The sequence below is a fragment of the Balaenoptera musculus genome, chromosome 9 (genome assembly GCF_009873245.2).
Source record: "Balaenoptera musculus isolate JJ_BM4_2016_0621 chromosome 9, mBalMus1.pri.v3, whole genome shotgun sequence".
NCBI lineage: Eukaryota > Metazoa > Chordata > Mammalia > Artiodactyla > Balaenopteridae > Balaenoptera > Balaenoptera musculus.
The window spans coordinates 34885377-34950786 of record NC_045793.1 but is presented as its reverse complement, the minus strand read 5'-3'; the positions used below and the strand labels follow the sequence as shown (position 1 = coordinate 34950786).

At 34.3% G+C, this 65410-nt stretch overlaps 1 protein-coding gene across 1 annotated transcript; it reads left to right on the top strand.

The window, feature by feature from the left end:
- The first annotated feature begins 8985 nt into the window (after positions 1-8985).
- LOC118900522 (anaphase-promoting complex subunit 10-like) lies at positions 8986-53348 on the top strand. The gene is made up of 2 exons (XM_036862932.1): positions 8986-9067; positions 52813-53348. Exons 1-2 carry the CDS (start codon positions 8986-8988, stop codon positions 53346-53348), a joined length of 618 nt encoding a protein of 205 aa, XP_036718827.1.
- The last annotated feature ends 12062 nt before the right edge of the window (positions 53349-65410 follow it).

Below are 65410 nucleotides of genomic sequence, written 5' to 3'. Positions count from 1 at the left end.
GATAAGCAGCTACGATTTCTTGTTTTTCTGTTTTTGTTTGCTTTGTTTGTTTTTTAATCTGTTTGCTAAAAGTAAAAGAAAAAATTTCTCAGATAGCCTGAGTGTTTAAATGTGGCATCTAAACTCATTACTGTGAGAGGCCTAGAGAACTATGGCAAGAGAAGGAACAGACACATAAAAGTAATCATAGGAGACATACCTCAGTCTTATACTTTAAGTTTTGAATAACTCTGGCGGGTAGAAATCCAGACTTGAATGAGAAACAGCCCACACCTCTGAAAAGTGAGTGATAGGCAGGTCAGCTCAACTGAACAGTGCTTCCTAGTGCTAATGTACTCCTCATTCGGGGGCAGCTTTCTCCTACAGCATTCCCTGCTTCCGCTTCCAATAGTTATGTTCGTTCGGTGATGAAAGGCCTGCCTTGAATTGTAGTAAGCACAGAAACAGGTGTAGGCCCTAAGGATCCATTAATTACCTTAAGCAGCAGGGGCCGCGAGCACCAAATCCCAGGACTGAGCAATGGGAGGAGCATTTTAATTTACAAGGCAGAACATAGCTTGGGGGAGGGGGAGAAGACGGAACTCTCATCCTCATTGGAACAAGACAGCAGATACATATCAGGTTATGGGTGGCCATTGCCAGAACGAGAAAACCAAGGGTAGACCCTGACTGTGTGAAACCAGACAATTAGAACAGACCATGGGAACAGCAGGAGGAGGACAGGCCAGGACACAGAGCCAGGTGCCTGGTGTTAAAGGGGGCCCCACTTAGTGCTCCATTAAGTAGAAAGAGAACTATAGCTTCCTAAGGCATCTTTGAGCAAATAATAGTCAAAATGAATAAAAGCTTCTGTGGTTAAGGAAAAAAAAATGCAATGATTTAATGGAGATTGGAAAATAAATTCAATGCACATGCTAAAGTAGCTACCTCTCCAGAGCCAAAATATCAATGTAAGAACTAAACGCTTCCCTCCAAATAGGAAGAATATTCATTAAATCCTCAACTGTTTTATTGAAAAGCTACTATGTATATATTACTGTATTAGATGTAGAGGGACATTTGAATTAAATAGGATCCTATCCCTGAGAGAACTTGCATCAGGCAGGTGAGTTAAGATATGTATGAGCTAAGATGGGCAGTCAGCAGAATTTTTATACTAGGACTAGAAAGAGTTAAGTCTGAAAGGTATAAATTGAATATCCATTGGAGTTCAGAGGGGTTCACAAACCCCTCTGTGTGGAGTTCACAAACACACACTCTCTGATGGCCGACTGCCGAAGCCTTCATGTAGAAAGGCTTGTATTCTAAGTAGGCTTTCCTTAGGTTTAACTGGCAGGGAGGATAGTCTTGGTGAAAAGAGGGAGCAAGATGATGGAGCAAGTTTTAAAGTCTAGTTTGGCCACTAGGGCTGGGACTTGGGTAAATCAAATGCATGCCCTTGAGAATGAGTACCACCTTAAACTCTCTGTCCTTAGCACCTCACTTGCCTTATGCAAAGAGCTTAAGTAGTCTGTCTCTTTCCAAGCCTCACACATTGCTCTATATTAAAATAAATGGTCCATCTGACTTAAAACTCATGCTTTTTCTATGAAAACTTATGGCGACCCCCAAATACAAAGCTAACATATGTGGCATTGTTGAGTTGTTCTAGCGGAAGCCGAAGTGGGCGCTGGAGTCCAACAACACCAGCTTAAGTCACTTGTCCTATTCTCTACCCACTTACCCATCCTGTCTCCTCATTCCCCACCCTATGCAGGCCAATGGCCAAAGAACTTGAAGAAGCATGTTTGAAAAACTCTGCATACTTTCATTAATTTATTCAACAAAAGTTGAGCATCTAGAATGTCCCAGGAAATGTGCTATGTGGTAATGATAGAATGTTGACTACAGGAGACACAGCTCCTGTCTCTAGGTGCTTACAGTCAAGCTACAAATAAAGATCATGTAGGTTCATGGTGAAGAAATGGAGCCAGAAAGGAATCCTACGGCCCCAGTAAGAGAAAATTTGAATACTAAGTTAGTGTGGTTTGTTTAATGTCACTGGATTTCTTTTTTTTTTTTCAAGTAGGGGAGTGACAGGCTCAAACTGACACTTAGGTAGGAGTATAATCTAGCACAACCACTTAAAGTAGGAGTATATATATATAGGATGGGTTATGGCGGAGGAGGTTGAAATTAATAACTTAAAACTAGGAGTCTATCATAACAATCCAAGGGTGATATGTCTAAATTCAGGTAGTAATAACAAGGATGAATCTAAAGCATATTTGAGAAGGTGATTTTTTTAAATGACAGTCTAATTGGTAGTGACTGATTGAATGTTGAGTTCAAAGGAAGAAGTGGATCCTACATCAAAGACAGAATTGTAAAAACAGTAAAGTCAAAAGGATGAAAAGAGTTGGCTTTTAATTATATTTTGTTTTATATGTAAGAAAGTTCTAAATATTTGCCCCCTTTTTTTTACAGAGACAACTACTTCAGCTGATGTGAGATATAAACTTCTTTTCTGGAGACTCTCAGGCATTCATCAATACTAGCAAGTCATCAGTTGTCAGAGCAGATAATTTATTCAGCCAATACCAAATTATCTAGTACTTACTATGTTCCAGGCACTTTGCTCTGCTTTGATTTCCTTGTCCTCGAGGAGCACACAGTCCACTGGGGAAGAGAAGCAGTTGGCAAAGCATTCTAATATAATGTGGAAAGGCTATAATAGAGAGAATGAAGTGTCATGGCTACATTAAGGAAGAGAATATTAACCCTGCCTGAGGGAGCCTAGAAGGACTTCAATGAGGAAATAACATACACACTAGTCCTTGAAGGGTGAACAGTAGTCTAGCAGGCAGAGAATTTCATAAAAACCAACAAAAAAGGCTTTCTATACATTGAGAGAGCAACACCAAAATTATGGAAGCATGAAAGAAAATAGCATGTTTGGAGACTAATAAGGGGTTTTGTGCAGCTCCAAGTATAATACATATGGTATAGAATCTTAGAGAAAAGCTTAGAATGTTTAGTTGGGGCCAGATCATAGAGGGCTTTGCATGCTGTGTTAAGGAGGGAATTTTTAAAATTCCTACAAGAAGTAGGGAGTTAAATAAAGATGTCAGGGGTAAGAGTGTGATGATTAGAGTTTATATTAAAAAATATACCTGGCTATGATGGAGAAAGGATCAAATGTAAAAATAACTAGAAGCAGAGCGATCATTAAAGTGCTATTGTATAGCTAAATCAAGAGAGAATGAGATTACTACTAATTCATCTGAATGAATGTCCAATCTCAATTCATGTGAGCCAGGAGTCATAGTAGGTTCACCTGTCAAAGGAAGAGCATATAGAGTAAGGAAAGAAGAAGTCTGAACATTCATTACTGGTAATTTCAACTGAGGGAGAAGAGGACCAAAGAAGCACTGGAAGGGGCTTTTGGGGGAAAAAAAAGGAGAAAATAATGTCACGGTGACCAAGGGAAAAATCATATTTAAGAAGGAGAAAGCAGCAAATAACATTAAAGACCAAGGAAGATCAAGTCAAATGAAAACTAAAAATAGTCACTGGAGTTTGGGGTTTTTTTGTAATCATTTTCCAGAGTGATTTTTTGGGAAGAAGTCAAAAGGAAGCCAGATTTCAAAGGGTCTAATAATCAACGGAGAGTAAAAAGTAGAAGCTTAAAGCAGAGACCATCCTTTTAAGATGTTTTGAAGGCCTGGGGAGCACAATGGCAGTGACTGACCAAGGGCATCTGGACCTAAGGAAAGTGAATGTTTAACACGTAAGGGACTTAGAAATGTGTGTAGGACAAAGTGAAAGTAAATGGAAAGGAGTGTTGAAAATACAAAACAAAACAATTTCTTTTTAAAACTTCTTGAAAAGAAAGATTCTTGGTGTGTGTAGGCACAGAATCAAAAGCGAAGGCAAAGAAAAAGGTTTATCTTGTATTAATATGAGCTAAAGGTTTATCTAAGACAGTAGAAAGGAGACAAAGTGCCTGGCACATTGGAGGCATTCATAATTGGGACTTGAATGAATGTTAGCAAATCAGGGAGTAATGGTAAATTGAAAACTTGTTCTCCATTTTTCTCCTATGATGGTCATAGTTTCAAGATAATATGCTGAGAAAAGCAACAGAGGTATTGTAACAAATTTAAGGACAGTGCTAAATGTTTGAGGTAGTTGTTAAAGAAAATGAGAAATCTAGGTATCTTTAAAGAAAGTTTCCTGAAGATGCAGATGAAGTTAGCAGTTTTGTATTATATTGGGGCTTATCTATAGTGGCCCTGTGATTTTCGCTAATGCTATCAGGAGCCCAGCTACATACTGCCATAGATAAGAGTACTTTTGGAAAATTAAGATGACAGTTAAAGTGATTGGCAATAGGGCAATGGAGAGAGAAGAAAATTAAATCAGAAGTATTTAACTCAAACTAGAAGCATAAAAGGAGTTGAGGCTTGGGCATCACAATGAGGATAAACAAAAGACATTGTTGGCAGAATGCAATGAGTAGAGAGTAACATTATGATAAAAGTCTGTGAACAAAATAAGGTTGGGGTTTAAGAATTTTGTGATAGAAGAATTCTAGCAGAATAAAACTGCCCACAGACTTTTATTTGTTCATGTATGTGACGTTTGTTGGAACTCTACTTCTATTACTGTTAACATCTTTTTCCCCAGCAGTCCTATAAACTTCATCACATCATGTGAATGGCAAAGGAGAGTATGGGATTCTCCAGACTTATGATATAGTCCAGATTCTTTCCAGGCAGACATGATTCCCAGAAGAATCCAGAGTATTTCTTTCCAGGACTGGAATGGGTGTTACCTATAACTTGTAAGGGAAAGGATTCTGTACCAGAATTGTAATTCCATATGTTCTTCCAAATGAGTTTTGCTCTCACTTGTGTACTTCCATCTACTTTTCATCCTATCTGAAACTTCTTTTCATCCTATCTGAAATCCCACATGTCTACACCCATGCCTTTCCTTGCCTTCCACTTTTTATCTTAGGACAAATCTACTTCTCTATACCAAATAAGGTAAGAGGGAAAAAAGCACAGAAAACAAAAATAATAAAACCAAAGCTTATGTTACAAGAGAAATGCAATTGAGAATAGGGCTGTATGCAAGTACTACTTAAGGGGTCTGGAAGTCAGTTAATTCGCTTCTAGTGCTAGCTTTGCCAGTATATGTTGTCTGGCCTTTGATGGATTACCAAACCTGTTGGGACCTCAGTTTCTTTATCCTTAAAAACAGTGATTTTGCTAGCTTATCTTTAAGCTGCCTCTCCATTCAGAAATTCTATAGTAGGTTATCCATTTGCTTTTAAAAGATCAATCACAGTTGATTTTTTCATGAGTTTCTTAATGTTAGTGAAGACCTCATAAAACTTATCAGATTCCTTTTAACAAATATAATAGATGGCATTTAAAAGCTATGTTCCTTGAAGTATTTCAGTTTTTCTCATTTTATATTTTGAAGCCATATTATTAACAGTATAAAAATTTTGAATTGTTATGTGTTCCTGGGAAATTGAATCTTTTATCATTAATTATTGCTTCTCTTTATTGCTTGCAATGTCCTTTACCCTAAAGTCTACTTTGTGGGATAACAATATAGGACACTTTCTTTTGCTTAGCATTAGTTAGTATTAGTAACTACTGGTTAGTTATTCTTTTGGTTATTACTAATACAGTTGGTATCTTTTGATTTATTCTGACAGTTTTGTCTTTTAATTTCAGAATCTAGTCCACTTATATTTATTATAATAATACAATATGTATAACATATAATATATAACATTATATGTTATATAATAATATAATAAATATAATAATTAAGAAATTTGAAATTGTTTCCACCCTAATTATTTTGGGCTTTCTAATGCTCTCTTTTTCTACATCATTTTTCTCCTTTCCTGCTTTTTTTTAAAATTTGACATAGAATATTTTTTATCATTATTTGCTTGCTTCTTTGTCCCCTCCCTAGTCCCCACATATTTCCATTCCATTAGTTTGGAAACTACATACTCTACCTCTATTCTATTTGTGATTATCCCAAAAATATTAGCATGTATATTTAGCTTTACATGTCCAAAGTTAAGGTCTATCTATTCCCTCTTTCCAAACATTATAGGCCTTTAGAGTGTTTTATCTCCATACTTATATTTTTATCCAATATTTTAATTCTAACATTTAATTTTTACCAATTAGATATTGTTAGTATTGTTCTATGCCATCAAGCTTTATTTAACCTTATACTTGCTATTTTCTCTGATTACCATTCTTCTGTCACTCTGTCTTTCCTTCTTAATGATTTTTAACTTCTTCATGAAGTTCATCCTCTAGTTCTTTAGAGAGATCTGTTGATAGTAAGTTCTCTCAATTTTCCCTATCTAAAAACAGTCTTTACTTAACGCTCTTTCTTGAAAAGTAATTTTACAGGCTATACAAGTCTGTGCTCAAAATTAGATTTTCTCAGAATTTTAAAGATATTATTCCACAGCCTTCTGGCTTCCATTACACATCTACTTCAATGTCAGATATCAGTCTAATCATTGCTCCTCTGTAATTTGTCTTTGCTTTCAATCAATATTCATTTTAATTATAGTAAATCATGATTGGGGTGGCTTTTGATTTATATTTCTTATGATTAGTTGGGCTTCAAATACTGTAATTTCATAGCCATTAATTACCTCATTCAATATTGCCTTTCTCCCATTCATTCTATTCTCTATGGAACTCAAATTACATACATCTTAGAACTTCTGTTTCTACACTTCATATCTTTTAGAATGTCTTTTTGTATTTTCTATTTCATTGTTTCTTTGTGTTGATTTCTGGACAATTTCTCTAGTTCTATCTTCCAGTTTACTAATTCTCTCTTCACTTGTGACTAATGTGCTGTTTAGCTGTCCCAATCAGTTTCTAATTTCCGTTTCTATATTTGTATTTCTATGGCTTTCTTTTACAATACTGCCTTGATAATTCTGATAATGTCTTGCTCTTTAGTCACACCTGTTATTCTCTTTTCTTTAAACATTTACTAATTTTATATTTATATATGATAATTCCAGTATCTGTAGGTTTTGCTGGTCTGACATTACTATTATTGGTTCTACTAAATCTAACTCATGGTAGCTTGTTTCTGTATGTGCTTTATGATTTTTTTCCCCTAGTCTTAGTTCATATTCCTTGTAATTTTATGTATGAGAAAATTTGATGTGTCTGGGTTTTTTGCTCATTCTAGATGCCTAGGGGTACAACTAACATAAAACCACTTTTAATTAAAATGTTGAGCTTATACTTTTTTTGATGATCCAAAGATAAATTAAAAATCCAAGCCCATGTACCAATCAATTGATAGATATACAGAATGTTATTTTAAATGTTAAGATCAACCACTGGTTCTCTCTCAGAGTTATAGACTTTCATAGAGATTTAAAGTCTGACTTCCTATCTCACAGAGATTCTAGTCTTTGCTTTCAGTCCTCCACACATGAGTCATTCAAATCAAAGCTGTAGGCTGCTGGAGATTGGGAAATATTCCACAGCAGTCACAGGCTTTAGTACTGGTTTACCTCCCTGGATTTGTCATTTCTCATTATCTTTAGCCTCTAAAAATTTTCTTTTCTCTCTTAAATGCCCAGCGATGGCTCTGATAATGATGGCTCAAATCATTATCCCTTTACGTGTAAAAATCTATTCTAGTTTTACTTTTTATAAAGAAATAAGACTTTACAGATATGACAGTTTCTTCCACCATTTAATCAGAGGTCAGCAAACTATGGTCTGTGGGTCAAATATAGCCTACTGCCTACTTTTGTAAATAAAATTTTATAGGAACACATTCATGGTCATTCATTTATGAATTTCTATGGCTAATTTTGTGCTATAACATCAGAGTTGAGTAGTTGCCACAGAGCCAAAAATATTTACTGTCTACCTTTACAGAGTTTTTCAGAACCCCTGATCTAAATCATCAGCAACTTATTTATCTTACAACAAACATCTTGGACTTAATAAAACAGCAAAGTATTATTCAATCTGGGCATTCATTTACTTAATGTATGCATGTGTTCAATATAGGTTTATAATATCACTACAGCAGATTACAACTTCTTTGATGGTATGAGTTATATATCTAAAAGGTTTTAGTAGCAGATCCATCATAGAAATATACTTAATAGATGCTTTTGATTATTGTGATGATGATGGTGATGATGATGACATCCTGAATTCTCATAATTTTCTAAGCCATGACAGACATAAGAACAGATATCATTTTGTAGAGTTAAGTGTACTTGTCAAGTCATTTTGGAATGTGGTAAATCACCTTAATTGGGTACATTTTGCCTCCAGGAATCTTAACTGCTTATGTTCTCTGACACCCTAACTGATGAAACTCATTGCCATAGATTAAAGCTATGAATGTTACTCACTTTCTAACATTATAGCTTTTATTACAGGGGATTATCTTTACTATGTGTATAATATCCCATGTTCCTCCACAAAAGAAGAAATACACATTTGCATAGAAAAAAATGCAATATTCCAGTGATAGCTCTTCACTACCTATTTTTAGAGTACACATAGCCTCAGTTGTTCTGGTCCACAAAGAAAAAACAGATAATGAGATACACTTTAAGACATATATACATGTTGTTTTTGAAAAGGCTCCTGACAGAAGATAGAGATGCAGCCTGCAAAAATAAAAGAAATGGCTGAATAAAAATATTGTCACAAGGGAAAAAGAGAAATATGTTACAAAATTTTATTCCTGGGATAGGGAATACTGTACTTGGTGAGAGAAGCCAGAAGGAGTGAATGAATTAATGGTATTTGCTAGATAGAAGAAAGTGCCAAGTAAAATGAATATAGAATACTTGTAAAGTGTCCCCGATGGAGAGATAGAGTACTAGATATAAGGGACAGTTGGCATTGCTAAAACACATGAGTGACATGTCCCAGAGTAAGAAAGGAAGTGCTAGGCATAATGGCAGCTAGTGTAGAGAGCATGGACAGCAGCTTTTCTGCAGAGCAATGTTGTTCGTGGCTAGTAGTGATCTGTGGAAAATGTAAGTGAACAGTTTTGACAGAGCAGCATGTGAAAGGGAATAAACTAACCAGGATATCTGGCTGCAGCACAACTGACTAAGGGAAAAGTCTATGGGTACAAAATCAAGATGTAATCTCTTTGGAAACCAGGCAGTAAGTCTGAGAAAAAAATTCTGAGACAGAAGTGAGTAGTACAGCATTTCAATTCAATAGATTTGTATGGCAATCTTTCATTTGTGTTAGGAAAAAAAGTGTTGTAGAATGCTAATGAATTAGTTACAAAAACTTACAGTGTGCAAAACTTTGTCATTTGTTCATTTCATTTGTTTAAACTATTTTTCTCCAATTGATATGGCTGTAAATGTAAAGAGCATTTACTGAATGGGCTCCAAGCACAGAGCACGTGTGAAGGACCTAGTGGACTTAGTGGGGAGAGAGAGGTGCAGTGGAGGTGATTCTGATTGTGGGGAACAAGGTTCTAGTTTAAATAGAGCTTATAAACTCAAAGCACAGACCACTGAAAATGCACCACATTGAATATATGTGTAGTGGTCCAACATAAATAGATTTCTCAATGTTAACAGAAACATGTCAGAGGATTGCTTTGCAAATGTTAAATGCCACATCAAGGTCAATATTGCCAAGAAAATCCATGAATGCTGTTTTAAAGTGTCATTATAAAGCAAAGAAAGTAAAGTAGCTCTGGGTGTTATTAATAATAGCCCTAGGATTTGGATTCCATGGACAAGAAACATGAGATTTTTCCCAAAGGATAATTATTTTAGGAATCTCATTTTTGTCTGAAACTCACCTGTGTTTATTGACCATCAAACCTTGATACAAGGCTTATCTTTTTAAATGGCTGTTCCTAAGTGGTACTGAATGTTTGAAATACAATATCTTTGCTGGATCTGTTTGTGATTTAACATTCTTACAATATATCTTATTACAGAGGCTATTATTTTCATAAATCCTGTAAAACAATGAATAAATATTTGCAAGGAAGGTTTAATAGATGACATCAAAATGACTCAACATAGAGTATTTATAAAAAGTATGGCAAGATGCATATGGAAGAGGCTCTCAGAAGTGCTGACAATACTACTGAAGCAGATTACCTTAAAAGAAAACACATATGGTTCCATTTTGTGCCTTCTTGCTCAACTAAATATGTTTAGAGGCACAAGCTTGCAACCTGCTGAGTGAATCCTATTTTATCCATATGTGGATTATAGAACTAAAGAGAAGACAGTTAAGATTATTATTCAGTTACTTTTTCACATTTCAAGATGAAAAAGATGAGCAAATGCATGGGTTTCCCCTTTCCTTTTACAGGTTCAGGCCCCAGAATTAATTTATTTTCCTTCAATGAACTACCTACTTATACTCCTGCTTCCCAAACTTTGTGACTTTCAGGCCTCTAAAATTCAACGTCATTTTGTTTTACTATAGGACATCTCTAAATTGGGAAGAATATTTTGTGTAAAGACAAAAGCAAGGATAGCCAATTGTCACTTCACTCTCCATCTACAATTTCCCCCATCAGTATACCCTAATTTTGTCCATTCTAAAACAAATAACTCAACCCCACTTCTCACCCCAGCTACTGTCCTTCTTTCTCTCCTTCACAGTCAAAAATTTTGAGTGTATTATCTACCCTCACTTTATTAACCTCCCTACCCAAACTTTCCTTAGAACACTCCAATCTGACTTCCCTCCAAAACTGTTTTGAAAACTAACTTTGGCTTAGTCATCAATGACTTTTATGTTAAGTTTCTGTCCTCTCAATTTCTTGGTCTCTCAATTTGACTCAATACTATTGATTATTCCCTTCTTCTTGATACATTTCCTTAGCTTCCATGATGTCATAATTTCTGTTTGTTTGTTTTACTTAAAGTAAAGCATCTCCTTTGGCTCACCATTCAGAATTTAAATGTTCAGATTTCTCAGAGATCTGTCCTAGACTCTGTTATCTGCTCACCCATGCTTTTCAAAGGTATCCTGATACGCTACTCTGGCCTCAGTTTTCATCTGTAGTGACACATCTCTAGCCTAGGCTTCCTCCCTGAGCTACAGGTCAGTATAGCCTCTACCTACTGGTATCGCTACCTCCATGTCTCAAAAGAAACTTTAGGCGGAACAGGTCTAAAGTAACCCACACATCATGGCCCACCTCCTCCATCTCAGTGTATGGCATCTTCATCCTTTCAGTTGTGCAAACCAGAAACATGGAAGTAAGCCTTGACTCCTCCTGTCTCTACATCCATATCTGAAAAATCTTCAAGATTTGTCAACTTCATTTTCTGTATCTCTAGAATCCGATCATTTCTCTCCAGGTTCACTACTGCTGTTCAATTCAGGTGTTTCACCCATTGTAGCTCAAAAACATCTCTTGAATTCCACCTTCCTTTCTCAACACTCATCATCTTTTGTCATTAACTTGAACTTCTGGGATAACAAGATTCATTGCCACCAATTTTTCTCCAGGTCAAACAACCATCTACAATGCCGTCAGAGTTATTTTCTTCAACTAAAAGATAAGAAAACTATTGCCTAGTTAAGATATTTGTTTGATCCCTGTTACCAAGAGGAAAAATTCAAATTCTATAACTTAGCTGTGACTTCCATAATTTATTCCCAACCTCTGTCCAGTCTCATTTCAGAATATTACTCAACTTCATCAACTCTAATTGCAAGCCAGAGTGAAGTTCTCTGTCACTTTTCTTGAAGCCTGCCTACTCCTTGCATGATTCTTCTGGCTTTTATACTTGATGATTTCTCAGCCTTGTATGCTCCTTTTTATTCTTCCAGATACAAGTCGAATATTACCTGAAGCTGCCTTTGCCTCTGGTAGAGTTCTTTGTTCACCTTTTGTGCCTCTCTATCTCTTGATCCATACATCTGCTTTAGTATGAACTGAGCTATATTTTCAATTCTCTATTTACATGTATATCCTCCCAAAAGACTATGAGCTTCATGATGGCAAGGACTGTCTCAGTCACCTTTAGGTGCTTATCACACATAATAGGTACTCAACAAAAAGTTTTAAACTGAAGTATTAGAATATTTATAAAATCATGACATAAATAAAAGTATAAGAGCACAAATTTAAATAGGAATATTGTGATACATATATTTGAGGCCTCACTAAATTAAAAGCAAGGCCACAAGGTAGGAAATTATAAATAAATTTGATGTCAAAATCAACACCACAGAGGAAAAACAGGTTTTGGGGGGGTGACCAGCTTTAGACACTGAGTTAGCACAAAGAGAAAGAATGACTTAAGCCTAGTATATTATGAGTTACTCAGAGGTTTTTTTAAAAAAAAGACATAAAGAGGAAAGCTAGTATACGTACATATTTGTTAAGGCATATTCTAGTGGGAAATTTTGAAGGGTGGCCGCTTTTGGAAGTTCAGAACTGTATAAGCCCTTACCCCTTTACCTGGTTCCAAGTGTCTAGTCAGGTACTTCAACTGCTTCACATCTCTAAGGTACAGATCACAGAATCTGTAGTGTCCTTTCATTTTTTAATACCCTATGGGTCTCCAATACTTCCTCCAGAGCCCCAGTGCTTCTTTCAGGCATATTACTGCTTGTATATCTATTAAGGCTCTATGTTTTTTCTCATTTCTTAACATTTTTGCACATGCTTTTCCTCTGCCTAAAACTCTTCCTCTCTCTTATGTTTGAAGTGTCAATTTAGCTTCCTAGAAACTTTCCATGACTTTAAAAATTGATGCCCCTTTATGTATGACCAGAGCCCTGGTATGTCTTCACATCATAGAATGTATTACATTACTGTGTAATTACTTATTTACCTATCATTTCCTAGACTACAAGTGGAAGGATAAGTACTATATATCTTAATTGTAGTTGTCTTCCCAATGCCCAGAACTGTCCGTGGCACCTAGGAGCTCAATAAATGTGTGTTGAATGATTACTTAGGGTCCCTCAGAGAACATTTCTGTCCATAATACCATGTTATATTAGGGACCTGTCACTTCCTGCTTCTTGTGCTAAGCAGAAAGAGGCCAGACACAATCTCGTTTGTTCACTCCGTTTATTAGGGCTGTTCTCTTGCAAAATCAGACATTTCAGTCATGGCATGTTACATACTTGGATCATGCTGAAATTACTGATCCTGCGCCTTCCTTTGACATCACAATTCCCAGATTTTTGACCTGTCAAAATCATAGATATCACGGGTTTCCTGGCCTCTGCTTTGATTTTATGGTTGCTGGCTTGTCAGCTTGCTGCCAAGAACTGAGAGTCCACATTGTTTAGTTGCCTCTTTGACCTGGGGTCTTCTGGACCCTTGGCTAATTCCTCATTTACAGCAATCTCAGAAACTTTTATCCCCAATTTCATGATCTCAGACTCAAGCCGCAGTCCCTTGCCTGACTAAACCCGGCCGAAGTCCTCTTGCAAAAATGTCTCGAAAAACTGGTACCTATATATAATTACGAAAATCTGAAGAATATTGAGAGCTGAAGGATGGCTTAAAATAAACATCTAATGTAAAAAAGTGTTAATAAGATGTTTACCAGTCCTTCATTAACATGCAAAATGGAACTAGAGCAAATTAATATTTTGTTTCTATACATATGAACTTATGAGAGATAAAAATAACATTTATGTCAGAATTATGTGGGTGTTACAAAGGAAAATGTTACTATTTTAACAATGAATATTTGATTATTGTTATTATTAGTAGTAGATTATATTGTTTTATTTGGTTTGTTATGAGGCTGTAGTTGGGATAAGTGATGCACATATGAAGGCGTATGTCCAGTGCAAAGGATGGTAGGTATTTTGCCCTGAGATTATGCACCCAAGTTTGTGAACCCAAGCTGAACTTGCTAAAAGACCTGCAAGCTGGCAAAGCAACGGCAGAATGTATCTGGATCCAAGCATGATCATGGTGAATAAAACGGTATCATTCAGGTTCAGAACAGAAACTGAGGGAAAGGCTTCACAACCAACAACAGAGAAAATTTCTCAGATGATGCCCACTGAAGGAATTTCTAATCCCATAGGGAAAGGAATGGGAGTTTGTGCATTGGTCTTGTGAGGAAAGTTCTAAGAGGATAAAACAGACAATAATGTATAAGACTGGAGGGGAGTGCACACATTTGGTATTTCACGATAGGGGCAGTGAGAGAAAATGAATTGTTTGCGTAGATCCTTTTGCCTTAGGATTGCAATTGCCTGTAGCAATATTACAAAGGCTGGCTCCTTTGGTTCAAGAAAAACAAATATGGAAAAAAAAAAGCTTTTTTGCATGTCTATTTTCCTGAGAAAGCATTTCTAGAATTATTTTTTTCTTTATACATTATTCTCTAACCTTAGGTGACACTGACTCCTGGGAGACTGGTCTGGGCTGTCTTCCACTTATGTTTAGTTTATATATTTATTTTTGTCATGGAGAACTTTAGGGCCATGTCAAAAACATGTTTGCTCCTACCCCCCGAGTCAGCAAGAAAATGAATCGGGTTTTTAAAAAAATTTCCAGTTAAATACCACCTCTTTATATTCTATCCCTTCATTTATTTCCCAAACTTCGACAGAAAATAAATGAATGAATGAATATATCATTCATACATACATACATACATACAATTAGGTTCCCTTAAGTGAGTCACCTCTTTGTGGTGAACTCCTTCCGGAAATACTCTATGGACTTCTGAGGACTAATCACCCCCCAGATTACAAACATGTACAATCTCCCCACCTCAAGACACACACACACGCACACACATACATACATATACACCCTGCTTCCCTAATTATTATTTTTTTCACAATTCTTTAGTCAGGGGTCTTTATGTAATTTTTAATCATTGTATTTGGGTTCACTTTTATCAGTGAGCCAAATATATATTCTTATTGAATTCTTCAAGATCTCTACTATCAAATACATTTAAAAATTCAGTAGAAACTAACACACCATTGTAAAGCAATTATACTCCAATAAAGATGTTTAAAAAAATAAAAAATAGATTTAAAAAATTCAGTAGAACACTACAGCATCTTTTTATGAATATGCATGTATAATAGAACACCTATAGCTACTTTCGTAAAACACATATCTAAGCATATATACACCCACACCAACATAGAAAAGGCAGAGATAATTAGCATTGTTATTTATTTAGAAAAACTCCTACAAAATGTACAAAGTTAGAGACTTCAGAAGTAATAGTCACATTTGAAATTACTTGTTTATGATAAATTAATACAAGCTCAAGACCAAGTTTCTGCAGCTGTAATCAACAAACTATTGAGAATATAACACTCTTTCCAGAGTCAACATAGGTATTTCTAGTGAATCAGAGAATTGAGGCTCTTTCAGGGAAGTAATATGTAGAAGTTGAAGGAGGAGCCATAAACACTATAATCCAGAAAAAATTGAATATATAATAATTGAAGAGTAACTACAGTCTATATAATGAGTATATAACTTGACACATTGACAATACCTTCTTTTCAAGTATTAAATCTACTTAATCTATGATGAAAATAAATGAGTTACTGTACGTCTATTTATCCTGCCAATGGATAAGTTGTAAAAGAATTGAGAGGGTTAATGAAAAATTAATAATAAAAAAAGAAGGGCAAAAGATGATACAAGTAGTGTGTTGGATGAGATATAGGGTCACAGACATTTATAGAGTCAAGAGAGGAGAAGATTGAAGGGGATTTGATCACAGTCTATAAATACCTTACAAGTACTATCTGTATAAATGAAAAGAATGTGATAATTCAAAGCATCAGAAGATGGAAGGACAAGGAGCACTGATCTGAAACTAAAGAAAAAATGTTTCAGCCTTATATTAAGAAATACTTTGCAACAGTAGGAGGACTTTGCATTAGAAATAAAAATCAAGGACAATACATAAAGTTTAGAAAAGGCCTGAAAATGATGTACCTATGAGTACAGAGAATAAATCAGAAATGATAAAGGGAAGAATGGAAAACAGTGACACTCACAGGATCAGAAGATGCACTTGTTCACGATGTGTGAAATGTTAGCTGCCAATCTTTCTGTTAAATAAGATTCTCTAAGTCTCATCCTAAGAAACTATACCAAAACTTTAAAACAGTTTAAATAAATGAAAAAATTTAGCCTATATTATAACCAACTATTCTACTATACTCTGACACCCAATAATTTCCAGCTGTTGGCTATGTTCTTGCATTTGATAAAGAGCAATGCAGTTAAGTGCTGATAGCTGGAGTTTATGATCGTAGATTTACCTAGATTTTTTGACCCACACAGAGAGAGCTATACATAGCATACTCTTTATAATTGCTTTAATTATACAGGTTCAGACCCTCTCCTAAAGAAAATGTTAAATAACAGTAATTAAATAATAAAGAGATCCCTGAAAACAAACATATTTCTTTCTATACGTAATACTTTTCCACCCGAGAAAAAGGAAAACCCAATAAAAATTACATATTTCCTTTTCTTAAAAAGAACTAAACGTTAATTCTCTGATTAAATAATGAAAAATCCATTGTTGTTGATTTCAGACTGCTTTCAATCATTTGGTTTTTTCATTGCTCAAACTTCAGATTTTACCTGCTTCCTCTATCCTTTCCTCTTACAAGTGAACCTCCTACTGCCTTATCTAAAGCTCCAAAGTTTTTTAGTTTTAAGAGAGATGCTTCCAAGAGTAACAAGAGGTTTGCTGCTCCCTTGGCAAAGGGTGTAGTCAAAGATGAATAAAGGGATTATTGAGAATAAAGAAGTGCTTAGCTGGCATTAAATGAAAGGAATTTGCTGTGGACCAAATTCATTAATTCACCCACTTTAACACAAACAGACAAAAAAGAAAATTAAAGATTTTCTAATCATCTTCTATATATCAAGAGCTGAACTAAGTAGATTTAAGAGTATGAGAAAGTTCCAGCTAAAGATGATTTTGATCCAATCCAGCTATTTGGCCTGGTTCGTTTTCACTTCCCTAGTTTCCTATACATATTACTTTGCAATGCTCAATGCTTTGCAGGTGGAGAAAGTGGAGACTGGTTATCTAGGAGTTTTTGATAGGGCAAGGAATCTCTAGGATGCTAGTGTTTATACTGTTGATAAGGTTGACTACGTTTAAAGGCTGGGTAGAAAAGTAATGCAACCAGAAAGAGATGATGTCCTTAGAGAACACAATATTTAATAAGAGCACATGATAAGGAAAAAGTAGATTCAGAAGAAATTAAAAATTAGAGAAGGCGGAAATCAGAGCTGACAGTCAGAAAGAAGATTTCAGAAATTCCAAATTATAGAATTTAGAATCTGAAATCAGAATTGAGTGGTCACTGGGTTACTATTATGGAATGGAGATGCAGGTGACTGTCAGCAAGGAACGCAGAAGTTCTTAACTGGTGAAATAAAGGATTTCAATAAATGATACATTAGAGTTATGTAGATGTTTTTATGTACGTTAGGAGTTATAAACAAAACAGAAAATATCTTCATAATTTAGGTGTTCAAGTAAACTTATTTGACTTTTATGTTAAGAACATTAAAGGTCAAGTTTGCCAAATTAAATGTAATTTATTCTTCTATCAAATATTCTTTTGTAGCACATGATTAGAACTATTAGAACATCACTTGATTATTGAATTTCACTGTCTTAGGTTTAACATCAAAACATGTAGCAAATGTTTAAAAATGAATAAAACAGCTAGACTCTAAAAAACAGATGCAAAATATGTAATATTACTATATTAACTCTATGACTTCTCCTTTTGGCTCCTAGGCTCCTACTTATATATGAATACTACACATATACATATATACAGCTTTAATGACTGATGAAATAGCGTAATTTCAAATTATTTCCCTCTCCCTCCCTTCTTCCTTCCTCTCTCCTCTCTCTCTTTCTGTCTCTCAATCATCAAATTCGAAATGTTACTTAACAAGTTTAAATTAATTATGTGTCCCATACTGAAGACTGGCCTATAATATTATATCTTAAATCACATATTTTTATAAGACTTCAGTGCCTAACTAATAGAATTCTTGAAAAACCTATCAAAGTGTTTCAGAACATATGAAATATATCAATTGGACAGAAACAGTTCTTCATTATGCTTTACACACAATTTTGCTCAACTGCTTATTTTAATTAGAGCAGAACTCTAGCTTCTGCTCATTGGTTTAGCATGAGCAATAAAATGAAGTTTATTTAATTTTCTAAAGTAAGTAAAGCAGAGTAAAGTTAATTAAAAGTTAATTACAGAATAATGAATCATCTACCCTTGCTGTGCTAGTGTTGCCCAGATGATTAGATGCTGTCCTTCCTGAATACACTTCCATTCCCATAAGCTGGTATTCCCTTCATTCCATGTAAGGGTTTTCATTTGTGTACTTTAAAAGTTTATGCTGCCTTTTTCTGAAGGTGTCTTTTTCAGTAAATACACACATACATAGATGTACCTACACACACCTTCCTAGTTTCTCTCCTTTTATATGCTTTCCTCAGGCATAATTTTCATTTAGCCTTCTCATTGCCTTTTAAATTTGACAGAATATACCTATAAAATTCGTTAGTAATTGTTTCATTTCCCAGCATGGCATGTGTAGTTAACCTTGAAAGACAGATTGGACGTTAACTGTAGTGAACCCAACCTTTGCCAGTATCACAAAGGTCATGGATCTGTTCTCCCTGGTCCTGTGTCTTCAAGTAGAAGGTTTTGTACATATTGGAATTAGAATGCTTTTACTGCTCATTAATTCATCATTAAAATGATGTTAACTAATCATTCTCTATAAGGCTCTGGCGTACAGATTTCCTGGCATGAACTGCTACAGCTGGCTCCCAGCCACTTACACCTTCTTGAAAACAACAGCATTCATGTTTTTGGTAGACTTAAATCTTTTTGTCAAATTTTATTGTAAGTAGTATGTCTTATAAACTTTCATTGGGAATATAATGTGGCTTATACTGAGAGTATCTTAATTTTTATGAATGGATATATATACAGAAACACTTGAATTTCAATTTTGCAGCAGGCTTCTCATAGTATAAGAAATAATGTGCAGTGAATATTATGTATACACCTCAATCATGTGTCTTGCATCTTGACATAAATATTAAGGCATTGTAACGAATACTGTTACTTAAAATAGGGAAAGAAATGAATCAGTGTAACTTGGGATATTTACATTGATTCAATACATTCACTTTAGATATTTTTACTCCTTGACTATGTGTCCAGTCTATGTAAGCAGCTATTAGTTTTGCAAAATCATATGAGATTCAGTGGTACAAATGTGATATGAACTAACTACAAACAATTGAATTCCTGGATCCTTCTTTAAAAGTATACAGATCTTCCTTGACTTACAATGAAGTTACATCCCAATAAACCCATCCTAACTCGAAAATACTGTTAAGTCCCAAATGCATTTAATACACCTAACCTACCAAACATCATAGCTTAGCTTAGCCTACCTTTAACATGCTCAGAACAAGTAAGTTAGCCTACAGTTGGGCAAAATCATCTAACAATGCCTATTTTATAATAAAGTTTGAATATCTTGTATCATACCACATTCCACTAGCCCGAGAAAAGATCCAAATTCAAAATATGAAGAACTGTTGCTACTGATTTTGTATTGCTTTCACACCATCATCAAGTCAAAAAATCATAAGTCGAACCATGGTTAACTCGGGGACCATCTGTATTCTATATTCTACATCCATAATTTTTCAACCTTCTGCTAAAGGATACATGTAGAGGCATTTATGTTCCCACATGTTGTTAATCAGATGTTAAATAAGAAGGAAATTGATGGAAAAGATCTGAAAATAAAATTTTGAAAGGATCTTTTACACAGGGACTATGAGGAGATGGAAGAGAGGGTGCAATCATGTTTTCACAACTTCTTACTTGCTGTCATGCATTTATCTTCACTATTCTAACACTTTCCCTCATTCTTCTTTTCAGATTTTTTTCCTGCCTTTATATGTTAGTTATGCATGCAACTCCTTCACTATTATATTCTAATTTTCTGGTTCTCAATTTTCCAAACTTTAATATGATGAGAATAATGGTTCAAAAAAAGAAAACCTTTCAGTTCAGAAATGAGGACTTCTATTTCAACTATCATTTTCAAATGTTGATTCAAAACTTCATATTCAAATCCATCTTGCAAACACGGATCTTGGCTGTTCTTTACATTTGCTTATGAAAAATATGTCATATTAGAAAAGTGCCATTTTGTGAGGGGGGTTGTTCACTGTTTTTTTCTTGGCATTACAATTTTTATGGTAATGTTATTTTGATCCATTTGATTCAGATACTTCTCTTTAATAATGTCTGAAATTCTTGGTAGAGAAAAAAATAAAAGAATTCGACCCATACCATAAAGTGAATTATGGGTAGTTTACTATAACTGTGCAGAAGTAAATTATATGGAATGATGGAAATTCCCTCTTCTAGTTTTTTGGTTACAAAGGGAGATGGTCAAATGGATGCCAAAAAGTACTAAGTTTTTATAAACAGCTTCATATTGTCTTCATTCCTGGGGAGAGCTAGGTTTCAAAATGTTCCACCCTCCACAGAGACAAGTTTGTGATTAAAGACTCCAATCTTAACAATCAGAAAGCATTTCTATAAGAACACGATAGAAAAAATTGTATGGATGACAAAGCATTCTACATATATAAGGACCTATTGTTTTTGTATTATTTTTACCTCCTACCATTACTACCAATTTATACATATATTTAGAGTTCAACTTTTATTGTTATGTAATTGCTCCAGTTAATAAATAAGCAAACACCCAGTTGTTATGTCAAGAAAATCCAATTAATTTATAAACTTTATAATATGACTGGCAGGTAGTGACATCATAAAACATTTATCTTCTCTGCCTTGAACCATATGAGTCATCTATTTGGACCATAATACAGTATATACGTATGTTTGAAAGAATTTTTTATATGCTTAACCAGTTACTTTTAATGTTTTTGAATTCTTATTTATTGAATCAAAAGTTTAAACATTATAAGAAATGTAAAATTGGCAGCACCATGTGTGGAAACTATGAGAAACCATAGATGAAATAATAACGCAACAAGGGCTTATATACATAATGGGACAGAGTGTGTTTCAAAAATACACATGTATTAAATAAAATGTGTTATTATATTAATAATAATTAAGATGTCCCAGAATAGCTAGTTTATAAAAATTATTAATCATATAAAGTGAGAAAAACAAGTAAATAAGTAACTAAATTCTAAGCCAGCTAGTACAATAGGGCAGAATGTGCTTCTTTCATGTATATGTAATATAAATGAATAACGGGAAACCAACGTACATAATATGTTTGTTAACATTTTTACTCTGCTTCACTGAAAACTTTCTGCTCAATATGCTATAAGAAAACAAAAATTATGCAAAATTAGTCTCAAATGTCTTTAACTCTGCCAGCTAAATTAACCTCTGAAGGAAAATATAAATTCATAAACCACTGCCAATCTGTGAATGTTGTTTAGGGACTTGTGCAACACAGTAACACACTGAACAGATTGACAATGCAGTCCTTCTCCAATATAGTATTGGGGTGGCCAAAAAGTTCATTCGGGTTTTTCCATAATCTCTTACGGAAAGCCTGAACGAACTTTTTGGCCAATCCAATACTTGCAGAAAGAAAAAACTTGCTGGATTCGTTACCTAGTATTGACATTATGGCTTCTAGAACCCAAATAAGAATCTGTGCTGCCTGTTTCAGGCATGATGATCTCCAGTTCTGTTTGCGATAAGAGGGGCATGGCATTAGCACTTCTAAAAGGGAGATGGAAAACCAACGACTCAAATTTAAGAACACCGTGTTGCTACAAGTTGGTATATTTTCTGATGTGAAAGGAAAATCAAAAGGAGTCAGTATTGCTAAGAGAGCTCTCTAAAATGGAGCTGGGAGGCCAATGATGAAGTGTAACTTATGCATGTCTCAGCCTGGATGGGATCTGACCTTTTCACTACTTACTGTACTTAAAGAGAGCATCCAGAACATCTGCCAGAAACTCAAGATACTTATGGAACACTTAATCTAAAATAACTCATGATAATCATCCCTTAAGACAAATATTTCTTTTCTTGTATCAGAGCACAACCTCATGGCTTTTGCCTTTTTAAGCCCCTGACTCCTTCTCCCCAGAACTCTCTTTCTGGGGAAGAACAAACCTGTCTTCCAAATTCTAACTCTTAAGACTCCAAATAAACAATTTTCTTACTTGAAGACTTCTGAATTATTTTTTGGTCAACGTTGCAGACAGGAGTTTTTTTTTTTTAATCTCTTTTATTGATGTATCCCCCCGTCCTAGAACATTGCCTCATACTTACAGGCATTCAGTAAAACATTTTTTAATGAATGAATGTGAATCATTAAAATATCTCACTGAAGGAGAGAGGAGAAATACTTTCTCCCAAAAGAATAAGCATGAATGTAAAATGTACCTCTTTCTAACTATTTTGGTCTGAGTACTGCAGCTTGCAGCAAGCTAAGCCAAACTCCTAGGTCATTTCTTTTTATTTCTCTGTATACTTTTTAAAACTTTAATTGATTTACAATATTGTGTTAGTTTTAGGTATACAGCACAGTGATTCAGTTTTTTGCAGACTGTATTCCATTATAAGTTATTATAAGATATTGGGTATAATTCCCTGTGCTATACAGTAAATCCTTGTTGCTTATCTATTTTATGTACAGTCGTCTGTATCTGTTAATTCCATACCCCTAATTTTTCCCTCCCCTCTCTCTCTCCCCTTTGGTAACCATATGTTTGTTTTCTATGTCTGAGTCTGTTTCTGTTTTGTATATAGATTCATTTGTATTATTTTTCAGAGTCCACATATAAGTGATATCATATAGTATTTGTCTTTTTCTGCCTGACTTATCTCACTAAGCATAATATTCTCTAGATTCATCCACGTTGATGCAAATGGCAGTATTTCATTCTTTTTGTGGCTGAGTAATATTCCAGTCATAAAATCGTCTGTTGATGGGCACTTAGGTTGCCCCCATGTCTTGGCTATTGTAAACAGTGCTGCTATGAACACTGGGTGCATGTATCTTTTTGAGTTAGTGTTTTCATTTTTTCCAGATATATACCCAGGAGTAGAATTGCGGTATCATATGGTAGTTCTATTTTCAGTTTTTTAAGGAACCTCCAAACTGTTTTTCATAGTGGCTGCACCAATTTTACACTCCCACCAACAGTGTAGAAGGGTTCCCTTTTCTCCACACCGCCTCTAGCATTTATTATTTGTAGATATTTTGATGATAGCCATTCTGACCAGTGAGAGGTGATATCTCATTGTGGATCTTATTTGCATTTCTCTAATAATCAGTTGATGTTGAGCATCTTTTCATGTGCCTGTTAGCCATCTGTATGTCTTCTTTAGAAAAATGTCTATTCAAGTCTTCTGCCCATTTTTTGATTGGATTACTTGTTTTTTTGATATTGAGCTGTATGAGCTTTTTCTATAGTCTCGATATTAACCCCTCATCAGCTGCATCATTTGCAAAAAATTTCTCCCATTCTATAGGTTGTCTTTTCATTTTGCTGATGGTTTTCATTTGCTGTGCAAAAGCTTTAAAATTTAAATAGGTCCCATTTGTTTATTTTTGCTTTTATTAATTTTGCCTTGGGAGACCAATCTAAGAAAATATTGCTATGATTTACGTCAAAGAGTGTTTCACCTATGTTCTCTTCTAGGAGATTTATGGTTATATGGAACCACAAAAGACTCCAAATTGCCAAGCAATCCTGAAAAAAAGAACAAAGCTGGAGGTATAACCCACCCAGACTTCACTACAGTAATCAAAACATCATGGTATTGGTCCAAAAAACAGACACATTGCTCAGTGGAACAGAATAGAGAGCCTGGGAATAAACCCATTCACCTATGGTCAATTAATCTATGACAAAGGAGACATAGTATATGACAAAAATATACTATGGAGAAAAGACAGTCTCTTCAACAAGTGGTGCTGAGAAATCTGGACAGCTACATGTAAAACAATGAAATTAGAACATTCCCTCACACCATATACAAAAATAAACTCAAAATAGTTTAAAGACCTAATTGTAAGACATGACACCATAAAACTCCTAGGCCATTGGTGAGTATATCATTAACTCAGCCAGTTATGTTTTTTCTCTATTTGCAGACCTGATCATCTCTTCTGCTACAGTTCCATCTATCCTCACATCAAAGACTACTCTGGTTGCCAACCAGAGTTTATCTCTCAATTTCGTAACATATAGACAAGGGAAAAGAACACCAGCAGGGAATATAATCCTTCCCCTTTATAAAATTTAACACTAGCCTGTGTTTACCTGGCTAGCCACATCTCACACCTCTCTTTCTATTCCCACACTGCTGGAACACTGGGAGGCAGAGAAGAAGCAGACAATTTTAAGCTTAATTGTAATTAAAATGATTAACAAGCCCAAGAATTTCCAAAATAATACTTCAAGGTTTATGCTGACAGATCCATACTGAGGGCAATTAAAGTCGCCTAGCCTCCCCTTGCCAAAAAACAAAATCTAGCCAAAGAAATTCTTAAACATTTCTTTTTTCATTCAACTATAAAATTATTTATTGGTTTTAGCTGACCAGCAAAGAATATGATCAAATGTGGAAAAGACAGAGTTTACTAGTTTTACAAGCAACTATCCCAACTATCAAACTAGCAAGTTATGTGAGTTGGAGATCTTAGCCCTGTTCCATATAACAGATAGATGTCCACATCAAAGATAAAGTCACTGCTCTTGAAACCTTTGGAAAAACTCAGCAGAAACCAAAAGGCAGAATGGCTTTGAGGTTAAATTAGACATCGGACTAAAAAAAAGTGAACCATATCATATGAAAATATATCACCTTCTTTTTGCAAATAATGGATCAAAAAATACTAGATCAGAAGAAATTAGACCTATATTTTTAAAAGAGAGACAAAGGACATATATTTCTACTTCTAAAACAGAATACATTCAAATAAAAAATAAATTTAACCTTTTTACCTTGCATTTTTATGTACCAAAATGCAGAATAACCCCCAATATTGAAAGTTACAGAACATAATCTAATTAAGTCTACACTTTCCATAATCCTTTCACTATGTCAAAACAGTTTTTCTTTATTTGCGAGCCTTATGCAAAACAGTGAACTTCATATGTATACACAGAGCTGATTCACTTCACTGTAGAGCAGAAACACAATGTTGTAAAGCAACTATACTCCAATAAAAAAAGTTAATCCTGTGGAAATAAATGAATCAAACTGGCTTGCCATTTTAAAGACAGAAATGTCAGTCGTCTGAGAGGTAGTGTCAAATATTGGTTAAGAATATGGTCACTGGAGACATCTTCCCTGGGTATAAATCCTGCCTCTGCTGAGAGCTCTGTTGACCTTGGGAGAGTTACTTAACTTCTCTGTTCCTCAGTATACTCTCTCAAGTGAGGATAATAATAGTACCTAATTCATAGATTTGATTGAAGATTAAGTGAAATAATGCAAAGAAGGCTTGTTATGATATCTAGGAAATAATGACTGTTCAATAAATAAATTTCTGTTTTAGTCAGACTAGGGGAGAAAGGGACAGGGCTCAGCAAATCCTGAAAGTTGCTACAGATTACATTTCCTAACTAAAAGGAGAGGAGGGAGACCCTTGTTTCTATTAAAAGGACCCACAAGAAATAAATACAGAGGTGATCTTAGGCCAACTATTAAATGTTAAGGACCCTAAATTGCCCAGGATCGTGGATGCTCTATGCCACGTACTCCTCCAAACTCTACGGGTCTGTAAGGGTAATGGATTATGGAGTTGAAAGAACAGCATTTTAAAAATTATCCCTTAACCATTCCTTTATAGGTTTTTAATGTAACCTTTGAATCACCTTATCCAAAATTTAGCTCAGGTCAATTTCATATCATCTTTTTAAAATACATACTTTAATTCTATAGTTATGAACAAGGTTTGCAACTAAAATTTTAAAATTGCCTCTGTTTTCTATATGCCTCAGCGTCATATAGATGTCAACTCAGTTATTACATTGACTTAATAGGAAATTTTTATTTAAATCTTATATGCATAAAGGTTTAGAAGTCAACATTGTCTACATGAAGATTTTCTCTTTAGTTTTATCACGTAAATTTAATTATAGAATATACATGATAACTTGACACTAGTTAATCCAGTAAAGTCCATTTTGGTAGCACTCATATAACAGTTCAACAAATACCTCCAAACGTGTAAATATTTATGTTCTTATAATTGTGGAAAAGTTAAAAATGCCAAAGTGGCTAAATTATTTTTCATTTAAGACATTTTTAGTTTTTAATTCAAAGCGCATTTAAGACATTTTTAGTTTTTAGTTCAAAGCTCTATATTTCCAATTTGATATCTCATACTTGGTTACAGATACAAACTTATTTATAAAGACTCAAAGCACACTGTATATTTATAGGTGTTTCTACATATTTAGAATGTATTTAATGAAGGTCAAGAATAAAACTGCAAGTGAGGTTTATGGGAGTGTTCTAAAGGTTCATTATTATCATTGTGTGGGAAAGTATAATTTTCTTAAGAGAAATGATGACATATACATAATAAAGTCCCTGTCCGTGTCATGACAGCTCAAGAGCATGCCATCGTTACCACCTATGTCACACTGCAGGTGTGCCTGCTATATGGGTGACAGCTGCTGACTTCTCTGATCAACACATAATTATCTCTGAATAAAAATGCACGTTGAAGTTAGCTGGACATAATGGATTGAAGACCCAGGGCAAAATTATCTTTGTCATGGCACATAGCACCACCTGGGGGTAGGAGAGGGCCAGAGAGAAGTGTTGGCAATGATGCAACCTTGAGAAGCCGGCTGTGGTGTGGGTACTTCTGGGGTGTTCATGTTTATCCTGCTTGTCTTCTTTTGGACAGAAGAGGTCACTTGGTTAATGGTTAGGATGCTCCTGACAGAGAAAGGTCCCGCTGATCAGCGATATTCTCCACTGATCTAACTGTATATCTCTCCCTCTGCAACTAGATAGTTTCCATTTGCAGGGTCCCCTTCCCCCATAAGATAATAAATATCATATCACAAGGATGGCAGTGCTCCTTCATGGAACACTGACTGTTTATTAGAGGCAAAAAAGTTTAAGAGAAATGCTAACAATGTTCATTAATGGCCCGCATCCAGGTTTAATGAGGCATGTCAATATGCGGACTGGGCAACATCAGTGGCATAATAGTGGTGGTAAATGGGAGTAATTGTATCCAATTGTACGGCACAGCTTCCAGGAATGAGCCCGAACTGCCAACTGACAATGACAGAGCAATTATGGGAAGGCAAGCGAGCTGTGTCAAATTAGCACTTGGTGAGAACTCATTTTTCAGAGATGTGCTTGCTCTACACCACCACAAGTGATAGCTACTTTATTGTGAGTGATAGGAAGACCAGCACTTAGACTGATGTTCTGATTTGTCAATAGCTGTATTTGAAAGCTTAGTGTCACAAATATATAGAGATATTCAGGGAGAGAGGCACACTGCTCATGATCCGAAGGATAAGAACGTTGCCGAGAAGGTCATCTGTCAGTGTGAGCTGTCAGAGAGAGATCACACTCTATGAAAAGGGAACATTCAGCCGACTTAAGTAATTATCTTTGACTGAGATTTGAAGATGTCTTCTTTTGTTGGCCTACACTGACTGCATAATTTATAATTTACTGCAATCAGCAAAGGGCCAGGAATTGTAACTAAGAAAATTCTTATTTTATTTCCCATAATTACTTTTTTCTCTCTCACTTTTTTTAACTCCTTTAGCACTTCAGAAGTGTAAAGTGGGAAACTGATGAAATTCATTTTTTCTATCTTTCTTAAACGACTCAGCCTCAAGTACATCAGAAACAATATATTTACTTTTGACTGCTGTTTCACAGAGCCATAGCTCTCTACCATTGCCCTATAAAAGGTATAAAACACCCCCTTTATCCTTGATGTATTTTTTTCTTGCTTTGTGGGATTACCAGTTAAAGAGGATAAAGGAATAATTCAATTTTGTCTCTCTAGTGCAGAAAAATAAGAAAGAAAAAAAGATTTGGAGTACTGAGCACTGAAACTGTAATTCACATCCTCAGATTCTCATCAGTTTGACTGAGTTATCAAAACCATAAAGAGATAACTGTTACGGTAAATATTTCAGAACAACTATATCGATTAACAGAATTTTCAATTCTTCTTGTCTCCCCCCCCACTCTGTCCTAGGATATATCACAGGATCAATGTCTGTAAAATAATTCCTTTGCCTTTAATAACCTTATGAAAAAAATATTTTGGGACCCATTATATCCTGGAGCGCAATAAGCACAAAAATTTTATTTTTAATATATTTCTAGAAAAAGTAATTACTTAATTTTGTTAGCTAAAATATAATAGGGGTTTGTAACAGTGTAGCTTTTGATTTATTTTATTCCCTGAATCCCTGAATTAAAAGAAGAACCTGTGAAGAAATATTAAACTTCTATTATTTGGCATCATTATCAAATTATTGCTGCTTTGTTTTATTTTTTTCCTTATTGTGACCAATTGATTAATGAATTGTAACTAAAAATTATCAAGATTAGCCTGCCTTCTGGCAAAAACTGCTGTTTAATTCTAGGTGTATTGATTTACTCTAGAGATATTGACAAAAGAATTAATTTAAGTACTTTAAGTCAATATTACTTGAGTGGACACTCTACCTTTTAGGTATAAAGAGATACTCTTAGAATATTCTTCTATTAATATGGTGTAAAATTACTGTCACATAATAAACATTCATTTCTTCCCCTCTTAAAGTCTGCATAGGTTCACGCTGCTCTTTATTTTTCCTCAAGACCCATCATGCACTCATATTTGAAATGAGTAATTGTGGGTTTTACGATGTTTGCTAATGTATTTAATGTTTCCTCTAAACTTTAACTATTCTGCTAAAAAATATTTTGTTTTCCATAGTTTACCATTTATTACCTGAGCTTATTTTAAATTATATACTTTGATGTTTCCGAAAGACTTTTTAATTATTTTTTTAAATATTTCAGAATTCTTTGGACCATTCAGTTTCCCATCATAGAAAGCTGTTTAATTCACAATGCCTTTAGTAGAGGCCCATCATCTAGTCTATAGTGACTGTGCCACTTAATAATGGAATAGTGCATCAAAGTGGCACTTAGGTCTCAAATTGTTATGTATGACTGTCAAAGCGATAAGAAAAAAAGAATTAAAAAAGGAGTTGGGAGGGGTGGAAGAAAAACCCTTGATTTGTCTTTACTACTGAAACGTGAATTTGCCAGCCAGGTTCTGAAATCACAAGAGCATTGCATCCTCAGCGAGATGTTGAAAACTTGACAGGTACATATTTTTTCAACTACAAACACTTCTATAATGAAAACTAAATATACAAATCTTATTTTTTTTTAATTTTTTTCTTTTTTTGCTCTTGACAGATAGTTGTTGCCAATGGGATTTAATGTTCATGTTCAAGTTGTCAAGAGAAATAACCAATAAGCAATCCAAAGAGCCACGATACAGATATGCAAAGGCAAAAAGCCTGGCTTCTGTGATATACTGAAAGGATTTGAGTGTATAATTAACCAAGTCCAAACCATTGGCACTTAATCTTCCTCCTAATGACAAGTAAAGCCCATTATAGCTCTCCGGGGGACAAACTGTAACTTGTTTAGTAGTCACCAAGGCTTTTGATCATCATTGTTCTTTTCACTTCATCATTTAAAGATGAGTTTGCTTTGGTCTGGCATTTTTCCATTTATCATTGTTTATTCTCAGAAAGAATAAAAGGGTAATCCCCAATCCAGTAATGAAATTCTATCATCCTAAGTATTTTTTAAAAATCTCCCTAAATATCCTTATAACCAGAACTATCTACTTTTGAGTCTGATTCAGAGTATAGCCTGTGTATATAATTTCTTTGGGTCTGTTTTGTGCACACTTTAAGTGCCCTGACAACCACTATTAATACCTACAATGATGCTCAGTGTGTGGTGATTATTTACCTGCTGGTAGCTTCACTATACTACCAAAAACCTTATGGGTATGCCTGGATGTTTTCTGTAGGAAGAAGGAAGGAGACCTGTAGTTGTAGCGCTATTTCCAAGAAATTATAAATTGCAATTGGTTGTCACCCACTGCTCTATATAAATCAGTCTTGCAGAATTGCATTCAACCATTTGCCTGGAGCAAGTGATATTTTTGACAGGTGAGTGGAATTTTGCAAGGCTAGATAATGCTCCACAAACCACATATGAATAACTGAAAACTACAACTCCCATCATGCCCTGCAACTGAACATTAAATAATCATAACCTCTTCAGAAGTTTGTTGTTAATTTTATTTTATTGTGGTAAGAATACTTAACATGAGAACTACTCTCTTAACAGATTTTTTTAAGTGTACAAAATAGCATTATTATCTATAGCACAATGTTGTACAGCAGAGCTCTAGAATCCTGGTAAACACCATTCAATTTTTTTTTTTTTTTTTTGCTTCTTTGAGTTTGACTATTTTAAATACCTCATATAAGTGGAATCATGTAATATTTGTCCTTCTGTGACTGGCTTGTTTCACTTAGCATAATGTCCTTCAGGTTCACCCTTGAGGTGGCATATTGCAGGATTTCTTTCTTTCTAAATGATAAATAATATTCGACTGCATGTATATACCACATTTTTTTATCCATTCAACCATGGATGGGCATTTAGGTTGATTCCATATCTTGGCTATTGTGAATAGTGCTGCAACAAACATGGGAGTGCTACTATCACTCTGAGATCAGGATTTCAATTCTTTTGTATAAATACCCAAAAGTGGGATTGCAGGATCATATGGTAGCTCTATTTTTAATTTTTTTGAGAAATCTCTGTACTGTTTTCCATAGTGTTGAACCAATTTGAAATCCCACCAATAGTGTACAAGGTTCCAATTTTGCCACATCCTTGCAAACACTCGTCTTTTGTAGGTGTTTTTGTTTTGTTTTGTTTTTTATAATAGCCATTCTAACAGGTGTAAAATGGTATCTCATTGGAGTCTCATTTGTATTTCTCTGATGATTAGTGATATTGAGCATCTTTTCTAACTGTTGGCCATTTGTATATCTTCTTTGAAGAAACACATATGGATCTCCTTCGTCCATTTTTAATCAGTTTTTCTTTTTTGCTATTGAGTTGTATGAGCACTTTATATTACTAAACCCTTATCAGATACAAGACTTGGAAATATTTTCTCCCATTCTGTAGGTTGCTTTTTCATTTTGTTTCTTTTGCTGTACAGAAGCTTTTAAGTTTGATGTAGTCCCACATAATAGATGTTCAGCCAATAGAAGCTATTATTGTATATTGCTTGACTATTTCATTTCTGCATGTGTTTCCTTCTGTCCCTAACCAGGTCCAAGGCTGCTATGAGAAAAGGACAGTGATGGTCATATGACTTCACCTAAGTGTACATGGAGTTCCTGTTACCTATGAACTGATTTGGAACCTTGCTTTGTTAATCAGAAGAGACAAAAACAAACTATAAACTGATCAATTGAATGACTGATTGATAACTTGCCTGATGTAGTTGCACCTGTCTTATTTTTACTTTTATTGCCTGTGCTTTTGGTGTCATATCCAAGAAATCATTTCCAAAACCAATGTCAAGAAGCTCTTTCTTCCCCTGTGTTTTCTTCCTAAAGTTTTACAGTTTCAGATCTTACATTTAAATTGTTAATTAATTTTGAGTTGATTTTTATATATGGGGTAAGATAAGGGTCCAATTTCATTCTTTTGCAAGCAGATATCCACTTTTCCCAGCACTGTTTGTTGAAGAGACCGTCTGTTCCTCGTGTGTTGTCATGTGATTAATATGGGCCTTTTGAATCAGATCTCAAAATCCATAGCAAACAAATCAACATGACAGCCTTAGAAATGAGTCTTAGTATAATTCAGCTCTACAAATTGTTACCACAAAAGTTTCTACATTCTCTTACTCTTTCAGGAAGTAAAAATTAGGATGCTCCTGAAAACTCTATTTTCAAAAGACTATTGCAACTTAAAGAGTCATTTTAGTGTTTAAGCCTCCAAACATTAATTGATACACTCATCTTTGATTTTCTATTTCCCTTTCCCTTATTGTCCACATGTAATTTATCAGCAACTCCTTCTATGCTACTTCCAAAATCTATCCTGGAGTCTTTCTTCTTCTGTCACCTAAATAACTGTAGTAGCTCTCTGGTCTCCCTGCATTCACTATCGCCTCTTCTGCTCTACATATAGCGGGAGGAATCTTTTGGAAATAAAAATCAACCATGGTCATTTCCATTCCACTGAATACACTTGTGTTAAAATACAGCCAAAGGTCTCAACTGATTTGATGCCCACAACAGAAAGATCAAATCTCACCAAAATTCTTAATAGTCCCTGCTCTTTTTGACTCCTTATTATTACGTGGCTGCTTTTCTGTCTGACCCACAGCTCCACTAAACTAACTTCTCATAGGGCTCAATTCCAGTACTCCTTCTTCGGAGAAAGATTTTACTTGCTTCTCCAACAAAGAACATAACTTCTACCGCCCCCAATATATTGGTAGCACAGTGCCGTATGTGTTCCTCTATCATAACATTTGTTATACTAAATTGAACTTTTCTATTTGGGTGCCTCTCTCCCACATAGAATATGCTAATTTTGAGGACTGGCACTGAGTTGTATTCACAGGCTTGTATTCTGAGACTGACAGAGTATCTGGCATTCTAGACCCTTAATAAAATTGGTTGAATGAATGAATGAATGAACCATTCCCAGAGGCAGGAGCCATTGTGTTACATTTAATTCAGTAGAATTGTAACATCTAAACTCAAGACCTAGTTATATTACCTTGAGAAAGAAACTTTGGTTCTCAGTTTAATCACTTTAAAAAAAATGGGAAACACCATTTCCATCACATCCCTCATAAAGTTGTTAAGTGGTTAAATAAAGTGCTTACTGCTTAGCAAACCTTCAATAAATGTTTGCTTCACATTGTTTCCTTCTCCGTTTCTAACTGAACTCCGCTATTTAAAAATACACTTTCAATTAACTTATTAAAGAAGAATGGAACCTCTCATGGGATGATCTTTAAGAAGACAACAGAGAACCTGAGAAAAATATATTTAGTATTTAGTCTAAACTATGTTTACACTATGACGTGTTTGTCACTTTTTTCTTCTCATACATTTTACATCAAATAAGTCTCATTTGTCCACATGTTTACAATAATTGTGGCACTCAAACAATTCTGTTTTCTTAAAATGCCTTAGTATTGCTAAAAAATGCAAGGTAGGGACATTTCACTTGGCCATTTGAAATCTGAATAGCTCAAGGTTATAGGACTCTGTGAGTTAACGGGATGAGATTTGTGGTTTAGCAGGCAGCTTTCTAACATACTGTCATAAATGAACTGAATGAAATACTATTGGCTGTCTTCTTCTAAGGAAAAATAATCTTTCAGCTTGTAGTTATAATTTCCAAAAAGTTACAGACTTCTAAATATCCTATACATTAATGTGTAAAGGTTATATGGGAAACCATGTGAAGTAATCATTCCCATAAAGAAAATCCATGTATATTTATGTGATAGTTTAAAGAAAATGACCCTACATTTTATTTGGGCAAGTGAAGAAGATAAGGGAATTATGATCATAAATAAGTGAAATGTATAGCATCTATAGAAACAGGATAATATCAAAACTATATTCTCAAAATCAGTCACTATAAAAAGTTATATAAAAAAAAATTATAATATATTTGATTAATCAATGCCCGATCTGGAAGTCTACTTTTCTAAATCCGTATACAATTTGCAAGATGTTTCAAGATTTGCAGTGCTATAAATCTTAATGTATATGCATTTAACAAAAAATCGCACAAAATACACACCAGGTCTATGAAAGAGTATTTAATGGCATTGCTTTTCTTGGTTTTCCATGCAGGCTTTACAATCACATATTAATCCAGATTCCTTAAGCACTGTTTCTTAAAATTGGAATGGATGTACAGAATATGGAAAACAGATTAGCTTATTCAGTAATAAGTAGGTTATTTGATCCTGGCAGATTAGTCATAGTATGATCCTACCGCAAAGATTTCCCCCCACCTTTCCAACCGTCACCATTTCCATTTAGAAGGAATGTAGAATTAGGCAAAGCCACAAGTGAAGCACTCCCTGTAGATTCTTACTCTTCCTAAGCCTTTAGCAAAATCTTCTCTGGAATCAGAAGGTAAATGAAATTAAGAAGCAATAATATATGGCTTGACTTTGGGTTTTTTTTTTCTTTGATCTGGAAGACACAACTACTCTGTCTGATAACTGTGTGATACAAATCAAACCTAGTGTGTTCCCCATTTGAAGCCTAAAACCAGCACTTTAGAACAAACATCAACAATGTTTTCCTTTTAATTCTGATACCAGTTTATTCATGACACTTTGAGATGCAATTCTGAAGTGATAAAGTCTGATATGCCAATTTGACATCAGAAGATAACACCTATTATTTTTTTTAAATTTATTTTATTTATATTTATTTTTGTCTATGTTGGGTCTTTGTTGCTGCGTGCGGGCTTTCTCTAGTTGCAGTGAGCAGGGGCTACTCTTTGTTGCGGTGCGTGGGCTTCTCATTGCGGTGGATTCTCTTGCTGCGGAGTACAGGCTCTTGGCATGCGGGCTTCAGTAGTTGTGGCCCTTGGGCTCAGTAGTCGTGGCTCACGGGCTTAGTTGCTCCGCAGCATGTGGGATCTTCCCGGACCAGGGCTCGAACCCGTGTCTCCTGCATTGGCAGGCGGATTCTTAACCACTGTGCCACCAGGGAAGTGCCCAACATCTATTATTTTTTAAATGTTGTAATTTTGACTCAGGTAAGTTATCCAATGTATTTAAGAGTTGACCTTTATCATGATTTTTTTTTTTTCAAAAGCAAAAAAAGAAAATATCACAAAAATAGAAAATAAAGCTAGCCTTCATAAAGCAGAGCATGGACTTTTCAAATAGCAATTCTCTCTCTTTCCTATGAACATCAATGACATTGCAAACCAGACATGTAACAAAAAAGAGAAATACAATATACCCTGAAAGTGGAAAACAAGGTCAGAGGTGAGGCTTTAGCTAAAAGACTTTCTTTAGGCAACAGAGACAGCAAATCAAGCTTATTCTTTTTTCTGTTCGAATCCTCATAAAAAAAGCCATAATACTTCAGGTTTTTACTTTTCCTTCCATGAAGTGCTATGTTAACACTTTCCTGCATTGTTATTTCCAAACATATTATGCATAAACCAGCACTGAAAAAGACTTAATTTTTTAAAAAGGAAGGAAAGAAAGAAGAAGAGAGGGCAAGAGAGCTAACAGGAGGGAGACGGGACAGAAGAGGGAAAGGGAGGGAGACAGAGGGAAAAAGATGAGGAAAGGAGAGTGAGGGAGGCAGGTAGAGAGATACAGACAGGAAGAAGAAAAGAAAACAGAAGGGAAGAGAAATTGGAGGGATGGAGAGACATGTTTTATGTCAATCTGGTATATCTGATTTGGGTAAGCAAATTAAAAAAGAAATCTAACACTATTAACAGAGAAATCTAAAAGTGTTTCATGGCATGAGGATACTTTAAATAAGTCTAACCAGGTATGAGACCAGATTTCTATATTTCTTATACTTTATCTACTTTATGATTTCCAAATTTATTTATTTTTGTCCCTTTCATTAGATAACTCTTATAAACATACATCTACCAGATTCCTCACTATGATTTTTATTTGTTTATCCTTCTGAAGTATTCAACTCCTGGTGACTTACTTCTACTTCCCTTAATGTATTTCTTATTTGTTCCTCTTTGCCTTATCGCTTTCTCTTCCTAAGTTTAAAACATCATCTTATCATAGGGATACATGTAGTATTATTGGTTTTTTTAAGTCTGTTCCTAAAGAATGGACCAAAAGCAAAGTGGAGCCATTAGAATAATAATCTATTTCAATGCCTTAAACTGGCTTATTCAAAGCTCACCTGATTGTTGTTTTACAAAAATAAATGTACTTATTTATAATCAATAACTGTTAAACACTTTACAATTTATCAAAACTAATACAGAGAATATAAAGAATTTTGTCTTTGATCTGGTAGTCTATTAAATGATGAATTATTTCAACCATTCATTATATTATTATTCATTTATGCAATTGTATCTCACTTTCACTTATTTTATCCTATCCTAAAACATCCTTAGCCAATAACAAAGGTGTCTGTTGTGTAGTAGAAATCTTTGCAGTGAGATTATAGTTATAAGTGTATCTAAGAAATAGAGTGAAGGGATTGTGACTAAATTCGTAGTAGGGGGAGGGGAATAAATGGTTCTATTTGTAAAGAAGAGGGGCACAGAACACTGTACAACAATTCTCCCTGAAACATTTGAAAATTGATCTCAGTTTGAGCTGAAGTCCTTACCAGCCTCACCTCGACAAAGTGCCCAAATGACTTTTTAAAAGGGTACAGCGCAAACCAGGGGAGAATGAGGGAAAGGGCAGGTTTGAAACTTACAGTGTTTCTATAATCAATACTCTGCTCCTGAACAAAAGTGTAAAGAGGTGCACAAATGTGCTAAACTGCATTTCAAAAATGACATCGTAATTGCTGGCACTGCCCAGCCTACCCTGGCCTCAGCATTGCCAGGTTTTAAATTTATTTCAAACTGTTCTTCCAAAGCCTGCCTAATTTTTTTTTGTCCAAATAGCAGCAACTCGCAGTTAGTGAACAAAGCTTCAGGATTTTTTTTACTTACAGCTAAATTTAACTTTACCCATCCAATAAAAAAGAAATAAGGGAGCCTTTATTATCTCCCTGGATTTCTGGGTATGATACCACATCATAGAGAAGTGGTTATTAGAGACAATGGCCTACCAAGGTGAAGTTTGTAATAAAGCCTATTATGTGGTTTCACCATTGACACTAATGGAATGTAACAGTGATTTAGAATGATTTAATGGTTCCCAGGTTGTGCTCTAATAGTGCTCTTTATATTATGATGTATATCACAAAACCTAATGTGGCTGTTGTGATATATTGACAGTATTCATGCTGTTTCATTTTTTTAGAGGAATTTAAAAAACTGTCAAAGAGGAAAATTAATAGCTGCAACTGCTTTATTTTCAAGGGTTCTGTTTTTTAAATGTATGTGCATAAATTTCCATTTGGTGCCACTCTCAGGCTAATAAATTCATTTGCATTTTCATTCTGAGGTAATAAAGATGTGTGCATGTGTATACGTTTGTGTGTGTATTTATGCATGTGTGTATATACATATATATTTGTGTTTGAAATCCGACTTGGAGAAGACTGCACTGTCATTTCATATGTTTACAAAATGGTTCTATTAGATTAAAATGTACCTGAAGGAAGAGTACAGGAGAAATCATAGTTTTATGGTGTAAGATAAAATTATTTACTTTCAACTGTGAAGCAGAAGGCTAGGATTTTAGTACTAGTTCACTAAAAAAACAAAAACATAAACAAAATCCCTTGGGTAGCTGGCATGTGAGCTCTTAGATTTCTGAGTAAAAGGAGAATAGAATTAGTCTAGAAGGAGAACTGACGCAGCAACGACGCTCTTAGAGCTTGTAAGCATCACAACAATGCCTGATCTTTTATGGAGGCGTATTTTGAACTCAAATAGAAGGTGAACAACATTGCAAAATTTAAGCCTCTTATTGTCGAAAGTTGTCAAACTGGAGAGTTGTAGATAAAACATAAAAAGAGGGAGGGTTTTCAAGAGCCTCCACGTTCCATCTCTCAAACATTTTGATCACTACTTCTTATCTGCACAGTTTGTTCTCTTTCTTTGGAATGTCCTACTTTCCCCATTTCCATGTAGCATTCATTTCTTAAGAAATCTAAAAGACTTTCTATAAATCCTACTCAATTTATGAAATCATCTTCCTCCTTTCCAGCCCACAGCAATTTTCATGGGTCTGACCTCCCTTTATAGTCGGTTAATAGGCAGTTCGGTCATTTGCTGTTATATTTCAAGTAAACACATGATAAGCATTTAGCACATACCTTCTAATTATTTGATAGATTGATGTGATTGCATTTTACTTCACCCAACTCTACTGCTATCCAACCAGACCATGCCTTCTTGTGGAAAAGAAGGCTACCATATTGGTTGGCTATGAGGCCTTCAGATATTGGATTACTTCAATAAAAAATAACAACTTGATCATGATAAGAGCTTTTTTATTTGAGGAAAAATACTCCTAAATTCTATAGTTAATTTATTACAAACTTGTACCACATAGAAAAAATATTACTTTTAATATTTACTTGAGGTACATAATTTTCTTTATGTTACTGTTGGTATTGCATCTTAAATGTAATCACAGATATATCTGAATAAATATATATAACTTTTACCTTGAATCCCTCTCTCCACCTGTATAAAGATCACTAGCATACATCATATGCACATGGGTATACGTATGCCTATACATGTAAGTTGACTTCTGGTGGGTCCAGAGAATTAATTATAAGAGAAACAGTGCATTTTCATTTAATACATACAGGGCAACATATTTATACAAATGTATGTATTAACTTCATGGCATTTTTAAACTATAACATTTGTAAAGTATATGACATTCAATAATGAGCTAGTTATTAAATTAGCTTATTTAAATCTTTTCATTTGAAACCTAATGGTTTATGTATCCAACTGGCCATCTTAAGCTCTCTTTGCCAAAGCTGGCAAATTAGAAAAAGTAAATAGAAAAGGAATGAAAAGAAAATTTGAATAAATGAAAATACATCTTATTCTTGGCTGGGGACACGCAATACTGCAAAGAGGCCAATTTTCTCAAAAATTAATGTATAATGTAAATTTAATATCACACGAATTTTGGTGAGAAGTCAACAAAATAATATTAAAGTTTATCCAGAAATGTTAAGATAAAAAATCTAAAACATTTTGAAAGGAAAAAGAAACTATTATTAAAACACATTAAAAAAAAACAAATTTAATTATAACAGCTCATAATTAAGTTCTGGAATAGACAGAAAGTTTTAACCAAGTGGGAAGTCCAGAAATAACTTCAAGTGTATACTGGAATTTAGTGAATGACAAAGTTGACAATTTAAATCAGTAGAGAATAGTGTATTAATTGAGAAATAGTATTTGGACAACTAGCTAGCCATTTAGGGATAAAAAAGGAACAATGAATGATGCTGGGTTTATTTTACTCCTAAATAACCCCCCTAGATCAAAGATTTAACTGTAAAATTTGAAACCATAAGAGATCTAGAAGAGATCATTAGTTAATTAAAAAAATAATAATTTGTGGTGCTTTGAGTAGAGAAGGTCATCCTAAATATAGACAAAACCCTAAAACCATGAAGAAAGAAGATCGATAAATTTGGTCACATAAAAACAAAAACCTTTGTGTGGCTAAAGATAGGATAAGCCAAATCAAAGGGCAAACTAAAGGAAATATTTGCCATAGACAAAAATCTTAGTAAATTTGTAAAAATTCTTAAGAAATCAATAAAATAATCAATCCAATAGAAAAAAAAATGATCAAAACAGCAGTAAATATCACACAAAAAAATGGCAAAAATGGCTAAAAGAAAAAAAACAATGAGCACAGAACTATGCTCAAAGTCAGCCATAACAAAAGAAATGCATCACGGTAATAATGTGATTTTTTGTTTGTGTGCACTTAAAGTTTGATAGTTCCCAGTGCTGTTAAGGGTGTGAGGGAATATGCATTCTATACTGTTGATGATATAAGTGCAATTTTTTAAGGCAACTTGCAAAATCTACCGATATTACCCAATAAACATTAAAATGTGCTTATATTCATTGGTAACCATGGAAATACAAATTAAAACAACAATGAGATACTGTTTCATGCACCAAAGAATGACTAAAATTAGTAAGACTTTAACAACACAAATCTCTACTAAGATATACAACAGCAGGAACTCTCTTATACTGTTGGGGAAGAAATACATTGGTACAACCTGTTTGAAAAACGCATCATTTTGTCAATTTGAAGATATGTCTGATTTATGACCCTAATTCAACTCCTAATTATACACACAACCAAAAAACCTGCATACACTGTGTTTAAAACAGCATGATTTGTAATATTCCCAAACTAGAAACCCGAATGTTCATCTGCTGTAGAACAGATAAATTAGTCAAGTGCTATTCATAAAATAGATAACAACAATGAAAATGACTCAATTACTGAAGTATACAACTACAATGAAGAATCTATCCAATATAATTTTAAGTGAAAGAAGCCAGATACAAAAGTGATTCCATGTATATAAAGACCAAACAAAATTTAACTTTAAAGTTAGAAGTCAGAAAAGTGGTTACCTTTGGAAAAGAGGAAGGAAAAAAGATGGAAGTAGCAATTGTCAAAGGTCCAAAGGATGTTGTTGGTTTGCTGCCAATTTTGTATTTGTTGACCTGTCTGGTGACTACTCAGATGCTCACTTGTGATCACTCTTTGAGCTATATATTTATGTTTTGTGCAAATGATCTGAATGGGTTTTATACTTTACAGTAAAAGGTTTAAAAAACACGAAAGGGCAGGTTAAAGGGAAAGAATAAAGAGATACTCATAATTTTTAAGGCTCAAAAAAACCTCTGTAGGTTGCCATAATGGCCCTTAATAATAATAGTAGCTTCTAAGCCAGTAGCTTTAGAAATGTAAATATAGATATAACTGGTTAGTAGACTAATCATCCATTGATTTTAACCTGTTGGTACAATTCTGCCATTAAATATGGAATTATAAAAGTCACAGAAAATAATACTTACTTTTTTCATACACACAAGTATTCTGCCTTCTTATCCTCATGCTTTAATTAAAGTATGGGGCAAACCCTGATAAATATAAATAGGCTAAACATTTTGATGGCTAATAAGTTTATGGCTTTTTAGAACTTTGTACATTGGTGGGATTATCTTCATTCTCTGGGAGTTGTTCTAGATCTGAAGAAAATTCCAGGCCTGAGAAGAATAAAGACATTCTGTGCACCCATTTAACCAATTCAATGTTTATTAAACTCCCAGTATATTCTGATTACCATAAGAAATAAGACACAGTTTTTGACCTCATGGCCTCAGAGATCAATTTAATAAGAGATGAGCCCACATAAAGATCACTTTGCATACACTGCATGGCATGGTTACCTTCAGAGTCTTACCTTTCCTTAAAATGAAAAATAGAATTTCAATTCGGAAAAGAATAAGGTGGCTTTCCTCAAATGGGGGGTAATTAGGCCATCATGGCTCCTGTTATGGAAAAGATGCAGTCTTGCTGGGAGAGAGTGGCCCCTGAGCCAGAAAGAACGTGTTTCAAACATAGTCACTGACTTTGCAACAAGGTGACTTTCCTGAGCCTCAGTAAGGACAGCTTAAAGAACAAAAGTATCTCACAATCCTGTGTCCATTAATTGGAGTTATATAGACTGACTGGCCACCTATAGGTGCTTAATAAATTTTAGTTACCTTCTCCTGTTTCAACTGTTTGCTATAGTCACTTGACTAGTGTCTTACTTCCCATATTGGTCTGTAAGCTTTTTGAAATTAGGGATCATATCTTATTCTTCTTTATACCCCTTATAGAGCTTGGCATAATGCCATGTGCAGAGCTGAAATTTCCCATTTGCTGAAGGAATGAAATTTTTTCAACCACATACTGACTATGAGAAATGAAGATATGTGCCCTTAATTCTGCTGAAGCTAAAGGAGAACCTACTCAATGAACCCAAACCGAATGATGCTTTACTCATTCACTCTAGAGAAAACTAAATATGTATTTAACAACTGTCATTGGGAACATGAGGTTGTTATACAAAAAATAAATAAATAAAAAGGGACTACTGCTTTGTGTAAGGAGATGGTAGGAAGAAATAAGTTTCAACTCATTGAAGAAGCTTGTAATACAATGGTTAGCTATAAAGACTGACTTTTTGTTGTCCTTGTAGAATCAAGTTATTTAGAGTCATATTGCTTTTTGCAGATACACGTGATGCTGAATTTTAGAATTTTGTATAAAATATAGCCTCATCTGAAATAGCTTAGCTACTTGATGCCAGGATGTAGAGGGAGTAGATCAATTAATGCCAAGGTCCTTTAAAGCCCTATGATTCTTTGACCTATTTGGTTTTCCCTTCTATCTCTCCTCTTAGGAAAGCTCTGAAAACTTTAAACATAAAATTAGACATTAGCAAAAGAACTCTAAAGCTGTCCAACTATTCCTCTTATACTAGAATGGTACATCATAATGAAGAGTATCAATGTTCTAGGTGACAAAGGTCATACATATATATGATAGGTAATAATCACACCATTGTGTGTTAATAGCACACCTATCCCATCCTACTGTATTTGAACTTTCCATGAAAACAATAGCCTGTGGTGAAACAGCTTGTCGTGGATACTAATGAAAAATTACCCGATGGGATTCCTCCTGCATTCATTCTGCCCCTGAGGTCTGGAAAGTCACTGAACACAAAAGTGAGATTTTCCTCTATCTCTTATATTCTCCCAAAAATTGTACACAAATTCAGAATATCTCAAGTGGCAAAAGTGGGTAACACGTGCAGAATGGTTTTTAGAATACAACCACACATTGATTAATTACAGTGCTGAATGGAAAGAGGACAGGTTGACAGAGGGGGAAAGTCATTTGTTTTTGACACCAAAGTTATTTCAAGCTTACAAGCAAATAGATGTTCACTTTTGTTTCTAATTTTGTATAGCACCTTGCCAGTGGTGAACTGGGCAGATTCCTCCAGAATAAAAACAGGCAAAATGTCTCCCCTATGTAACCTTAATGTTCTCTAAAAATAACAGTGTATTCTCATCACTGGAGCTTTCTGTTCCCAAAGATTCTATACAGTAGGTTTGGAAAAGTAAATGAGGGAATGACTAAGAAATACAAAGACTTTTTGTAAGATAATAAAATACGATTTGAATAATTATTATCTCATTTTGATTTTTCAACTTTAGAGTCTCTCTCTACATGGGTCAATTTCTAGTGCCTTAATTAGCAAAATAAAAATAACAAAAAACGGCAATTTCCTACACTTTCTCTTAGGTTCTTTTTTTTTTTTTTTTTTTTGATTGCAGGCCTGTAGCAATAATTATATTTTACAAATGCAAATACCTCATTTAAAATGCAAGCTTCCCAGAAGTTGGCCAACTCTCACGTGCTCAAAGTGGCAGAAACAAGTAAATCATTTTCTCTGACATCTTCCCCTGTTAAAACTCCTTTTGGCACATGCACTGAATATGAATCAGCCACCATATAAATACATTTCTGTGTCAATATTTTTTATTGCAAAATATTTTGCCCATTGGAGTAAAAGAAGAACAAATCAGATTACTAGCTTACTAGCACATTTCTAATTTATACCTTGCACCGATAGCCTTTAAGCCACAGCTGACCTCTTATTTTGTGTGTGTGTGTGTGTGTACACACACACACACACACACATATATATATATATATATATGTATATATTAGCTGGAAACAATTCATCAAGTAAGTTACCCCCTTTCCTTTCAAATCCACTTGTATTACTAAAAGCTTGAGTAAAGACCTCTAGGGACCACGGGCAATTTTTGACATGGGTCTCAACAGATTAAACTATGCGGGGACAATATAGAATACACTGGAGCAATAACATTATCACATCACAGGCTGATTGAGAGGCATTTCCTTGCATTTCTGTCCTTTTACCATAAGCCAATAGTAGCCACAGGCATTTGACTGGAGAGCCTGGAGGATTGACAGGCCTGGCAGTCATTACACGCTGGATTGAATACTAGATTACTCCAAAGTGGCTGAGGGTCAGGGATCAGTGTGTTCCCTTTTGGCACTAAATGACTTTAATATCCTTACTGTATTAGTCAATTACTTTAAAGCTGCTGCTCTCTGAGCTCTCTCTGCCCCCCTGCAGTTTACTGTGGACATCTGAATTGCTCCCATACTTAACCCGCACATCTGCTTTTAGCTGTCAAAAGAACAGTGCTATCAGTGGAGCTATTGACAATATGAAAAGAACTGAGATACTTGCTGGAGGTGTCAAGTGCCTCTTTCTTTTGGCTGCTTAGTTTAAAAAAATAAAAAAAAACTTAATAACTCAGTTACAAAGGTGGTCTTCAAAGAAAAGGAACTCAGAGTCTTTTAATCTATTGGCATGTAAAGTGACCAATAGGAAAGAAAATGGTGGAGTTGATTTTCTTTTTTATTACTCACTTCCATAAATTATGCATCTTCTATGTAGGTTTTTATGAAGTTTTGTGAACAAACACTTTGAATATAACTGTGAAAGAGTGGCACCTGAGTGAGGACCTGTATCAAAGTCTTTATTTCATTTCACGATGGTTCCAGTGATAGTGGAGAATTATACTGCACTTCTCAATTTACTGGTGCAACACAGTGAAGAATTTTATATCATAGCCACTGAATTTTTAAAAGGTCTGGTGTGGCTTGGTGTTAAACCAACATGTCGAAATTAAATATGCACTAACCTGATTTGAAATTAAAACTACTTGAAAGTCGTGCCTTCAGTGTTTCAGAAAAAAGTGATATGATTCCCACACAAGAGTACATCTGTTGAGCGGGCCCTGACTTTCATGTGTTTGCATGTGGGTATAGAGTCTGTTTGCTTGTGAGTGTCAGTGACAGCATGTGTAAGTCACAGCACTACAATGATAGTAAGGACATCACAAATTTCTAAAAGATTCTTAAGAGCTATTTCACATAGAAAATTTTTTAAATGGACAGAAACTTACAGAAGGGTTAACACATTGCCATTAGCTTACTTATACCATAACCTTGGAAAACCACTGACTTCCTACTTTAAGGCCTCCTTTCAATGAGACTATCTGATTATTTGAATGAAAAGTACTCAACTGTTTTTTGCTAAGTTTCCATTACTGATTTTGACTTTTGTGTATACTAAATTATATATAGATACAAGCAATTCTTCACAGCATAAAATTTAAGTAAAAGCTTAATTTTTTCTAAAATAATGACTAAATAAACAAATACAATGGAAAATTTTTCACTTGTTTCTAAAAATTTGAACCCATAAGCTGTGATTTCAGGAACCATCCATCTCTCCTGCTTCGAAAAGATTCTTCTCAGTTATGAAAACATACCACAAAACACAATGTCAGCAGAAACATACTATAACCAACCCAAGTCAAAAATGGTAAAGAAATTACAAGTTTAGATTGTTATCAAGTCAGTAGAGAAGACAGCTTTTGTCATCAGAGTGGCACTTTTAAGGTGATTTAAAGGGGAAATGGCATGAAATTGTAAGATTTGAGAACCATTCTGTATTATTTGCTAAATATAAAGATTTTTGACTCAATTGTCGAAAATGACATCAGCCTGATCCTAAAGATTTAAAATATACCTTTAATACAGGACAGTTTCCAAATCTTATCATTTCAAGCCACTTTCCTTTAATTAAAATGTTGGGTTTTTTTTCATTAGTCTAGTTTTTATGAGTGTAGATCTTATAATGAAACATGGAATGAACTACATAATACTTGGGACTTTAAAAGCTGATATTATTCCTACCACAGGAAAGACAGACATACCAGAAGACAATATTATATATTTCCTTTCAGTGGACATCTATTAAAAATACAAATATTACTGCCTTGGGAAATTAATTTCAGGATTTTGCTCATTTAAAATTTAGTCAGCAAAGTACCTTTAAAAACTTAATATCTCTTGGCAATCATGCGTCATTAGCACTTTCCATTCATTTATATTTTGTTGTGTTTTGGGAATTGAGTATTCTAGGGAGGAAAGGTAGCCTGACAAGAAAGTGATTGAGTCAGCCCCCTTGATAGCTGGGATGACAGAAGGTGAAGAACTGTAGCTTGCAGCTGACAACTTCTTTAAAATGAGTCACTTATAAATATTTAAAATTCATAATTCAACAATAACTCTAAGGGTGGCACATAAACAGAAGTATCTGATGGTTTGTTTGGAATCCTGATCATTACTATTTTGATAGGAGTGTGTTTCTATTAGGAAGTTTTTTTTTTTTTTTTACCAGTTCATATGGAAAAGTCTAGTCTTTCCTCTATGTCTCATCATTATTTCTAATAGATAACTTCCTCTTGCAGTTTACTTACCACATTTTATTTCTGCAAGAAACATACTTTGCATTTACAAAAGGTTAACTTCCTCTTCCATTCTGTCATGATGTTTAGGTGGATACATTTAAATTATATTCCTCTAGAATATATATTATAAAGTAAATGGAGTAATTTTTTACAACACCATACACTAGTTATCTTTTAAACACAAGAATGATTATCATTGCAAAGTCTGCGAAGTAAAATACTGAGTTATCTTATGAATACAAAAATCTACAACAATCTGTTAGTGTAGCATCTAATTTTCATTTTCACAGATTTCATTAATGCTTCCCTAATGTAACAAGGTTTAAGTGACCAATAGGGTTGTCGGGTGTATACTCCTTTCTTTCTGACCTAGTGAGTAATGAGGCTATCCCCTGACCCATTATGCCTTCAAATGTGGAGTGGGAGTGCAGTTAACTTTCAAAAGATAGAAAAAGGTACATATTGTTTATGACAGTGAAAAAGAAAACATGCAGAATTATAATCTATGTGTTTTAACATCTTTCTCAGTAATTACATAGGAAATTAACGGCCACGGTCTTCGAGTTTCCCCTCAGTTGCAGTACAAAATGTGAATATTTCATATTCACATGTGCTGTAAATCATTCAATATTTTCTGATTTTAGAAAGAACGTTAACAATTTCTGAAACAGAATATAGTCACTAGAGAGTAAATTGTTTTAAGCAGTGACAAGTTTACTTTATAAGTAGCATAAATAAGGGTGAGAGAGGTTTTCGATAATATGATCTTTTCTTCAACCATGTCTGAATGCTTCCTGATTTTCTTATGAAAATGTGCACACATGTGTGTATATGTGTGCATGTTTAGTAATTCTGGTATAAAGAACTGACAGTTGTTTAGGGAAGTATCATTAGAATCATTTAAAATGTCTATTTCCCTTTGAATTGCTTCATACATCAACAATTAAAAGAAAACTCTACAGAATCTGCTTGTCATGGTTCATACTTCAGTATGTAAACAACTCACTGACTGTCTTTGCATGAGAGTAGGGCTCATGATTTTCAGTCTGAAAATGACATATACAAATAAAGGAACTAAAGCCTGGAAAGTAACATGTTTTGGTCTTGTGACTAATGGTAACCTCGCGCTATTGAATTACTGAACTGTGTCTGAGAACTAATGAGAAAATTTTCCCAGGGGAATCTTTATCCAGTGCACTTGGAGAGCACCTCAGGGACCTATTCCGAGTCTGTCACCTTCCCTGTCTCATTGACACTCCACTTCTTTACCACCATTACACTGTGCAACCATTTCACTTCACACCTCACGATTAGAATATTAAAAGGAGAGAATACTACACGACTTGTTCCAGATAGCAGAGTTGTTTTTGACACTTAGAATAGAAATTGTCACCAGAATATCATAAAGACATGAGAGTCTCCAACTGAGTAGAACATTCTAAAGCTTAAAGCTATTTTATTTCGTAGCTAATGAAAACTTCCAAGAAATCTCTTAATGGCACATAATTCATTTACTCAGAGTTAAGGGCTGCATAATTTTAACCAAAAAGAATAACTGAACTTTCAAAGTTACAAAAAATGATTCTGCCATAGAAATATAGCTTGGGTCATTATTATACTGATCTTTTGTTGGTTATTGTTGTTTGATCATATATATACTTGGATAGAAGGTATGGCCCTAGATAGAGGGTGACATTCTTGTACTGGTCAGTGGTTAAGATTAGCACTGTTACCACAGAGGTCTTACTGTAGTGAATAAGGACAATGTTATTACTTCTAGAACTAATAGTGACATACCTAACAGGATACTCCTACTTTCTGACACAAAGGAACAAAGAAGATGGAAAGATAAGACCGTTTAAGAAGGTATTCCACTATTACAATGCTTTATATATGTATATATATTTTTTACATATATAATATAAACATTTATAGTATCTGTTTAGCAAGAAATTATTAATTAAGGAATTCTCTTATGAAAACTGGGAACTATTTTTTATCAGACGCAAAAATTCCTGCCACTAAAAAGAACAAAACTGGTTGTTGATCTCTTATTTTATCCTTTCCAAAACTGTGAATACTGCCTCTGTGGTTAGGCTTTACTACATCCCTATAGCAGAATAAACATTGTTATTTCCATTGCTGATGTCAGGCTATTAAATTAAGAGCATTACACATTCATGTAAAAGACCGTCCCATGCACATTTAGGGTTGGAATTTTATTAATTCTCCAATGACCTTAGCAGTTTACCTGTATATTTTGCAAAATATACTTTGCACAATAAACCCCCTTACTAATAATATTATTGCTACATTTGCATTTGCCCCAAATTAGACAACCTCCACTCTTCTTAAGAAATGGTTAAATTCATATGCTCCATGGCCAAATGTAGACAAATATTACTGAAGATAAAATTCTACAGAATAATAAACTTCTATAGCCATTCTACTTTATAACAAAGTATCATTTTTATTATATAGCTTTAGATGTTTCATAGTCCTGGTTTGGTCATTTAGGTTTTCCACTATGAACATGCATGCTGGGATTTGGTACTTTAAAATTTTTCATTCCTGAATTGACCTGGTATATTGGTATTTCCCTTTCAGAACCTTATTGCAGACCACAAGTGGATTAAAGCAAATTTTAAATTTTAAAGCAAATTTCCTTCCAGATACATCCAGAAAGATTTATCACTCTGACAAAAGTAGGATTGAAAAATTTCAAGTTCAGGGGACAGTGGAAAGTTTAAAGGCTTGAAATCCATTTGTAACAGTGGGATTTGGGATGAAATTATCTACGAACTATCCATCTTGAGGTAAGTTTATCAGTCCAATATACTAAGTCCAGGGAAAAGAAAGAGATAAATTAGACATGAGTCCTGGTGTCACTCATGCTTTCAGTGTTCATTAAGCATCTATGTTTTTGCTTCTTTAGATCCATTTTATATCATATGTTAGGATGAGAGCTCATCTTATCCTTCTGTCTCATGGACCTTTCTTCCCATTGTAAAAAGACATAAAAACTAAATTTTGTCTCTTTCCCTCAGATATGAATTCTAAAAGTTATTCTGTTTGATATGTAATGTAGGTCTGTTACTGTGTCTGTTAATTTAATGTGATACAAGTCAAGAGAAAGAGAACCAGAAAGCTCTAATTTCTGTTATAATATTTGTATTTAAGTACTCAAGTATTAAAGTGGTATTTGCCCAGCGAGTTGAGTTTACAATGCTTTTCCACATGGGTATCTTGAGCTTAAGTAGATGAAACCTTGTGACTCTTGAGTGGTAATGATTCAAAATATAATTCACATGAGGGAGTTAAACACACACTCATAATAAGCCTACATGAGCCATCCGTTACAAAGGGTTTCCTTCATTTCTATGCGAGAGTCACAAAATAACTTCAAACTTTGTCCCAGAGATGAAATCAAAAGTCCACCTCACATACATGAAAGGGCATCTCTATGGATTTAAACCAAGACCCAATTATTCAGGAGCATTAGTTATCTGGCTCGTGGCTAAGTCAAGTTTTGCTACTTCTGGGCATGTTTGACTATAGGGAACTCGCCCTCATTTTCATCCCTTAGCCTGTTCTGAAGGATGTGAAAAACACACAACTTCATTTTACTCATGTGGTTTGAATGGGCTCTTATATGACTCATCTTCTTTAGAAGTGCGAAAAAAAATAAGAAAGCTTTGCATGTGCAGGGATTTGGGGATTTATTCTCTTTCTTCTCTTTTCCATTTCTTTTTCCCCTTGACAAAATTTCTGGTCTTTAAGCATCTGTAAGGTCTCTGTTTCATTCTTTCAAACCAATCCCTGATATATGGGTGGGGAGATGGGGGATATGGGAAACAGGAAATGTATTTCTATCCATAGGACAGCTTAGAACCTAGGGGACCACAGGTCATCACCCTGGGCAGAACACTTCAGCGGAAAGTGTTTCAACACAGCTTGGGCCAAAAATACACGGCAGCATACAATGGATGCGTGCTTTTTCATGGCAGTCATCGAGGTACACAACTCCATCCTTGCACGTTGCTCTTTCATCATGCATATGCTCGTAAAAGCCTACTGTTTTCTTTTTAACTTGTTGCACCTGAATCTCCCCCAGTCCATTTGCTACTTAAGTTTTTAATTTCGGTACTAAACTAGTCACACAAACGAGACTTTTCTGACAAACCAACAAAAGAAGAGATGCGCTCCATCTCACCCAAGACCAGATCATGTCAGAAAAAAAGCTCTCTTCAAAGGGAACAGAGTGATAGAATGCCATTGCTATGGAGCTCAGTAGAATCAATTCGGTATAACTGCAAAATGGTTTCTACAAAGGATAAAAATACGGGCCAGTAGAAAAGGTGTGTGAAAACTTTAAAAACTCTTTTGACTCAGGACTGAATTCATGCAAAATGAGCCAAATTGAACTTCATTTATCAATCAGTTCAATCACAGTAAGATAATATCATAAAAAGGGAGGGTCAGGCTTTCCATTGCTAAGTTTCTACTTTAGTATGTTTGGTATTTTATTTTCAGTGTCAAAGAACCTAGCTGACAGTCTCAATCAGAGTCAATTTATTTCAGCAAATATTATAAATTGATACCTGTTTTATATTTCTGTTGTTTTGATAATCCATGGCTGAACTGATTTCCCACATTATACTCATAACTTTAAAGTGTCATTTGAGAACAGAGGGATTTTATTTTCTCATGATCTTATGCAGTTGAAGAAAACGTTCTTTGAGGTATTTTGGGAGAGATTTCCTTTGGGCTATGTCCATACAGTATCTAAATAAATAGTGAAAAGTTGAAAAGTTCAGTCAATTCCCTTTGTCATTGGCTTTCTAGACACCAAATAAGAGTGTAGCTCAAAATGATATCTAACTTGTTCAATTAAAGTAACCTGTCATTTCAGTCCAATTAGTCAAAACCTTTGTGCATATTGTGGACGTCTTTGCTACTCAGAGACTGTAGCAAATTTCCACATAGTTAGAGCCTCTGTATGAAATTTAAGCACTACGGCATAGGCCTCAGTGTAGTGTTTTTCCCTGTCTGATTTTTCTAGGAGTTTTCTCCATAAACTCCTAATACAAAATACAAAAAATGCAGAGTAACTGGATATTTTTCTCCACTAGTTTTCCATGGAAGTCTGAATTTTGGGCTCCTTTTTCTACTCAGATCACCAAATATTTCAAAGCTAGTTGCAGAGAAACGTAGATAAATGAGAGAGAATCTGCTTACAAGGAGCTTTGCATCTGCCTCCAACAGACAACAAATACCTTGTTGAAGGAAATTAAGCCAAACAGAGGTGCAAGCAATATTCTGAGAAAAGTACAAGGAGAATGAGGAAAAGAGTGTATGGAAGAAAGAGCAGTAGAGCCCAGATTTAAGGGATGAGACTTGAAATTTAGGGGAAGGGCATTTAGACTAAAGAAACAAGAGTAAAATACTAACTTAGATGAGCAAGTGAGTGAGTGTGCTTGTGTCCTAGTGTAGACTGTGTGGAGAGATACTGCGAATATTTCAGAGCCTCAAGGGGGACAATGCATAAAATGATTATATCTGAAATTATTTACCATAGGCTCTGAAGCAAGATATTTTGTAATCTTTTATTGTCAACAAGAATTCCAAGGTTAGAGCTAGCAGTGTGTGGCTAGTCAATTTAATTTCACTCTCAGGTATAGTGAAGTATTTGTCTGCTGTAAATCACTCACTGGGAAGTCAAACTGATTAAAATGATGGTGAAAAAATTGTAAGTGCCATAGCTACAAAAAAATACCTGTGTTAAAACTTGGTTGTTTTATACCTAAATAAAAGGGAGAAAAATTTATATTCCACCAAATATAGGTATAGATGCATTACCCATTATTCTTTTTGACAGTAAGGCTCAGAAAATGGATTTTCTACAGCTAAGGACTTTAGAGAGGAATCATTAAAGGTTCTCATTACTAGTCCCAAAGTGTTTTCCAGCTCTCTGTGGCTCTGCTGGTGCTCTGGGAACATTTTGCTGGACACATTGAAAGCACGCTTCAGCAGTGCAAAGGCACAGTGCTTCCCGAATTCAGCCCATCTTCTGGGATTCAACAAGGAGAACCAAGGCAACTAATTTCAATCTTGGAACATCAGCTAAATTGTGAAGTCTTTGTTTATATGATTCTGGGCATGTAGTCATAGATGGAGATGAAATTGAATCCTTCTCAAAAAGTCCATCAAAGCATTGCTTTCATCTATGCGTGCTTTGTTGAGGAGAAGTTTCCAACCACAAGGATAATACTATAAGCAAAATTTTTTTTTTTTGCCAAAATTTTTGGGGAAGTAGCATCCAGGTCATGGGATTCAATGCTAAATTAATACTGAAGTTCCTCAAATTTATCATAATTGTTTTTAGGTTTCAAGTTGGCATTCTTCGGAATCCTCAATGAATCAGAGGTCTCTATTGATGGGGTTCCAAAATACACTGTAGAAACATCTCATCCTCCCAAGAGAGTATACAAACTGTCCATCTGATCTGGCGATCCAGTTTTATGATAAGACTGGAAGACAGTGCTACAGCAGGATAGAGAGTTGAATACACCCTCCAAAGAATACCAGAAGTTTATATGTGCTCTCTCATCTTGCAAACCAGGATTTGGAGTGGATCAATTACGAGATGACAATCTAGAAACTTACTGGCAGTCAGATGGCTCCCAGCCTCATTTAGTGAACATCCAATTCAGAAGAAAAACAACAGTGAAGACATTATGTATTTATGCGGACTACAAATCTGATGAAAGCTATACTCCAAGTAAGATCTCAGTCAGAGTAGGAAATAATTTTCACAATCTTCAAGAAGTTCAGCAACTTGAATTGGTGCAACCAAGTGGCTGGATTCACGTTCCCTTAACTGATAATCATAAGAAGCCAACTCGCACATTTATGATACAGATCGCTGTTCCAGCCAATCATCAGAATGGAAGAGATACCCACATGAGACAAAGTAAAATATACACACCCGTGGAAGAGAGCTCCATTGGTAAATTTCCTAGATGTACAACGATTGATTTCATGATGTATTGCTCAATAAGGTGACCTTGAAATAGAACAAAAGTCATCAAACATATCTTTATCTTGTCAGTAAATATTAAATCTGGTATCTTTATTGAAAAATGCATCAATTATTTTGCAATTTTTTTATGTATTGAAAAGTGTTTTATTGTAGCTTTAATAAATAACTTCTGGGTCAAAAAAAAGTTTATACGTGCTGGCTCTCATTTTTCCTTTTTTTTTAAAATTTTATCTGTTTTGCATATGTAATTTTTTTGGTAATGACTTAATTGAGAGCTTGGGTATTCACATATAACAAACTTAAATTTGATTTTTAGAAATCCCTTTTCTTAAAAGATATTTAACCATCTGCCCTAAGGAATTTCCCACTTGCCTCTTTCCACAGGCTCCAATCTCCAACCATGGCACTTCCCTCCTCATTTTCTTCTTTGCTTTCTTCACAATTTTTCCTATCTTCTCTCATATCATATATATTCCCTTCAATACTGTCATATTCTTAAATAGAGAAGTCAGAAGAACTTTGTGTTTTGCTGTCCCAATCTAAATAATACTTAAGGTCTTCTCATTCCTTTTTTTTTCCTTTTTTCAGCTTTATTGAGGTGTAATTGACAAAAAATTATATATATTTAAGGTGTACAATGTGATGTACACACACACACACATTACTTCACATAGTTAGTTACCTTTTCTTTCCTTTCATTTCCCCACTCTCCTCCCCTCTGACAACCACTTATTTGTCCTCTGTATCCATGGGTCTGTTTCTGTATTGTTATGCTTGTTCATTTGTTTTTTGTTTTTTTTTAGATTCCACATACAAGTGATATCATACAGTATTTGCCTTTCTCTCTCTGACTTATTTCACTGAGCATAATGCCCTTTAGGTCCATCTGTGTTGTCACAAATTCTCATTCCTCTTCAAATAGGTCCTTCAAACTCCTTTCCTGTTAAGACAGACTTCAAATATGTTTTGGTGATTTAGCCCAAAAAGAACTCTAAAAGTATGTACCACCTTGGAAATTTTTAAGTTTTCATCTGAAGCTTCTCATAATTTTAATAAGCTTAAATAGTTGTAAATTATGCAATTTCTAGCATGTTCTAAATATCACACTTTAAATAAAGCTTAAAACAATTTAAACTTAGAATAGAATAATTTATATTAAAAGTAAATTAAGAGAAGCATGTTGGGAATGGTGGAAAAAGGACTTCTGAAAAATCTGCTCTGCCACAGAAGAAATGAGACCACTGGCAAAAATTATCAAAATCAACTTTTTCAGAATCTTGGAAATTTAACCAAAGACTTGCAATAATCCAAGGAGAACTTATCAAGAAAAATGACTGAATCTCAGTAAGAACAGTAAGCTCTGTGTCATTTAAATTTCCTCTATTCCTATCCCTCTCTTCCCACGTCCACAGCACGCTTGAAAACCAATAGCCTCACAACTATGATGGCTATAAAAATTAGCAACATAGTAGCCACTGCAAGAGACAGATGGGTTTGGAGATCCCCAAAAGTCCCATTCCCAGAGAAATATTGCCATTTGGAAGCTCCATGAAAAACTCCATTCTTAGGGTTTGCCTTTATTTGAGCAAACTCAAACCTTGCCCTGTATGAACAGCCATATTCCTAGAGCATTTGTTGAAAGTAATCAGTGGCAATTATTCAACATCAAAGCACCCTGAGGTGGAGTACTAGTCAGTGCTACATAAAAGGCTGACTAAAAATCTTAAAAGGAATATCTGGGGAATGATATTTCCATAAGTAGTGCTGTAAAGCTCTGATATATTCTTGAGACTCTAGAATGCCAAGCGCATGTGCAGAACTGTGCACATTTCAAGGAAAAGCTGAAAACACCCTAATCGCCCACCTCTACCAGAACTTGAGGCTCTCCCCAGGCAGGAATAGAAGGCTAAGGCAGGGTTATAGACTGCCTGTTGGAGCACTGACGCATGCCTTCCAATACACAGAAAACCACTTGGCAAAGGTTGGGAGATTTATTAATTCAAGACACGTAAGGTAATCTCTGGCCCATCATTAATTGACCACTAAGCTTAATGAGCTTCCAATGCTTCCACATAACTAAAAATAGACTTTATAAACTTTAGTGCAGTTAAGTCACTAAACAACAACAACAAACAAGGATATCAAGCAAATTCAATGAGGAAAGAACAGTCTTTTTAACAACTGGTGCTGAGCAACAGGAAATCTACACGCAAAAGGATGAAAGTGTACCCCTAATTCACACAATATATAAAAGTTAACTCAAGATATATCATAGACGTAAATGTAAGCACTAAAACTCTAAAATACTTAGAAGAAAACTTAAGAGTAAATCTTTATGACCTTGAGTTTGACAAGGCTTTCTTAGATATGACACCAAAAGCACAGGTGACCAAAAAAAAAATTGATTAGATTTCACCAAAATTAAAAACTTTTGTGCTTCATAAGACACCATCAGGAAAATATATATACAGCCCACAGAATAGGAGAACATTTTTTGCAGACTTGTACCTAATAAGGGACCTGTATCCAGGACAAATGCTTACAGGTCCACAATAAAAAGACAAATAGCCAAATTAAAAAGTGGCACAGGATTTAAATAGACATTTCTCTAAAGAAGATACACAAATGGCCAATAAGTATATGAAAAGATGCTCAGTATCATTAGTCATTAGGAAAATAAAAATCAAAACCATAATGAAAGATCACTTTATACCCCCTGGGATAACTAAAATTAAGAACACAGACATTAACAAATTTTGGCAAGGATGCAAAGAAATTGGCACTCTCCTACATTGTTGCTGAGATTGTTAAAGGTGCAACCTCTTTGATAAACATTTCAGCAGTTCCTCAAAATATTAAACATACAACTACTACATAACTCAGCAGTTCCACTCCTGGATATATAGCAAAGAGAACTGAAAGCAAATGTCCACACAAAAATTTGTACATGAATGTGCAGAGCAGCATTATTAATAATAGTCCAAAAAGTGGAAACAGAACAAATGTCCATCAACTGATGAACAGATAAAGAAAACGTGTAAATCCATAAAATGGAACATTTGGCCATAAATATGAATGAAACTTTGATTCATGATGCAACATGGATGAACCTTGAAAACATGCTAGCTGAAATAAGCCAATATCAAAGACCAAAATGGATAATTCCATTTATAGGAAATGTCCAGAATAGGCAAACCTGATGAGACATAAAGTAAATTAGTGGTTCCAAGGGGGAGAAGGAAATGGAGAATGATGATAATAGGCATAATTTTTCTCTTTGGGGTAATGAAAATGTTCTAAAATTAGATAGTGGTTATGGTTGCATAACTCTGTGAACATACTAAAAAGTGGATTGTATACCATGAAAGGAGGAATTTTATGACGTGAATCATGTCTCAATAAAGCCATTACTTAAAAAAGTAAATTAACAGACTTTTTCATTAACAGTCAGAAATCAGCCATTCAATCAGCCTTTTTTGAGGGGGGGAGAGAATGCTGTATGATCAGTTCAGTGTTCACTGATTAAAAGTGAGGCTGAATAATTTTATGTGTTTATTAGACATTTGCATTTATTTTAATCATCTGTCTAGTGATTTGATTTCTTTTAATATTGCTTATTTTATTATAATTAATATATAAGAATTGTCCACATAATGACATTAGTCATTGATCAAATACATTGAAAATTCTTTCCCAATTTGTGGCTTACCTTGTTTCTAGTAATGATTTATATACAAAACTTCAAATTTCTATTTATTGAAATCCATTCATTTTTCTTTTATGATTTCTTATTTCATTTTTATAAAGACCTTCATGTTGTGAAATCACATTAATATTTGCTTAATTTTTTTGCTTTTTTGTAGATTCATATGCTGTATTTAATTCTTTAACCAATCCGGATTATATTTTGAAGTTCTGAAGTATGGCATGTTATTGGGAATGTAATTATGGTTAAAAATAATTGTCCTAGCACTACTTAGAAAATATTTCGTCAATTCGCACTGACTTAAAATACCATTTTTATCACATACTAGTGTTTTCATTGATACTTAGGTTTGATGGTTAAGTTTTCTCTTCTGTTCCTTGTACTGATACCTCCCTATTAATTACTATAATTTTACAATGTACTTTAACATTTAAAAGCCAAGTAACAAACATTAAATAGCTATATTTTTTATAGAATTATCCTGGCCTATTCTCATATATTTAATCTTACACATGAAATTTAGAATCATTTGATAAAGTTTTCCAACATTTTTAATAGGGATTTTGAGTCATGTTACAAAGTATTAAAGTGGGTGGATCTCAAATTGTACAGCCTGAGACAATGTTTAATCCTGTGTCATACACTTGACCTCTCAAAACCTGTTTCTTCATCTACAAATAATAATAATAACGATAATAATCTTAACCAGTAAAATATGTAAGTCTTAAAAAAGCACGCATACTTATACATCTATTACTTGACATAATATCTACCCCAGAGTAAAGCATTTAAGAAAAGTTACACAATACTACTTTAAAATTTTAATTGGATTTATCAATTATTTAGGGGGATAGTTGGTACTTAGATTTAGTATGTTTCTAATTCAGGAAAACAATTATTGAAGTGTTCTTTCTCTTTTTCTTTCCTAATCTTTACAGAGGTCCTTCAACAAGTCTAGAACATATTTTCACCTTAAAATCATTTGTATTGCTTATTTTCATTATTTTGTGAATGAAAATATTTGCTATTATATTGACTAACTTTCCTAGTGAATATTGTAAACAAATTGATTTTGTAACTGATTACATTACTAATCTTGCTTGTTTAGGGCCTAAAATTTTTAATCAATTATTCTGAGTTTTCTAAACAAGTATGTTTTGGAGCAACAATAATTTTATCTTTTTCTTTCCAATATTAACATCTAAATTTTTTCTTCCTTTATTATATTCTCTAGAACTTTCAGAATCATCTTGAATAACAGCGATAATAGACATCCTTATGTTGTTCTGGTTCCTAATTTTAATTAAAATGTATTCAATGTTTCAAAATCAAGTAAAATGCTGATTATTGTTAAAATAAACTTTATCACAGCATTGTTTTATTTTTAGTTTGTGCCAATTTTTTTTAGAAAGGGATATTGCATTTCATCAAGATATTTTTTGAAATATGACAACATATTTCTTTTTCTGAATTATTGATTGATTCAATGACTTACTGAAATTGATCTATTTTGATCCACCCTTGTATTTTGAAGTAAAAATGTTACAACATAAGCACTGAAACCAGATGCCCTGTGTTTCAAAACTTATTAACTGTATAATTTAGGGCCTATTAACCTCAGTTTCTTCATCTACAAAATGGGGATAATAAGGTTGCTTTCCTCATGGGATTATCTTGAAGCTGTGTTATCTTGAAGCTGATTATCTTGAAGAAGTGTTAATACATATAATGATAGTTTATTTTTTAATATTCTTTTGGGTTTTCTCTGAATTTATTTTGTAATGTTTGTATCTAGATTTGGAAGTACATTGTACCATTTATTTTTGTATACTTCACTGGCCAGACTTGGAACCATTTCAGGAGATTCTTGCATTCTTTCAGATTTTCAAAGTTATTAGCATTAAATTGTATTTAGTGATCCAACATATTTAATCTCAGCCATACATATTGTTTTATAGTCAGCCTTACTTTTAATTCTCCTTATGAGCATTTTCCTTTCATTTATTAGCTATATTAGTTTCCTATTGTCACTGTTACAAATTGTCACAAGCTTAGAGTCTTAAAGCAACACAATTATGTAACAACTGTATTGTACATATAAAAACATGATATAGTTTTTATAGTTTATTCTATATATTATATGCATATATATGACATATAATTATTTCAGAAGTCTAAAACATGCCCACAGGCTGTGCTCTTTTTGCAAGCTCTTGGGGAGATCCATTTCCCTGCCTTTCCCACTTCAAAAGGATGCTCCTATTCCTTGGTTCATGGCCCCTTCCTCCATTTTCGAAGCCAGCAGTGTAACATATTTTCTCCTTCTAACCTCTGTTTCAGTCCTTGCAGCTCTCTGACTCTACCTCTACTGCCGCCCCCGGACTGGGAATCTTATGGTTACCTTGGGCACACTGGGATAATTCAGGATAATCTCCCCTTTTCAAGATCCTTAACTTAATCATATATCCGAAGTCATTTTCACCATTTATGATAACACACTCACAAGTTCCAGGTTAGGATGTGACATCTTTGGGAGGCCTACCAGATTATTACCAGATTACCTGTATTACAAATTTCATATTTTAGTTTTCTTCAAAGAACATTATCTTGGAGAAATTTGTTTATTTGGGTTTTTTTTAGTTATTTATTTTACTAGTTTCTGTTTTCTTCAACTCTGGTTATATTCATTTGTCCAACTGTTTAAGTTAATACCTACTTACTTTATTTTTTCTTATTTTTAAATTTAAGCATTTACATCTCTGAATTCTTGTCTGATTACAGCTTTGGATGCACACCATACGCTTTGTTTTGTGAGGCTCCCATTGTCATTTTACAACTGGTAATCGCAGGCTTGACATTCTCCTTGATCTTAGCATTATTCAGGAGAGAATTATTTTTATTGCAAGTGACATTTTAAACTTGTACTTTGTTATTAATTTCTGGTTATGCATTGTATTAAGATAATATCCTAAATACTTTATGCCTTTTGAGATTTTTTTTAGGTTGTATTTGTGGCCTAATAAGTAACCAGTTTATATAAATTCAAGTTACTTTTTGATAGGATATAGATGTGATATTAGTAGCATTATTACTATATTAACTTTATTTTATATCTACTATAGGGTTATTTATCTTTGCCTAATTTGTAGGCTATTACAGTCCATTATACTGCCATGGATTAGGATATATGGTCATACTACAAGAACACTGAGATGTTGTTCTCAGAGAAGTTTTTAAAATTTTAGATAAAAATTGTAACAAATATATACGTAGAAAAAAATTAAGTATACATTTATTTGTGGACAATAAAAACTAACTGCTTGCCTACATACTTCATTCATATTTTTGCACAAGTGCCTACCGAAGTACATTTAGGGAAAAGTAAAGCTAAATTTAAAACAGTAAACAGATATTCTTTTTTTAAAACGTCAATTTAATGTCTCACTTTCTATCTTCTGATCTTTTGAAAAAGCTTTTGACTTTGCCCATCCACAGTGGCATTAGAAACACCAAACACTGACATGGCATTATTGTAAAAAAGTATGAGGAACTTACTTTACAATAGATAACTGCTGTCCCAGCAAAAGCCCAATGTTGGTTTTAGCTAGTTTTTCTTTATAACCTTCTGGATTGCAGCAGAGAGCTGATACTGAAACCATGTCTCCAAGTTCTAAACTAAATGAGTTTGATGGTGTCAGCTTAACTGGAGCCAAAATAAGCCTACAGTATATGTTTATAGTCTCTGTTTTATACATGTCTGGCGCACAGGAACAATTGAAGTTGAATTACTTCTCACCCCTGGAGAGTGTAGTCCTTCAGTGTCATGACAAAGGTCACTGACAGGTCATCATGGATAAGACAGCTTCTGGGTATCAGAGTACAGTTTCTAAAACCTGTCTATTTTCTTCACTTTTACAAAAACAAATTGTAAAAATGTTTTCATAAGAAATATATCTGTGCACATTTCCATGTCCAAATTTAAAATACTTATTTTCAATGTGGGTACAGAAAATTGTAAACCGTACCTGAGAACTATGGCTATATTTGGAAGCATTTTTTACTTTGAATTATACAGAATATGACTAGAAATAAGAAAACTTCACTTATGTATCAATGTCAAAAAAAAAATCATAGCTTTGCCCAGGTTAACAGTGAGCTTCACTGACAGGTGCCAGAAGCTGGTGAACCAAGTATGAAGAATATATTCCCCAGTTCAAAGGAACAGAACATTTTTCAAATCCTTCAGCATACATAAAGAACATTTATTTTTATATAAAGTGGTCATTACTGTCACTTTAAATTTCATTTCTTATTCTCCCCCCCACCCTTTTTGAGCAGAATGATTTTCCAAATGTTGATTTTCTTTAAATGTAAATGTTATAAAGACCAATTACTCAAAGGATATTCTATCCTAATTATGACAAACTTCATTTTAATATTCAAGATGGTGGTATGTGTAAATAATAAGTTTGTGATCTAATGGTCCACTTTCAGCATTGATCAACTGATCTATGTGATGTCTTGTTGCTGTCGCTATACTGACCTCTGCAGGCTTCTGAAGTTGGGAACAACTGTTTACTCTGTGTAGCACTGCTGGCTATTGTATTAGAGTAAAATGACAGAGTTTAGAGTCATAAAGGACTTTTACACACTTTGTTACTGATGAGCTAAGATCCCTTTTTATTCTATCTTTGATAAAGAACTTTGTATATATACGTTTTGGAGAACGATTTCAAAAGCAGTATTGGTCATTTTTGATAACTAAATAAATTTCTTGCCCAACAAACTTGTTTAAGATGAAAAATCTCCCTTTAAAATGAACACTTTAAAAGTCATTTTTAATGATTAATACAGGAAAAGACTCTTGGTCAGTTAGTAGGTGCAATGATTTTAGTTGAAAAAATATTCCTTTGCAAATAAACTACATGTTGACTCTGATTTTATCCCATGTGCAGTTTGGTTCTATTTTTCCATCTGTTACTACGTAATAAGCACTTTCACTTGCAAGTTAGGGAGCCACTTGCAGACTTACTGAAGTTCAAATGAGGCAGACTATGAATTCTAATATAAATATTACAACTAGCAAATAAGTTTTCTGAAATATCTATGTTGAATTCAATTTTATCAGTTAGAATTATGCATTACCTGTAAAGAACCAGTCAGTTCTTCCCAGCTTAAGTCTTCTTACCCCTCTAATAATTTGTCTCTAACATCTGTTCATGTCCAACTATAACTTCCCAATTAGTCTCTTACACTTCATATATGTATATTATATATATTTTTTATGTATATATAATATACATATATATTATATGTATATATAAAATTTGTAACTCATGGTCCAGTCTGGTTGATTTACAGAGCAGTGCTCCAAACTTTATTTAAGTTAGCAACAAAAGCATGTTGAACTACAGCTCTGTGTATGCCTATTTGTGGTTTAACAAATGACAAAAAATTTGGTACTGGAAATATTTTTGTCTGGTTTATGTTTTCCTTTGCTTTCTTTGTATTTACTGATTTTAGTAACCATTTCACCCATTTCTTATAGCTACCCAAACTATTTTCTTAAACAGATACAGGGGATATTCAAGTACTTTCTGGCTCTCCATCAAGTAAAAAAAATCATTTATGAAATGAACTTTTACTAATGCATCTTTGAAAACTGAATTGTGCTATGTTCTGCCACCTTTCCTCTATCTGTAAAACTACAGGCGATACGTATTCTGTAGTAGTTCATCTCATCCTAGCTGTTGACAACTGAATCCTGTGTCCCAGAATTTATAGTCCAAAACTTTCATTATAAGCCACTATCATTTGAAACACTGCATGTTTTAGCATTGATGTTAATAGTACTTTGATTAGTTTAGCCAAAAAATATACTTTTATATGAAATATACAGACAAAACCAGGCAAAAATGTGTCCTTAATATATTATCCCTACAAATTTTTGGAAGAATAATTGGGAAAATTTTAACATTGACTAGGTATTGGAGAATCTTAGGGGATTACTATTAGTGTTTTATGTGTGTTCCAGTTATGTTTCTAATAAGTCCTTATCGTATAGAAATACATGCTGAACTGTTTGCTGATTAAATTATATAACTTCTGGAATTAGCTTCAAAATATTCCAGTGGTAGTGCTGGGGTAGGCAAGAAGTAGTTGGTGAAAATATAGATGAAACAACACTGCCTTCAAAAATCTAGGGGGTAAAAACTGGAGGTTCACGATACTATTCTTTGTTTGATTTCCCAACCCCAACTTGAAAATAACAGTAATTATTTCACACCTCTTCATAATCATTCAACTGAACCACAATCTCAAACCTGGGTCACTGAAGTTCTCCTTTATCCATATTCTTCTAATACAAAAAGTTATGCACTCTAGATCTGGCCAGTTCCACACCCACCAATAAGCCTACCTGTCCTCTCTTCTACTTTATAATGCAGCATTTGATTTCCTAAATACACTAGTACCACGTTCTATACCATTCTGTTTCATGCCTACACAACTTTCCAGGTATTGTTCCACCCTCTACTCCATATGTCTACTCTTTCTCTTGTTCCTTCAAAAGTGAGGTCAGGCGCTTCCCTGGTGGCGCAGTGGTTGAGAATCTGCCTGCCAATGCAGGGGACACGGGTTCGAGCCCTGGTCTGGGAAGATCCCACATGCCGCGGAGCAACTAGGCCCGTGAGCCACAACTACTGAGCCTGCGCGTCTGGAGCCTGTGCTCCGCAACAAGAGAGGCCGCGATAGTGAGAGGCCCGCGCACCGCGATGAAGAGTGGCCCCCCGCTTGCCGCAACTAGAGAAAGCCCTCGCACAGAAACGAAGACCCAACACGGCCAAAAGTAAATTAATTAATTAATTAATTTAATTAAATTTAAAAAATAAAGGAATTCTTTAAAAAAAAAAAAAAGTGAGGTCAGATACCACCTCTTCCAAAAACCTCTTTGATTTAGCTAAAACCTCAAAAAATTCGCTAGTTATGCATTCAATTCTTTCTGTTACAGCTCTACTTTGTACTTTTTAATTATTATACTTTATCATACATTGCATTTTATCACTTTACACATATCTCACTGAAAGTATTTAAGATTTTATTGCATGTGTTAATGCATGGATGTTACTTCTAATTACATTTTATTTCCCTAGTCCTGTTTATTCTCCCCTTCATCATTCTTACCTGTTTTTTAATCATATTATTTATACTGTTACAATGTATTTTTTAAGGCTGCCTTAAATTATTTTTTGTACATTTGGAGCATGCATAAATGAGCCAACAAATAATCTTCCTTACTAATCGTGAAACTCTTCAGGACACCTAATGTCTCTTGTTGACTTCTGTATACCCAGCAATAAAGCTGTGTTAAACCGAATTGAAAAAACAAAAAAATTCTAAAGAACAGTTAATAATGGTTTACTATAGGAGAAGGACAGTGAGGGGAGATTTCTGGAATTATCCAGTTTAGAAAATGCTCTAAAATAAATTTCTAAAACTTTATTTTCCATTTTATATTTTTCTAATGTATAAAGTTGTTACTTTTTATTACATGAAACTGGATGTACATTATTGATTTGGAGCCTAATTATTTTTTTTATTCATTCATTATAATTACATAGTATTCTTTTTGCTGTTGTTGTCTTGCCTTAAGAAAACAACTATTTAATTGTTATAATGGCTGGACCAAAGTACATATTACTCTATAAGTTTGTTTGTTGATAAATCTTAAGTTATCATGAAGATACATTTGTACACATGCTAAATCACAAACATATTTACAAAGCTAAGTAGAGTTTTCATCTCAATTAAGTATCCTTTCATTTACCATGGTGAAATTAATAATCAACATATAAAAAGTAATGGTAAAGCTGAAGATATAATTCTGCTCTTAAGTGTTTTCATATAATTTCAATTCCCTTTAAATAATATTCCTGGATTATGAGCAATTATAACTGTGGGCTATATAATCTAAGCAACTTTATTAAAATTCATAAATTTTCAGAATAGGAGAAGGCCATATGCAAATATTTTTAGTATAGTAGATGTTTATGTTTAGACATTTATGTTTAGACATTCAGTCTAAAATTCAGTAGAACTATTAGATCACATTTAGGGTGTTAAACTGTCACATACACACTTGTATAAATACCATTTGGAATAGGCAGAAACTTAGTTGTTTTAGGAAGGAATGGAGATATTACTATTATCCTCCTGCCCATGAAATTTACTTTAATACGAACAGTCTTTAACCTGGATTGTAAATAGAAGCAATAGGTGGGCTTTATCACCAGGAAGATCAAGGCGCCTTAGGACTAATACAACTGAAGACTAATTCAAACATATGTGTCCATCAGCTGCCCCTTCCCTCCCTCACCACTA

Bases quoted from the DNA above. Each gene is read 5' to 3' on its own strand.
- LOC118900522 (XM_036862932.1), top strand. From the start codon at position 8,986: ATGGCAGCTAGTGTAGAGAGCATGGACAGCAGCTTTTCTGCAGAGCAA. The intron at 9,068-52,812 runs GTAAGTGAACAG...TTTTATGATAAG, and splicing joins AGTAGTGATCTGTGGAAAAT to ACTGGAAGACAGTGCTACAG.